The sequence below is a fragment of the Dendrobates tinctorius genome, unplaced genomic scaffold (assembly GCF_039654945.1).
Source record: "Dendrobates tinctorius isolate UK_male_01 unplaced genomic scaffold, ASM3965494v1 ptg000075l, whole genome shotgun sequence".
In the NCBI taxonomy this organism is placed as follows: domain Eukaryota; kingdom Metazoa; phylum Chordata; class Amphibia; order Anura; family Dendrobatidae; genus Dendrobates; species Dendrobates tinctorius.
In genome coordinates this window covers 29,233,387-29,305,195 of record NW_027361743.1, presented here as the reverse complement: position 1 = coordinate 29,305,195, position 71,809 = coordinate 29,233,387, and the positions used below count along the sequence as shown (strand labels likewise).

At 46.3% G+C, this 71,809-nt stretch overlaps 3 protein-coding genes across 8 annotated transcripts; 1 reads left to right on the top strand and 2 right to left on the bottom strand.

Moving 5' to 3' along the window:
- Positions 1–19,124: 19,124 nt before the first annotated feature.
- On the bottom strand, positions 19,125–23,449 carry RASL11A (RAS like family 11 member A). The gene is made up of 4 exons (XM_073583133.1): positions 23,037–23,449; positions 21,506–21,562; positions 20,940–21,019; positions 19,125–19,719 (listed from the first exon to the last, which is right to left on the bottom strand). The coding sequence occupies exons 1-4, from the start codon at positions 23,155–23,157 to the stop codon at positions 19,252–19,254; spliced, it is 726 nt and encodes a 241-aa protein (XP_073439234.1). The 5' UTR covers positions 23,158–23,449; the 3' UTR covers positions 19,125–19,251.
- Positions 23,450–38,487: 15,038 nt separating this feature from the next.
- Positions 38,488–46,061, bottom strand: RPL21 (ribosomal protein L21). 4 transcript variants are annotated; one of them, XM_073583130.1, is made up of 6 exons: positions 45,915–46,061; positions 43,757–43,835; positions 42,973–43,034; positions 41,528–41,640; positions 38,804–38,954; positions 38,488–38,614 (listed from the first exon to the last, which is right to left on the bottom strand). In XM_073583130.1, exons 2-6 carry the CDS (start codon positions 43,821–43,823, stop codon positions 38,525–38,527), a joined length of 483 nt encoding a protein of 160 aa, XP_073439231.1. In that variant the 5' UTR covers positions 43,824–43,835; positions 45,915–46,061; the 3' UTR covers positions 38,488–38,524. The 4 variants fall into 4 exon arrangements, with proteins under 4 accessions (XP_073439231.1, XP_073439232.1, XP_073439233.1 ...); XM_073583131.1 differs by lacking the exon at positions 45,915–46,061 and adding an exon at positions 45,830–45,899; XM_073583132.1 differs by lacking the exon at positions 45,915–46,061 and adding an exon at positions 45,842–45,860.
- Positions 40,543–68,877, top strand: MTIF3 (mitochondrial translational initiation factor 3). Of its 3 annotated transcripts, XM_073583128.1 has the most exons (6): positions 52,369–52,525; positions 52,997–53,041; positions 53,123–53,239; positions 57,427–57,918; positions 61,027–61,181; positions 68,609–68,877. In XM_073583128.1, the coding sequence occupies exons 4-6, from the start codon at positions 57,435–57,437 to the stop codon at positions 68,828–68,830; spliced, it is 861 nt and encodes a 286-aa protein (XP_073439229.1). In that variant the 5' UTR covers positions 52,369–52,525; positions 52,997–53,041; positions 53,123–53,239; positions 57,427–57,434; the 3' UTR covers positions 68,831–68,877. The 3 variants fall into 3 exon arrangements, with proteins under 3 accessions (XP_073439227.1, XP_073439229.1, XP_073439228.1); XM_073583126.1 differs by lacking the exons at positions 52,369–52,525; positions 53,123–53,239 and adding an exon at positions 40,543–40,597; XM_073583127.1 differs by lacking the exon at positions 53,123–53,239 and having other exon boundaries at positions 52,373–52,525.
- The last annotated feature ends 2,932 nt before the right edge of the window (positions 68,878–71,809 follow it).

Genomic DNA, 71,809 nt, shown 5'->3' with positions numbered 1-71,809 from the left:
AAGGTATGTGGCTGAGTTTTGAAAGGGCTATGGCTGCCACAAAATTACGGCCGTTATCACTAACTACCTTGCCTGCCTCAAGATGTACACTGCCTAGCCATGACTCAGTTTGTCGCTGAAAGTACTCGGCCAGCACCTCGGCGGTCTGTCTGTCGCCCAAACACATCATCTGCAACACAGCCTGCTGACGCTTTCCACTAGCTGCTCGATAGGGGGACACCTCATGTGCAACCGTGGCAGCTGCAGATGGAGTGCTCGTACGACTGTGCTCTGTGGACGAGCATTCGCTTCTGGAGGAGGACGAGGAGGCGGGTCGAACGCCTACAGCCAACTGTTTCCTATACCGTGGGCTAGGCAGCACTGTCCCACCACCGCTGTCCCCTGTGGGCCCTGCATCCACCACATTAACCCAGTGCGCAGTGATGGACATGTAACGGCCCTGGCCATGCCGACTGGACCATGCATCAGTTGTGAGGTGCACCTTTCCACTCAGTGACTGCTTGAGTGCATGGACAATGCGGTCTTTCACATGATGGTGGAGGGCTGGGATGGCTTTGCGAGAGAAGAAGTGGCGACTGGGTAGGTCATAGCGTGGTACTGCATAGGCCATGAGTTCGCGGAAAGCTGCGCTTTCCACCAACCGATAGGGCATCATCTCTAACGAGATTAGTTTGGCAATGTGGGCGTTCAAACCCAGTGTACGCGGATGAGAGACTGAGTACTTTCTTGACCTACTCATAGTGTCTGGGAGGGTGAGCTGGACTTGAGAGCTGCATATGGTGGAAGTAGCGGTGGACAGGGCGGACTGAGAGAGGGTTGATGATGGTGATTGAGTTGGTGTTCTTCCTGATGGCCTAGATTCAGTCTTTCGTTGATATAACAGTGGGATTCCCTGACTGCTGTGGCCTTGCAACGACACCTCAACATTTGCTGCTGTGCTAACCGGTGGGCCTTACAGTGGGGGAAACAACTTAGCGTTGCTGACTACCTTCTTTGTGATCAGTTGCACATGTGGTACTTGAGGTTTGGTGTTGTGTCCACGCTTGCAAGTGCATGCTGGTTAAATGTCTAAGCATGCAACTGGTATTCAAATTTTTCAGATTTTTCCCTCGGCTAAAGGTCTTTGCACACTTCTTACAGATAACCTTGGCCTGATCATGAGGATTTTGTTCAAAAAAGTGCCACACTGCACTCTTCCTACTTTGGCAGACATTTTGCGGCCTAGCACGCTGTGATCTTTTGACCCTCTGGACAAGCTGTCCAGCAACTCTTTTGATTTTTGGAACCTGTCTTTGGAGTGCTACGGGCCTGCCAGATAACAGCTGTTGCGATGTCGATGTCAGCTGTGGATGCTCCTCCTCATCTGAGCTATTGGAAGCAGCACCCTCTTCCCCCAATGGATGCCAATCTGGGTCAACAACTGGGTCATCCATCACCTCCTCTTCAATGTCATGTGCACCTTCCTCTGTGTCACCGTGTATGGTGGTATAGTGTGCGGGAAGGGGCACCTGAGTCTCATCAGGGTCAGAATCTGGCTCTGTAACTGCGAGGACAATGTAGTGCTCTGAGTGAATGTACCAGCAGAATCATCCATCAGCGGCTGTGCATCAGTGCACTCCATGTCAGATTCATCTTGGCCTGGGTAGTTCACCATTTCACTTGATAATCCAGGCATGGTATGTGAAAACAGCTCCATGGAGTAATCAGTAGTATGGCCTGCGTCATCCTTCAATCTTGGTTGGGGTGAAGGACACAAGGAAAGGTGTGGTTCATGAACATGAGCCTCCAATGACGACTCAGTGCTTTTATTTTTTACAACTTCAGAAGAGGAGGCGATAGAGCTGGAGGCTGAGTCAGCAATGTAAGACAAAACTTTTTCCTGAAGCTCTGGCTTTAAAAGCGGTTTGCCAACTCCTAGAAAACTAAGCCTTCGAGGCCTTGTGGAGCCAGACGATGACGCAGTCTCAACACCTCCTGCATTCGGTCCGATTTTGCTTTTGCCACTACCATCAGATCCACCACCAACACCATCATTATCAGCTGCCAACCCCCGCCCAATTCCACGGCCTCTTCCACCAGCCTTCCTAATTTTTGGTAGAAATGTAGACAAAATCCAACAAACTATATAGTAATGTAAAACAAGGTACAAGGTGTCTATAGGACAGGGGAGATTTTGAATTTCTGCACACACTTGTGGACACTGGACACTTTTGGATTGTGTGAGGCCCACTGAATATCATATCGCTATGTCACAGGCTCGATGTCGCAGGTGTGAAAAATGTCACTAGAGGATAACGGAGATTTTGAATTTCTGCACACACTTGTGGACACTGGACACTTTTGGATTGTGTGACGCCCACTGAATATCACAGCGCTATGTCACAGGCTCGATGTCGCAGGTGTGAAAAATGTCACTAGAGGATAACGGAGATTTTGAATTTCTGCACACACTTGTGGACACTGGACACTTTTGGATTGTGTGAGGCCCACTGAATATCACAGCGCTATGTCACAGGCTCGATGTCGCAGGTGTGAAAAATGTCACTAGAGGATAACGGAGATTTTGAATTTCTGCACACACTTGTGGACACTGGACACTTTTGGATTGTGTGAGGCCCACTGAATATCACAGCGCTATGTCAAAGGGTCGATGTCGCAGGTGTGAAAAATGTGACTAGAGGATAACGGAGATTTTGAATTTCTGCACACACTTGTGGACACTGGACACTTTTGGATTGTGTGAGGCCCACTGAATATCACAGCGCTATGTCACAGGCTCGATGTCGCAGGTGTGAAAAATGTCACTAGAGGATAACGGAGATTTTGAATTTCTGCACACACTTGTGGACAATGGACACTTTTGGATTGTGTGAGGCCCACTGAATATCACAGCGCTATGTCACAGGCTCGATGTCACAGGTGTGAAAAATGTCACTAGAGGATAACGGAGATTTTGAATTTCTGCACACACTTGTGGACACTGGACACTTTTGGATTGTGTGAGGCCCACTGAATATCACAGCGCTATGTCACAGGCTTGATGTCGCAGGTGTGAAAAATGTGACTAGAGGATAATGGAGATTTTGAATTTCAGCACACACTTGTGGACACTGGACACTTTTGGATTGTGTGAGGCCCAGTGAATATCACAGCGCTATGTCACAGGCAGAAATTGGCTAGTGTATGACAAACTACAAGGTGTATATAGAATTGGGCAGAATAGGAATCTCCCTAGAGTGTAGGTCTGTAAGAACGGAACAAGTCCTCGACTTATCCTTACAGAGCGACACACAGATAGCTTCACTGTGGCCGTGATAACAGCCATTACACGGTACTGAGAGAGGAGCGTGCACGTACACGGCTGCCCGGTGTACGTAAAATTGTCAAGCTCCGTGTTTTTTAAGTATACGGACTGACACACGCGGTCTCTCTATAGTTTTGAATGTGATCAAACAGCAAATATATTTAACTGTTTGAAAACTAGACAAAACTAGAAGGTGCAGGTCTGTAAGAACGGAACATGTCCTCGGCTTATCCTTACAGAGTGACACACAGATAGCTTCACTGTGGCCGTGATAACAGCCGTTACACGGTACTGAGAGAGGAGCGTGCACGTACACGGCTGTCCGGTGTATGTAAAATTGTCAAGCTCTGTGTTTTTTAAGTATACGGACTGACACACGCTGTCTCTCTATAGTTTTGAATGTGATCAAACAGCAAATATATTTAACTGTTTGAAAACTAGACAAAACTAGAAGGTGCAGGTCTGTAAGAACGGAACATGTCCTCGACTTATCATTACAGAGGGACACACAGATAGCTTCACTGTGGCCATGATAACAGCCGTTACACGGTACTGAGAGAGGAGCGTGCACGTACATGGCTGTCCGGTGTACGTAAAATTGTCAAGCTCAATGTTTTTTAAGTATACGGACTGACACACGCTGTCTCTCTATAGTTTTGAATGTGATCAAACAGCAAATATATTTAACTGTTTGAAAGCTAGACAAAACTAGAAGGTGCAGGTCTGTAAGAACGGAACATGTCCTTGACTTATTCTTACAGAGTGACACACAGATAGCTTCACTGTGGCTGTGATAACAGCCGTTACACGGTACTGTGTGAGGAGTGTGCACCGCTGTATGGTGTGAAAAAATGCACGCTCAGTACCTCACCGGGACAAAAAAAAAAATTGGGATTGCTTTTAAAAAAGCAGTTTGCGGAGCAGTGGGTAAACAGCAATGCAGGAATGTCAGGAAGCCTTAGAAGGCAGCCCAACAACCAACACCGCTGATCCAGCAAAATATAGCCTCCACTTGCACTGCACACACAGTGACTGGTGTGTTGTACAGGCATAATCGCTAGCAGCAGAAGCAGTTTTTGGTGTCTTCTTCCCTGCCTAATGCTCTCCCTACAAAATCATCATCAGCAGCAGCTCTCCCTATTCTGAGATCAGCATGAGTAACATGGCGGTTGTCGTGCACGCCCTTTTATACCCCCTGTGACGCCCCCCAAAGCAAGCCAATCACTTGCATGCCCTTCTGAAAGATGGTGGTGACCCCTGCCTATGTCATCACATTGCCCACAGTGTCCGTGGATTCTGATTGGCTGAAAAAGATTGCAAAACAAACTTTTGAAACGCGACTTTGGCGCTTAAGTCGCCGACCTCGTGGCCGACCTCATCCTAGGGTCGGGTTTCGTTTCATGAAACCCGACTTTGTCAAAAGTCGGCGACTTTTGAAATTTTTCGACGCGTTTCGCTCAACTCTAGTATTGACCCTTTTTATCCGTGATCCTGGAGAAAAAAAGGACAGACTGCGTTAGTTTTGCATGGACAACATCCCCACCCCACCCCTACTCTTGCTGATGCCTCCAAATGAAAAAGAAATTAATAATGCCTTAGGAAGCAGATATAGATGAAAGTATGTGACACGGTAAAACCCACCATCTATTCAGGTTTATTGACTGCTGTGTGTAATTTTAGTTGCATAAGTTTCCTGCTTTTCCAGGACTTCTTTGCCTATGTTGTATGTCCCCTTAATGACTAACATTTGCTGAGAAGTTGCTCAGGTTAAATTTATTTAGCGCTACAAGCTGTGGCCAATTATTAGGCAATTTTAATTTTTTGCTGATTGATTTTATTATCTAACAACTCTAGTGCTGTTGTGACATCAGAAATCTTCATATTAACGTATTGGGGGCCTTTTAGGCCCCCATGCTAATCATATGGAAAAACACACTTATATAACTTTTACAAGTTTATTTTAAAACTGCTAAATAAAATATGATTAGTAAACAAAATTTTAGTTATAATTTTTCACCGAAAACACCAAAGATATTTTTTTCCAAATTTCACACAAACATATGAAAAAACGCATATAAATCTATACCAAACTAGCTGCAGCTACATTTCTATTATGTTTCGTTTCTATTATATTAGTCTTCCAAACAATTTTGACAAGTTATTTTTTCGGAAGAATGTTCTTTGCAGACATTTTCCTTACAAATTGAACAAAATCTCTCAGTTTTCCTTTCTAAGTTTCTTGAACACATGAAACAGCGCTTTCTTTTTCTTTCTCCTGGCCCTGGAATCATCTGAAACTGTACGCCACACTGTTTCATTGCTTCTTTCGTTTGCTTTAGCAAGCCTTTCACGTCGCTTCGCTGGATCATGTGAGGCATTACAAGCTCATGACAAAGGTCCTTCAAAAATAGGCGTCTCCTGTCCTTCCTCCGTGCATGGAATTCTGGAAGAGTTTCTGTATAAATGATGAATGAATTTAGGGCTGCTACATCAAGCATATTTGAAAAAAGTACTACAGGCCATCGTTTTGTTTGCCTCTTGCATGAATATTCCCCACCATCTCATCCATTGTGTCTACACCTCCTTTTGTTTTATTGTAATGCAGGATGATTTCTAGTTTTAATTTTCTGTCATTGCTGTCAATACTGCAATTGTGATGCATGGTACTGAGTAAAATCACTGATTTCTCCTTCTTCGCTTTGTAAGATACCAAAGTCGCTTTGTTATTGAATCCAAAGACACTCTCATAAAGTGCTCGCTGACGATTGTGTTTCAGTGCTTCTGGAATTTCTCGTCGGTTTGGCTTGATAGTACCAACAAGTGTAATAGCTTTTTGAAGCAGAAAATTGCCTAGTCCAACATTGGTGAAATAATTGTCCATGGTAATGTGTCTACCTGAATTGAATATTGGAACAGAAAGAGTTTTGACAATTTCAGACCCCAGATCCTTCTGTACTGATGCACCAACCTCTTTGCCACAGTAGATTACGCCATTTATGCCATAATAATTTGCAGAATCACGCATCCAGAAGATTTTGATTCAATATTTGGCTGGCTTGCTGGGCATGTATTGTATGAACTTGCAGCGGCCTCTGAATGGTACAAGTTGCTCATCTACTGTAACATTCGTACTAGGATTGTAAAGTTTGGTGCAATTTTTGATAAATATATTCCAGATATAACTGATAGTGGCTAATTTGTCTGTTTCAAACCTCAATGCACGTGTTCACTTATCATCAAATCGAATGTGTCTTCTAATTTCCTCATATCTGTCCACTGACATTGTCGCCTTATAGTGTGGATCATAAAGTGGGTCCAGAAATAATTCTCGTATTGGAACATCATACGATTTTTGACTCCCTGCCAGCAGTAAAAGTCCAATGTATGCATAAAGTTCCTCTTTTGAGATATTTTTCTAGGACATATTTTTTGCAGAAGCGATACGTCTTCCTTCTAGGTTTGAACATAAAAGAACCTCTTCTGCAATATTGTCAGAAAAAAAAGTACAGAATACATCTTTAGGCCGGGGTCACACTAACCGACGCAAAATACGGTCCGTAGTTTACAGGCGTAATACAGATGAATGACCCCTAAATAGTGCTCCGTATGTCATCCATAAGCAAGGTGTGGTCGCGTATTTTGCGCATGTCAGCATCCGTATGCAATCCGTATGGCATCCGTATGGACTCCGTATGGCGAGATTTTCTCGCAGCCTTGCAAAATCGACATTTAACGGTTTTGAGGCCTGCCAACTATTTAAATCATTAGCCTGCACCCTATTTATTGGCTCAGGAACAGGTGGCTGCCTCCATTCTGTCCATTTGTGACCTTGCCTTCACTAGGTGTGTTAGTGTTGTATGTGCAACACGGCAGACAGTCTGAGTTTCAACACAACTGAGCAGGTTATCTTCAACTGGCTTTTGTCACGCCGCTTTAGCCAGCCATACCCAGTAATAGTGGATCCGCGGAGGAGGAGACGCATGTGGGTACATCCACTTTTGAGGCAACGACTCACAAGAGGTCATTTTCACCGCCTCTATTCTTCTCTGTGGGAGCATCCTGTCAAATTCTACCAATACTGTCGCATGAGAATTGCAACATTTGATAGGCTCTTGGAGACAGTGCACCCTGGGATCACCTTTCAGGACACAAGGATGCGCAAAGCTAGATCTGCAGAGGAGCGACTTCTACTCACAATACGGTATGTACTACACAACCATATTCTCTATGTTCATGATGTGTTGGCCAAAGTATGCATTTTTTGCTTCTTGGAGTAACTTTTATGCCCTCATCTTAGTCCATAAATGTGTCAACTTACAGACCAGAATGTTATGTGTAATATGTACTGAATATCACTAACTCATTGTGCAAACAAAGATGTGTGTGTTATTTGCTCTGAAATCTTACCAAGTTTATTATGTATGGACCTGTTTGTTTTGTAAATGTGTGCATTCTAAAATATTCCTTTTCTGTTGTTGTTCAGCTTCCTGGCCACTGGCCTGTCTTATGCTGCCCTACACCATGAGTTTCTGATTGGAAGATCTACCATTTCTGGCATAGTTAGGTCAACATGTAGTGTAATCTGGACAAGACTACATCAAGTCGTCATGCCCGAGCCCAGGATAGAAGACTGGTTGAGGATATCAAGGGACTTTGAGGAGGAATGCCAGTTTCCTAATTGTATTGGGGCCCTTGATAGCAAACATATCCGGGTGCGTAAGCCGCCGAACTCTGGCTCCCAATTCTTCAATTATAAACAATACTTTTCTGCTGTATTGTTGGCTCTGTCCGACCCTCAATACAAGTTTAAAATTGTTGACATTGGGGCCTATGGAAGGACGGGAGACTCTCGAGTCTTCAATACTTCCATTATGGCTCGGCGGCTACGCACCAACCAGTTGGGTCTACCACCACCACGCCAGCTACCAGGCTCCACTCAAGAATCAGTCCCTTATGTCCTTGTGGCAGATGAGGCGTTTCAGTTATCGTGCAATGTCATGAGGCCATATCCCCGGCGCAACCTTGACCACAGGCGCAGAATTTTTAACTTGCACCTATCACGTGCTCGGCGACTGGTGGAGTGTTCCTTTGGCATTCTTTGTGCCAAATGGCGTGTACTTCAGTCTGCCATTCAGCTGAGTGAACAAAATGTTAATGAAGTAGTGAAAGCCTGTGTGGTTCTTCATAACTTCACCAGGATACATGATTGTTCCTCCTCTGCTGGTGTTGTGCGTAGGCCGGACAATCTGCATAGGGTGAGACCACCTATCAACCCTCAACGTAGACCGCTCTCTGGCCTCAAAGTGCGTAATATTTTCACTAATTACTTTCTGGCACCTGAGGGGGAAACTTCTTGGCAAGAGCATGCTGTCTCTATGTTGTAAATTTTGGTTTGATGTGTGTCCAAAAATATATATTTCTACCCCTTCTGAATTTTTGACTGTTTAATTGCATTGGTAAGCGTATGTTGATACGGTTTTTGAGAATTGAGACAGAGACGTAAAGTGTAGTAGACAAATTTTTACTTTTGCCTTTTTTTTAGGGTTTTTTTTCTTAAAGGCAAACATATTCTTGCCCTATGTAAAACTTGGGCAATGGGCCAAATTGGCCATTTTGCAGATTTGAACATTGTTGCAAAATAAACTTTACAAACATATCCAACAAAAGATATAATGCAATAACAACATTGCAACATTAGACAATTGGACTCCAAAGTCAAAAAGAGGAGGTCTCCATCATCAAAATGATATAAAAAATATAACACAAACATTTATTATGAATGTTTTCAAATCATATTAATAAGCCACCATGACAGGCAAGGCTACCTTACGCGTTTCTGAGACATATTACATGTCTGCAAAAAATACAATATTTCAGCGCACTATACAGGGAAACTCAAAGGATCACATTACAATACTCACTTGATAATACATAGAGAGAGCGTGATGTTCTTGAGGCTGTTTTCCTTGATTTGGAAAGAAAGTTAGCTGCCCACAAATTTACGAATTTTATATGGACAGCACGCCTTTTCTATGTATTATAAAGTGGTAGTCTATTTTGATCCTTTGACTTTACCAGTATAGTGCGGTGAAATATTTTACTTAGGATTGTGATTTTGAGCACCAGTTGTAACACACTGGACATCTCCTGCCATCAGTCCGCTTATGGACACTGATGTACAGTATGCATCAACAATTTGCATGTTTGTAGCCACTTATATATTGTGGAATGTTGAGGAAGGAGAAGGCGGAAGAGCAGTCTGTGGTTGCTGCTGACAATTTTGAGCAACATCGCCCTGTGTGGGGGCATACTGTTGCCCATGATGTTGGTACTGACCTTCCTCCTGTGATTGTTGGGGGTAGTGGCCAGAGTAATACTGCTGAGGGGCTTCTTGTTGGGGCGGGTAGGCCCGTGTCTCATACCCACCAATATAGCCATGTCGTCCCCAACCAGCCCCCAACACTGGGTGAGAAAAAGTGGCCATATTGGTGGGGTTGGCTAGAGGCAGACATATGTTGCTGCTGTAGGGAAGGTTGGGTAGGGGGAGGAAGGGGGTGAGGTGTAGGGCCATGTATTTGAGGATGTTCAGACAGTGCTTGAGCAAGCATCTGTGTGGGTGGTCTCATGCGCATACGATTTCTGGGGGAAAGCTGCCACCTCTCCAGATATTCAAAAAGCTCATATGGGGTATTGGGGGGTGTGCTTGCATCAAGCAGGATCTGAAAACATCCCCGAATACGGAGCCTCACCTCACGGGAAAGGGCACGGAGATAAAGGGCAAGGCTACGTCATCATCTGCATTGACTCTAGATAGGTAATTTAGGACCCAGTGTCCACATTGGTCCTGGTATCTTGAACAGCCATCTGCCGCCTTCTTCGTCCTCGCCGGGTTGTTACAGCAGCCTGTGGGGACCGGATCTGGGCAGTTGGGCTGCTGCTCATGTTGCCCTGCTCCTCCAGTATGGGTGATGAGCCAGCAGCAGACGGTCCTGGTGGTGGTGTTTGTTGGGCAGGCAATGGGTTCTCGTGTGATGACTCTTCACCCATGCTTCTTGTTGGGAGAGAAGATGGGCCAGCCACCTCATCCCCTACAGGATCAATTATGGGCTCTGTCTCTGAGCCCGTTCCTCGATCCGTAAGGTTGGATTGAGTTCTGTTATGAAATAGAACAGAGCCAAAAATACATCAATATTTTTGGCCCTGTAAAGTATGGGTGCAATGTGGTGTGAGGTATCTACTTACGGTCTCAGATCCAGAATTGGGGCGAGGAAGGAGAGGCGGTCATAATATACGTATTTTCTTTTTACGTAGCCCGCATCCCCACTCCTGGACCGCTGCTGACGTTCCCGCCAGTACTGATCCCGGATGCTGCGTCAGCGTTTCATAACATCTTCCACTGCAATGTGACAGGAAATATTATCAATTTCACATATTTGATCGGTCACATTTGCTACCAATAGTCTAGGCATGTGGCCTTCTGGGGTGTGCGTTCTATCCAGAGTGGCATATCTAATTGGCCCATCCAGGCCAGATACACAGGGTCTGAATAGTTCATGTATCATGTAACTACACTTAATAACTTGGTTGGCTAAGAGGATGAGGAGCTTGTGGGCTGGGCAAAATTATGGCAGTGTGAAACTATGTGTCACATCAAAATCTACCCGCCTCATGAGGAAAAAAGTAGAAGCACAGGAAGGGGAGGGGGGCAGAATCTGTATGCATTTTTGGTTGTGAGGTAATTTTAATTATTTTTGGGCCTTGTACTTACTCAGTTTCTGCTGCTCCTCACGTGGTCGATCACCAAAGTCATGGAACATCTGGCGACATATGTGCCTCCATGACGCCTCCTTTCTTGCCCGGTTTGCATAATTGGCATCCCGTTGGTCCCAGAGTTCTGGCCGCTCCTATACCAGTACAATGAGCATCTCCACATTTAGGAAATATGGCGCCATGACGCTGCTGTACTCCGTGGAGGCTGACTTCCTGGATGTCTGGAGCGCTATTTGAGGTGATTTGCATGTCTAGGCTTCCTGATGATGGATTGGGCCATTTCCTGTCACCAGCCAAAAGACCTGGGTATGTCTCGCAAGTCACACATGTGGTCCGTGTGTAATCCGTATTTTTTGCGCACCCATAGACTTGCATTGGCGTATTACGGGCGTAGTACACTGACAATCACCGTAGAATACGCCCGAGAAATATACGGCTGTTGGGAGCAAACCCATAGAGAATCATTTGTCCGTGTGTAATGCGTGCTTTTAACGCCTCTCACTCGTCCGTATTCCTCGCCAGTGTGACCCCGGCCTTAGGGGAAAGGTAACTGGGACTTCCCACAGCTCCTTGAGCCTGTCTCACAATATTATGGATTGCAGTACGTCCGACTAATGTAGGATTACTGTCCCAAAATACATTCGTTTTGAATGTTCTACTTATCACTTCTTGAGGATCCACTGTATTCACTTCTTCATCATCAGAAGAAGAATCACTTGAGGATGTTTGATTCTCTGGTGGCAGGTACTCGTCATCGGACAAAGATAGATCACATTCATCATCACTTTGAAACACAATTGCTTCAATCTCTTGGTCACTCAGACGCTTGGAGGAAGACTGTGCCATTGCTGACTAGATGTTAGCAAACTAACTTACCTTTTATACTTTCTTTTACAGTTGTGGCCAAAAGTATTGACACCCCTGCAATTTTGTCAGATAATACTCAGTTTCTTCCTGAAAATGATTGCAGTCCCAAATTCTTTGGTATTATTATCTTCATTTAATTTGTCTTAAATGAAAAAACACAAAAGAGAATGAAGCAAAATGCAAAACATTGATCATTTCACACAAAACTCCAAAAAATGGGCCAGACAAAAGTATTGGCACCCTCAGCCTAATACTTGGTTTCACAACCTTTAGCTAAAATAACTGCGACCAACCGCTTCCGGTAACCATCAATGTGTTTCTTACAATGCTCTGCTGGAATTTTAGACCATTCTTCTTTGGCAAACTGCTTCAGGTCCCTGATATTAGAAGGGTGCCTTCTCCAAACTGCCATTTTTAGATCTCTCCACAGGTGTTCTATGGGATTCAGGTCTGGACTCATTGCTGGCCACCTTAGAAGTCTCCAGTGCTTTCTCTCAAACCATTTTCTAGTGCTTTTTGAAGTGTGTTTTGGGTCATTGTCCTGCTGGAAGACCCATGACCTCTGAGGTAGACCCAGCTTTCTCACACTGGGCCCTACATTATGCTGCAAAATTTGTTGGTAGTCTTCAGACTTCATAATGCCATGTACACGGTCAAGCAGTCCAGTGCCAGAGGCAGCAAAGCAACCCCAAAACATCAGGGAACCTCCGCCATGTTTGACTGTAGGGACCGTGTTTTTTTCTTTTCTTCTCCTGTAAACTCTATGTTGATGCCTTTGCCCAAAAAGCTCTACTTTTGTCTCATCCGACCAGAAAATATTCTTCCAAAACGTTTTAGGCTTTTTCAGGTAAGTTTTGGCAAACTCCAGCCTGGCTTTTTTATGTCTCAGGGTAAGAAGTGGGGTCTTCCTGGGTCTCCTACCATACAGTTCCTTTTCATTCAGACGCCGATGGATAGTACGTGTTGACACTGTTGTACCCTCAGACTGCAGGGCAGCTTGAACTTGTTTGGATGTTAGTCGAGGTTCTTTATCCAACATCCGCACAATCTTGCATTGAAATCTCTTGTCAATTTTTCTTTTCTGGCCACATCTAGAGAGGTTAGCCACAGTGCCATGGGCTTTAAACTTCTTGATGACACTGCGCACGGTAGACACAGGAACATTCAGGTCTTTGGAGATGGACTTGTAGCCTTGAGATTGCTCATGCTTCCTCACAATTTGGTTTCTCAAGTCCTCAGACAGTTCTTTGGTCTTCTTTCTTTTCTCCATGCTCAATGTGGTACACACAAGGACACAGGACAGAGGTTGAGTCAACTTTAATCCATTTCAACTGGCTGCAAGTGTGATTTAGTTATTGCCAACACCTGTTAGGTGCCACAGGTAAGTTACAGGTGCTGTTAATTACACAAATTAGAGAAGCATCACATGATTTGTCGAACAGTGCCAATACTTTTGTCCACCCTCTTTTTTATGTTTGGTGTGGAATTATATCCAATTTGGCTTAAGGACAATTCTTTTTGTGTTTTTTCATTTAAGACAAATTAAATGAAGATAATAATACCAAAGAATTTGTGTTTGCAATCATTTTCAGGAAGAAACTGAGTATTATCTGACAAAATTGCAGGGGTGTCAATACTTTTGTCCATGACTGTAAGTGTTGTACAATTCTCCGGATGTCTGTAGCTCAATAGCTTTACCCTTTGCAGGCTCCTTAGAATCAGAGAAACTGAAACTGAATCAGACTTCCTCTCAACATCTTATCTTATCTCAGGTCCTTCACAATTAGCTCACTGTGTATACTGTCCTCATTACTCTCTACACAGCTCATTACTGTGTTCAGAAGGACCTGAGATGATGTCATGGCCTTATCGCTCCCTCCAAAAATCACATGACATTCTCATATGGCATTATCCACACCCTGGCCCCTCCACCAGCATTACTGAGTACAAATAAAGTAACTTGAGACACAAACACTACTGAGAACATGATAAAAAATTAATGGGGGCCTAAAAGACCCCCAATCCGTACAGATGTGGTTTTCACCAAAAAAGCATTGCTACACCGAAATGCCTATGAAAAAAATGATATGAACAACTGGATATTACCAACAACAACATACTTGAGGATTGCCTGGAGTTTCAAAATTCTAACTTAAGTAATTTTGCAGATAATAGCAAAAAAGTAAGAATGGGGGCCTAAAAGGCCCCCAATACGCATGCTAGGGTTAATCCAAAAAGGGTAATAAACCTGAAACCTGAATATTTAAAAAAGTGAAAGTGAGGCTTTGTCTTTCTTATGAGAATATCTCTGTGTGAAGATTTATTGGACAGCTAAATGAAAAACGTAAATTTTCCCATCTCAATAGTTTATTTTCATCTGTTGCAGTGAGAATAATAATCAAACACCTGAAGTGTACAGAAATACAATGCTGACACTCCAGAAACATATCAGTGACCAATACAGCCACCCTTCTTGTCAGTAACAGTCATAAGCTCCATCCATGGGGATTTTTTGATTAGCTTCAACCACAGCCTTAAGGCCCCGTCACACACAGCGAGATCGCCAGCGACATCGCTGTGTGTGACATCCATCAGCGACCGCCCCCCCCCCCCCCCCGCCGGTATCGCTGATCGTGCAGGATCGTCCTGGGCCATTTTTTGATTGTTGGTCTCCCGCTGGCCAGCACGCATCGCTGCGTGTGACAGCGGCAGAGCAATGATCAGCGACGCTGCACACTGATATCTAACCCGCTGTTTACCTTAGATACCAGCTTGCTCGCTGGTCCTGATTGCTGGAGGAACTGTCTATGTGACAGTTCACCAGCGATCAGCCTGTGTCCCAGCGATCCCATCATGTCGGATCGTTGGTGGGATCGCTGGGACATCGTTATGTGTCCTTTAGGGACACTGATCAGAGAGGTGACTGCTTTCCTTCACCATAAATCTCCCATTTAAGAAGGGTCCGCAAGTTCTATAGAGCAGGGTCCCCTAACTCCAGTCCTCAAGGCCCACCAACAGATCATGTTTTCAGGATTTCCTTAGTATTGTACAGGTGATAATTGCTTCACCTGAGCAATACAAAGGAAATCCTGAAAACACGATCTGTTGGGAGCCTTGAAGACTGGAGTTGGGGAACCCTGCTATAGAGGGATTAATTTAGGACATGTCATTTTTTGGGAGTTAATTTCAAGTGCATCTTTCACCTCAAAGGAACCAACTAACCCATCTTTAACCTCTTCATGAGCCCTTTTTTCGTTTTTGCGTTTCTGTTTTTCAATCCCCTTCTTCCCAGAGCCGTGACTTTTTTATTTTTCCGTCAATATGGCCATGTGTGGGCTTGTTTTTTTGCGGGATGAGTTGTACGTTTGAACGACACCATTGGTTTTACCATATCGTGGACTCAAAAATGGGAAACAATTCCAATTGCGGTGAAATTGCAACTACAATTCCACAACTGTTTTTTGGATTTTTTTTTACCATGTTCATCAAATGCTGAAACTGACCTGCCAGTGTGATTCTCCAGGTCATTACGAGTTCATAGATATCAAACATGTCTATGTTCTTTTTTTTCTAAGTGGTGAAAAAAAAAATCCAAAATTTTTAAAAAATTCCGCCATTTTCCAAGACCCGTAGCGTCTCCATTTTTCGTGACCTGGGGCTGGGTGAGGGCTTATTTTTTGCATGGCGAGCTGACATTTTTAATGATACCATTTTGGTGCAGATAAGATCTTTTGATAGCCCGTTATTACATTTTAATGCAATGTTGTGGTGACCAAAAAATGTAATTCTGGTGATTTGACTATTTTTCTCATTACTCCATTTAGCGATTGGGTTAGTTCTTTTTTATATTGATAGATCGTGCAATTCTGAATGCCGTCATACCAAATATGTGTATGTTTGATTTTTTTATTGTTTTATTTTAAATGGGCCGAAAGGGGGGTGATTTGAACATTTATATTTTTTTTTAATATTTTTAAAAACATTTTTTTTTTTACTTTTGGCATGCTTCAATAGTGTCCATGGGAGACTAGAAGCTGCCATTACCCAATTGGCTCTGCTACATACAAGCGATGATCAGATCGCCTGTATGTAGCAGAATTGCTGATTTGCTATGAGCGCCGACCACCATGTGGCTCTCATAGCAATCTGGCAAAGACAACCATATAGGTCTGTAGGAGACCTCTGGTTGTCTTGCCCACCCATCGGTGACCAGCGTGACGGGGACACCAATGGGTGGGATTTCCAGCGCGCTTGCCAAAAGCGTGTGTTAAATGCCACTGTCAGAGTTTGACAGCGTCATTTAATAGGTTAACAGCCATGGGTCGAACGCGATTCCACCCATGGCTTTTAGAAGCACATTTTTTCAGCAACACGTTTCATGTGCCTGCATAATGCACAACCGTCCCTGGTGAGCTGTATACATCATGCTTTCACACTCTTTTTATCCAGAAAATACTACCTTAGAGGAGCGCCGCTTTACTGTTTTTTCTCCAATCCTTTAGATTAGGCTCAGAAAGAGCCCGGCTCGGGGTTCTGAGCATAATGAGGCCAATGCGCTGCGCCACAATAGAAGAAGAGGCCAATATAAGCCCATGTATAGCGATGTTTGGCTCCATCGAGTGGAGATAATAGACTGGCAGAGATGGCACTTAAAGGAAACCTTTCAGAAACTTCTACTTCCCCCAAAACATTTACATGACCGTGCAGTTCTTTAAACGATAAGAAAGATGATCCCTTTATGAACCCAAAGCAAAGTTTTGACAGCGAGAAATCACATTTTGAAGTTCTGTAAAGAGATGTCTCTAGAAGAGCACTGTATCGTGATGATGCCCTTACAGCTCCTTCGCCTCACGCTGTATTCAATGCCATATATCGGAGCTAACGACTTGTCAATCAGCCAGAGGAGCGTGCTGCTAGGTAGGAAATACAGCGTGAGGTGGAGGAGCTGAAAAGGCATCATCACGACCAAGAGCACTTCCAGACACATGTATACATAACTTCAAAACATGATTTCTAACTCCCAGAGCATTACTTTAGGGTCATAAAGGAATCAGCTTGCTTTTCTTTTAAAGGGCTATACAGCTATTTTAATGGTTAGAAGTTTTTGACAGGTTCCCTTTAACCGCTACTGATTGGCCAACACAGTCGATATGTTGGCCAATCCGGACCTTCAGGAGGAGAACACATGGCATTATCCATTTGCAATGTGCCTTCTCCAGAAGGGGTTAATTGGCTGGAAAAGTGCTTTCCCGCCAAAATTATGGTGGCACATAGGCAGGAATGGCTGGGAAGTGGTTGGTTAGGGGTGCCGTCCAATCATGGGGAGGTAGCAGAGTTAGGGGTGTTCTGCCTGGCGATCACCCCCTGATTGGATAAGCTATTTGTAAATAGTAACGGGTGTAGGTATAAGGGAGGGGAGCGCCAGTGCCGCGGGTCCATTGCTGAAAGACACACCGCGTGTCCATCTCCCCCCCGGGTGATCCGCAGGTATCTCTGGACGCATAGTTGGCATGGCATTTCTTGAAATCCCATCCACTATGCTGCAACATCTGGACGCTGCAGGTTGGATTCTGCACAAGTACACAGCGTCCAACCTGCAGCGTTTACTGACCGTGTCCACCTACCCTAAAAGGCAGAAGCCAAAAAAAAATTTCCTCCAAAGTCAATGTGTCCGAGTTGCCTATTTTATGTAATTTAAGTGGGAAGGTATTTAGTATGATGCTATGTGATAGCATAGCTGCAAGGCATTATGGGAAAGCCGGAACCGCCACATCAGAGGTCATGTGATCCTTCTCTGGTGGATACAGTCTTCATCAACCTGTAAAATGGTGACTGACACTTTTTGGCGATTTTCAGAAATGTAATCACAATATGTTCGAATTCAGAAAATTCTTTGAAATCTGGAATTCGATCAGCATCAAACCTCTCATCTCTGGATATTACTGTGGCAGAAATGCCCCATGAAAGCCTCCAGCTGCGTGGAACTAAATAGAGAATCCCTATTTTCATCTGACCCGATGTTTCGCAGGTTCCCGCTACTGTTTTCTGCCAGTCTCCATACAGTATGTTTAGCAAGGGTAAATTGATTACAGGCATTATCCTGGACTACTTTGGGGCTAAGAACTAACTACCCGCCTGTTGTGCCCGACGCCGATCTCTGCCCACAGACCACACCTGCCAGGGATTAAACGGCTTCCGCTGGCATCATGTTGACGGGTCTCTTCTCTTCCACTCTGATGATAGTGAATGACTGCCGGCTCCCCGTTGCTTAACTGCGGGGAGCCACCTGTTAATCAGCATGATGCTGGCATTCACGCCATGTCAACAGAGCAACCCAGAAGATGAGCTGTTCTGTTGACGTGGAGCAGATAAATCACCGGCAGGAGCTGTCAGTGAATGCTCAGACTTTGTTGAGTAGAATAGGCAGATAGTTGCAACTTTTACCTGCCTGTTAGATTTTAGGCCCATTGTAAAAAAATAAAAAAAATAGTCCTGGATTAACCCATCAACTTCATTTGCCGATACTGTAGGCTAACAGCATCGAGTATAGAAGAATTAGCCACGAGCACTGGTGAAACAAGTATGGCGTATTTAGCCACTTTAACTTCTAGGCAGGGAATAAGGGCCAAATAAACACATTTGTATTAAAATCTCTACACATCGAGTGCAGCTGTGAAGTGCAGCGTCATGTTCCCTTCACCACTTTTACCAACTGAGCCAGTAACAGTTGATGGGTGGGGGAGGTGTCAGTGTCGGACCACCACCGATCCGATCTCAATGACCTGTCCTGTGGATATACTGTTTGCCTGTACAGCCCCTATAAGAAAGGCAAGAATTAAAGGAATTTTCTGCCAATAAACAACCCTCGGACTGATACCTGCACCTGCTCACACTGTGGGGTGGACCTGACGTTACACCACCCCCTAGATATGGCTGCTCAGCTCATATGTCCCCATAAGCAGGACACATAACGGGATCTGAATCTGATCCCAGCAGCAGCCAGATTATTAGCTTGATATATGGCAGGGTTTTAGGGGGGCATGCTCGATTATTCACATAAATTCGCTTTTTTGCAGCATCACCACCACCACATATGAAACTACCTTGGTATAGGATGGCGCCGCCAATGCATGCTATAATATTAACCCCTTGCATCCAGTTATCAGACAACAAACACTTCATGTGAAAATAAATACTTTATATTTAGGATGCGTGCATGTCGCCATACACACTGGAATGTCAGTACAAAAAATAAATTATTCTGTAAATGTAATAAAAAAAAAAGAAGTCTTTTGTACAGAGGCTCTTGGCTACGCCATGGCTGATGGAGACTTTACTTTGGGGGACAACGCCTGTTTGAAGCGTCGCTTTAAGTCTTGCATGTTTGGCGACTTTGGTCGGGGGATTATGGAGCCTCGCCTCTTCTCTCCGTTGCTGGTGGATTGGTGTTTGCTGATATCTTTGCAGAGATGATGGAACACTTCACAAACGTCCTGACACTTTTCACTAGTGGAAATTTCTACAAACGAGCAGCCCAGTTCAGCGGCGAGCTGAATCCCGGCATCTGGGGTGACCTGCCGCACGTGGAGAAGGTCCCCTTTATTGGCCACTATGATGATGGGGGTCTTGGTGTCGGAATGGACTTTTCGGATGTGCTGGTGGAGGTGACGGATGAACTCGTAGCTCCTGTAGTCTGTGATGGAGTACACCAGGAGGAAGCCTTCTGCTGACTGCACGCACCGCAACATGTCCGCCACCTGGGATATGTCATCGTCCATCTGCACAAAAGCCACGATACGACTGTTATACACAACTGAGACTTATGTAACCATAAAGAATATATATATTACAGGCTAGAAAACCTAGAGAAATAACTACGTGAAAATTGCCAAAAAGGCACAAAGTTACTGACAAAGCCTAAATGGGTAAATAACATTTATGGAGAAAATATCATCATTCCTTACACGTCTGATAATTAGGATTATTCCCCCAAGAAAAGTATCAGCAAACTGGGAATTATCATGTCAAAAGTTTATGTGCCTACATACAGGTGCTGTCAGCCGGACATTGACAAAGTCAGATTGTGTCAATACTGTATCATTTATTGATACATTTCCAGGAGGAACAACAATGAGAAGTTGTAAGAAAAGATATTTTATGGCTGATCAGAGCCTGATCTGATTCCATGTCAAATATTTTATAAATGCTAAAAAAATGAATAATATAATGTTTAACTCCAGTACACGGATAACATAAAATGTATCTATTCCATTGTTACGTTTGCTGATAGTGTAAGTGTGAATGCTCGCAATGCTGACAATGTTGTATCAGTCATACTCATATACACTTATTACTATGGAGTCAGAAGAATTAGTGACTCATTTGTGGGTACTGATGTTACTTTCTAACGAGACAGATTTTAAGGGGGCAGGAGCAGAAGCAATTACTGCTAGTATAACAAAGGAAATGAGCATCTGAAAATTAGGCTTATAAGGGGGCTTTCATATAACGTTTAGGGATACTCTTGGTGGCCCCGTCGGGACTTACATCTGAACTTTCTGCAAAACGGATCTGGGCGTAGGCGCATATGGGGACATAGGCTGTACTGGTGCCCGGCAGAGCAAACGTGTGCTGTGTGGGGCTTCATTTTTGGGCGTATATGTCACTGGAGGTGGACACTCAGACATAGTAGACTAGTATCCGCCTCCAGTAGATATGTACGCCCACAAATTATGCATGACAGAGCACACGTTTACTCTCCCGACACCATTACAGTCTATGGCCTCATTGGCACATAGATCCGGATCCCGTTTTGCAGGGGTTTCTGACTTATGCCTCGATATGGTCACCGAGCGTGTGCCTTAACATCAAGTGAAAGCACCCCAATAGTAGTAGTCTCCATCCGGAAATTGTCCTTCAGTTACAAAACTACAACTCCCAATTGTTCCCAGATGGACGCTGCTGTTCAAGAGATTGAAAATATTTTATGGATCTTTACCTTGACATAACCGGGGGTGTCCTGGATCTGCACAGACATGTGTTCGCCGTCTACACTCACGAGTCTGGAGTAGAGGTTTCCTAATTAAGAAAACAGAAATATGTTAAGGATGTCAGATCTGAGCAGAATCGATGTCACAGAAGGTTTGTCATGGGAGCAATACATGATCCTTATGTTCCTGGAACCCAGACGTCATAAAGCAAGCGGTGAGATCCTACAGGGCAAGTGTTAGCAGACTACAGATCTAGGGGCTAGTTAATTTCCTGCAGGGGTTAGTTAGACGCCTTAGTATTTGACATAAAGAATTCCCATAGACTCTTTCATTGAGATTTATCAGTTCCATTATATAATTCTGTGTTTTTACATTGAAAAATGTCCACGTGTGACCCCCCCCAAGGTGTAGTATTCAGCTTGTGCCGGAAAAAGAGGACTCATTATTGTTTTTTCCGCCTCCATTGTCTACCTGGCTCAAGTGCACGGAGTGGGGTCAGAATTGGTAGCAGGAGGTAAATTGTGCTGTGTCTCCCAAAACAACATTGTGTCCATTATTCACACAGTGAACGTACCAGTATTTGTCTCATAGTCTCCAATAAATCGTTTTGTCAGGAATCGGACGATCATAGCTGGAAGAAGAATAAAGACTTTAGTTAGTACCGGACTTTAGGGATGAAGAAAGCAAAGCAAGAAGATTTAGTGACTAAAAAAGGGAGAACAGGGTGTAGAGTTAATTTGATAAGTGCACAGAAGGCATTATAATAATCCAGAATATTTATAACAGAATATCTCACAATTCGGACATAAGGGAGCAATGACAGCGCCCATGGAGGTGCCTGCAACTGAGGATCTGGGGGACCAGCAATGGACAAGAGAAGTGTAAAATTCAGGGGCTGACTAGAAGCCAAAATTACTATTTAATGGCCTGAGTATCGGAGCTTTCCTAACCATCAAACTATCCAAAAAGTTAGTACCACTAAGATCACTGTCTGCCAGAATCTATAAAAAATAGTTTAGACAACTTAAAGAAAACTTTTTTTGACTTGAAAACAGTTATCAGAGGTAATAATCACGTGATATCACGTGCTATGTAATATTTGTATGGTTAATGTATTATTTTAAGTATTTAGTAATAAATGATAATAATACAATAGTAATATTAAAGTAATAAATAATAGTAAGTAATAATGAAATACGTAATAATAATACAAAAAATCTTAATAATAAAATAATATCAATACTAAAATAATAAGTAATCAAATAATAAGTAAGTAATAATAAAATGAAAGATTAATAAGTAATAATAAAAAAATAATAAGTAATAGTAAAATGAAGACTAATAAATAATAAGCAGTAAATATAATTGTTTCATCATATGTTATTGTGTGTATATTATTATAAGGTGAGGGGCTTCTATTCATTACAGATGACGGACTCAGGATCTATATTTGGAGTAAGGTTCCCTGGTTTGAGGTCTGATTGCTTTTCTCTTTTATTCCTACTCTGGATCCATTCCCCAGGTCTCCGCTGTATGAACTGCTCCTATAGCTCCCAAAAAAAAGAGTAATTGTATCCCCAGAAATCCCCTGCCTGAGCCCTCTCTTGGTTACCAGGTGACAGCTCGGGGCTAGCAGGTGACAGCTCGGGGCTAGCAGGTGACAGCTCGGGGCTAGCAGGTGACAGCTCGGGGCTACCAGGTGACAGCTAGGGGCTAGCAGGTGACAGCTCGGGGCTACCAGGTGACAGCTCAGGGCTAGCTGGTGACAGCTCGGGGCTACCAGGTGACAGCTCAGGGCTAGCTGGTGACAGTTGGGGCTACCAGGTGACAGCTCGGGGCTACCAGATGATAGTTGGGGCTAGCAGGTGACAGCTAGGGGCTACCAGGTGACAGCTCAGGGCTAGCTGGTGACAGTTGGGGCTACCAGGTGACAGCTCGGGGCTACCTGATGTTACATTGGCTGCAGAACATGCTGGGGACAGGATCCAGTATTTTAGTTAATATTGTTACCATCTGGATCAATGACAAGTTGTGGCAACGCATGAGCGATCCCAGCACTGACAATGTGGTTGCCCCCCATCCCTTTAGCCCCCCAGGACACTCACCAGTCTTGCCCACGCTGCTTGCCCCCATCACAGCCATTTTAATATCCCGGACAGTGAAATAGTCCGCAGACTCCGGAATTGGCGCAAGTAGGAAGTTGCTGGACATGGTCGGGAGACGCATGAGAGACGCAGGGTAGAGTCCGATCACACAATGCAGGTCATCCAAGAGCCGCAGTGGGGAGTGTGCGGACGGTCCGGGCTGTGTGTACAGGGAGCCGCAGTGGGGAGTGTGCGGACGGTCCGGGCTGTGTGCACAGGGAGCCGCAGTGGGGAGTGTGCGGACGGTCCGGGCTGTGTACAGGGAGCCGCAGTGGGGAGTGTGCGGACGGTCCGGGCTGTGTGCACAGGGAGCCGCAGTGTGCAGACGGTCGCTGGGTCTGCAGCACAGTGCGGCTCCTGCGCGGCTCTCCGCACCTTATATACGGGCTCAGCCCCAGCAGCCGCCGCTCTGCTGCCAGGAAAGGCGAGGAGGGCGGCCCGGGGGGACGGCGCACACACGCGGGATGACGCGCTCCCCGCCGCGGTCATAATAACGGGGGCGCCGGGGACAATGCCGCCGAGTGGGCTGCGCGGTCCTGCGTGGCATCGTGTGCCCCCTCCGTGTAGAGAGGAAGGAAGGGGCTTCCACAGTCCGGACACAGCAGGAGAGCGCGGGCTGTCCCCGGGGGGCGGCACAGATACAGGCAGGGACGGGCAGTGTGCACGGGGGCTTATGGCCGCAGACCCTCCTGCTGCAGCTGCGCTATCGTCCCATAGGTTACTCTATAGGTGCCCATTAGGATGGAACCCATATACCGCACTGCAGACCCCTACACAGCCCCCCATGTATGGTGCCATAGATCAGACTAGAGGGGCCTATAGCTGTTTCCTGCGGTTTGTCACCTGGACGATAGATGGCAAACCGCAGCGGAATCCACAGAAAGAATTGACATTCTGCTGTGGATCTGCAGCGTTTCAGGCTCTGCGGGTCCGCAGCAGATTTAGGTGCGCTGTACAGTACCATTGTTTTCAATGGAAAACGCTGTGCACCTGCTGTGGATTTTTCCACGATTTACAATCCGCAGCGTCAATTCTTTTGTGCAGAACCGCTGCGGTTTCACACCTTATCCATTATTAGGTGTGAAACCACAGGGCAACACCGCAGATAAACCGCAGTCATTTGCGGATTCAACTCCAAAATCCGCAGAGCCAAAAAACTCTGTGTGCACATAGCCTTCTGCGGATTTAAAACCGCAGCTTTTCCAGTGAAAAAACTGCAGCATGTGCACAGCGGATTGTAAATCCCATAGACTTACATTGTACTGTACACTGCGGAACTGCTGCAGATCCGCAGCAAAAACCGCAGCGTGTGCACATAGCCTTAGGATTTGTGCATATGGTGCAGATTTTTCTGCGCGGAATCTGCTTATTTTGGCAGAATCCGCAGGTCAAAATCCGCACGTTTTTCCTGTGGATTTGCCCTGTGTTATTACACCTGCGGATTCCAGTAATGGAATAGGTGTAAATCCACAGAAAAAATTGACATGCTGCAGAAAATAAACCGCTGCGTTTCTGCGCAGATTTTTCCGCATGTGCACAGCAGTTTTTGTTTTCCGTAGTTTTATATTGTACTGTAAATCGCTAGCAAATCTGCAGCAGATCCGCAACGTGTGAACATACCCTTAGGATGTGTGACCATGCTGCGGATTCTGCTGCGGATCCGCAGCGGTTTTGGCTCTGCTGGTCCGCAGTAGATTTTGCTGCGTTGTACAGTATCTTTATTTCCTATGGAAATAAAAAACCACAGTGCACATGCTGCGTTTTTTTCCGCGCGGTTTTGCTGCGGTTTACAATCCGCAGCATGTCAATTCTTTTGTGCAGAACAGCTGCGGTTTCACACCTCATCCATTATGAGGTGTGAAACCACAGGCAAATCCGCAGATAAGTCCTGCGGATTTCACTACAAGATCCGCAGAGCCAAAAAACTCCGTGTGCACATTCCCTTATAGATTTATGTATCTTGGATATGAAATGAGCATGAATTATAGGTAGACAATTGGATGGCCATGGATGGCCATGGAACAAGAAGGTGGAATAAGATTCTGCAGGTGAACAACTGGCTACGTCGATGGTGCCGTCAGCAACGATTTGGATTTCTGGATCACGGAGTGAACTACTTATACGATGGACTACTTGCTAGAGATGGGGTGCACCTTACGAAGACTGGAAAGCAGGTATTTGGAAGTCGCCTTGCTACACTTGTAAGGAGAGCTTTAAACTAGAACAACATGGGAAGGGAAGCAAAAGACCAGAAAAAGCCATACACCTGACAAATGCTATTGAGAACTCTGCTATTAGAAGTGGAAAGGAAGAACAAAGACGAAAGAATCTAATTAATAAAAATATTGGAGAAAGAGAAACCAATCACAAACTAAAATGTTTCTATACTAATGCACAAAGCATGGGCAACAAACAAGGAGAATTGGAACTACTAACACAGGAAAAGAAATATGATGTCATTGGAATCACTGAAACTTGGTGGGACAATACACATGATTGGAATACAAGACTAGAAGGATACAACTTATTTGCAAGAAACAGACTTGATAAACGAGGAGGGGGTGTCGCATTGTATGTTAGAAATGCGTATATCTGCACAGAGATTGAAGCTTCAGAGACTGGGAGTTCTGTGGAAACTGTTTGGGTAAGAATACAAGGACAGAACAATGGAAAGGACACCATTGTAGGCATTTACTACAGGCCGCCTGTGCAAGCTGAAGATATGGATGAACTCTTTATGCATCAAATGGCCAAGTTCTCCAAAAAATATGACATAGTTGTCATGGGAGATTTCAACTATCCAGACATTTGTTGGGAATCTCTCTCAGGCAAAACTAACAGGTCAAGGAAATTCTTATCCTCTCTTGCTGACAACTTTATCTTCCAAAAGGTAAAGGAGAAAACAAGGGGAACTGCTACCTTGGATCTAATCCTTATAAACAGGGAGGAAATGGTTGAGGAGGTAAAAGTGGCTGGGACCCTAGGAGGTAGCGACCATGCTATTTTAGAATTTTGGATAACTAGAGGCGGAAGACCTGTGAAGACTCAGACGTCAAGGTTAGATTTCAGAAAGGCAGATTTTAAGGGATTCAGAAAGAGAATTGGAGGGATCCAATGGCTGGATATCCTTAAAGACAAAAATGTCCAGGAAGGATGGGAAATCTTGAAAAATGAAATTCTCAAAGCACAGTTGTTAACAATTCCGAAAAGAGGGAAGAATAGGAAGCATTTAAGGAAACCAGGATGGATGAACACAGAACTTAAGCACATGCTAAAAAGGAAGAAAAAAAATGTTTATAAAATGGAAAGAGGGAGGCATATCTAAAGAAGAATATAATGCTGTCTGCAGAACCTGCAGGGCACAAATCAGATTAGCTAAAGCTGAAAATGAATTGAGGCTTGCAAGAGATGTCAAAAGCAATAATAAAGGATTTTGGGGATATGTCAAAAGTAAAAGAAAAGTCAAAGATGCTATAGGATTTTTACAGGATGAAAATGATGAAATGGTAAGACAGGATGTTGAGAAGGCTGAACTTTTAAATTCCTATTTTGCATCTGTTTTCTCTCAGAAAGGAAATGTAACATCAACTGTTATTCACTGTCCTATTAAGGGAATAGAAGAATCCTGGATATCTATAAACAGAAAGATAGTGAGGAAACACTTAGCTAACCTAAATGAATTCAAGTCTCCAGGTCCAGATGAATTACACCCCAGAGTACTGAAGGAGATAGCAGAAGAAATTTTTGAACCCCTCTCCATAATCTTTGAAAATTCTTGGAGAACAGGAGAAGTGCCAGAAGACTGGAGAAGAGCAAATGTTGTTCCTATCTTCAAAAAGGGGAAGAAGGTGGACCCAGGCAACTATAGGCCGGTGAGTCTGACTTCTATACCAGGAAAGATCTTTGAACAAATTATTAAACAACATGTATGTCAATACCTGGATAAGAATGAAGTGATTAAACAGAGTCAGCATGGGTTTGTAACTAATAAGTCATGTCAGACTAATTTAATTTCCTTCTATGACGGTATTACTGATTGGGTGGATCAAGGAAATGCTGTAGATATAGTATATCTTGACTTCAGCAAAGCATTTGACAAAGTCTCTCATACAATCCTTATTGAAAAAATGACTAAGTATGGAATGGACAAGGCAACTGTTAGGTGGATTCATAACTGGCTTAGTGATCGGACCCAAAGAGTGGTCGTAAATGGCTGCACATCCAGTTGGAAGAATGTCTCAAGTGGGGTACCACAGGGCTCTGTCCTGGGCCCTGTATTGTTCAACATCTTTATCAACGATTTAGATGAAGGAATTGAGGGTAAACTGATTAAATTTGCTGATGACACAAAGCTAGGAGGGATAGCTAATACTAGAGAAGAGAGAGAGAGGATTCATAAAGATTTAAATAAACTGGAGAAGTGGGCAGCAACTAACAGAATGGTTTTTAACAGGGAGAAATGCAAGGTACTACATCTGGGCAATAAAAATGAAAAAAGCATATATAGAATGGGAGGAATAGGGCTAAGTGACAGCACATGTGAAAAAGACTTGGGTATACTAATAGATCACAGACTGAATATGAGTCAACAGTGTGATGCAGCAGCAAAAAAGGCAAATGCAATTCTAGGATGTATTAACAGAAGCATACAGTCTAGATCACGTGAAGTAATTATTTCCCTCTACTCCTCTTTGGTCAGACCTCATCTGGAATATTGTGTCCAATTTTGGGCACCACATTTTAAAAAAGACATCAACAAACTGGAGCAAGTTCAGAAAAGAGCGACCAGAATGGTGACCGGTCTGCAAACCCTGTCTTATGAGGAAAGGTTGCAGGATTTGGGAATGTTTAGTTTGCAAAAGAGAAGACTGAGAGGAGACTTAATAGCTGTCTACAAATATCTAAAGGGCTGTCACATTGTAGAAGGATCAACTTTATTCTCATTTGCACAAGGAAAGACTAGAAGCAATGGGATGAAGCTGAATGGGAGGAGACACAGATTAGATATTAGAAAAAACTTTTTGACAGTTAGAGTGATCAATGAGTGGAACAGGCTGCCACGAGAAGTGGTGAGTTCTCCTTCAATGGAAGTCTTCAAACAGAGGCTGGACAGACATCTAACTGGGATGATTTAGCGAATCCTGCTTTGAGCAGGGGGTTGGACCAGATGGCCCAGGAGGTCCCTTCCAACTCTACCATTCTATGATTCTATGATTCTTAATTAGGAAATCAGCACACGCCCCATATAAACAGGTGTATATTACACTCCCTGACAGAAGTTATGTCGCTTATCCATGCTATGTAAATCTTATAACCTGACGTTATATTCATCCATTGGTTGTATAAATTATTCTTTAGAAAGCTGAAACCCTCCGAAATGTGATTCAGGTTAAGAAAATAAATTGCCATCAATGCAGAAATATTGATCATTTAATGGACACAGAAAGGTCAGATTTTGGCAAGACAAAAGTTTTTTCGGCCATAGAATGTAATGTGATATGCAAACAAATAATTAACTTAAAATACAAGTATATGTGGTATAACATTGGTGAATGAAGTTGTGGTGCTATTAGAGTCATATTTAATATTTTGTGTGACTTCCATGAGCTTGAAGGACTGCATCCATGCGGTCCAACAATGATTCATACAATTTATTAATGAAGTCATCAGGAATAGCACAGAATGCAGTCTCACATGCCGCCTCCCAGAGTTCATCTAGATTCTTTGGTTTTGTCTTCCAAGCTTCCTCTTTCATCCTACCCCAAACATGCTCAATGATGTTCATGTCTGGTGACTGGGCTGGCCAGTCCTTGAGCACCTTGATCTTTTTTGCCTGCAGGAACTTTGTTGTAGAGATGGATGTATGAGATGGAGCACCATCCTGCTGCAGAATTTGACCCTTTTTTTATTTGGAATATAGAAGGTAGCTAATACTTCTTGATATTTTAGGCTATTGATATTGCCTTCCACTTGAAAATGTTTTGCACACCCCCACACTGAATGTAACCCCAGACCATGATCTTTCCACCACCAAATGTAACTGTTTTCTGGGTGTATTTTGGATCCGTACGGGCTCCAGTAGGTCTCCTGCAGTATTTGCGGCGGCTGTGGTGTAATTCTCCTGAAGATTCATCAGAGAATTTCACCTTCTGCCACTTTTCCAGCATCCATCCGTTTAGCAGGCTGTGGGACTTTGAAAAATGCCACACGGTTTTTTATTTTCCTTTTGTTTAGTGCTGGCTTCTGGGCACTGATTCGACCATGAAGGCCATTTCGAGACAGAATCCTACAAACTGTTCTGACACAGGGACTTGAGATGACCAGGTCTGTTGGAGCTCTGCTGCATTGGAAGAGGGGCTTGCTTTGGATTTTCTAACCTACATTCCTCCTGAGCAGTTGTCTTGCGGGGTCTGCCGGACCTGGACTTGTCAAACACTTCTCCAGTCTCTTCAAATCTTTTTTTCTTTGTGCTTGATGCTGAGACACATTAAAGGTGCCCGCCACCTCTGCAGTGGATCTGATCTACAGTCTCTTGATAATCCAGGCTTTGGTCGCAGAGTGGATTTTTGGCATGTTGTCAAAGCTCAAGTGAAGGTCTGGGGTGCTGGGTTTCTTTTTATACACACCCACTAATTAACCTCATTTACTGAGGACAGGTGAGGATGTAAACTAGGATTGGGTGCATTATATGACCAGGTGACAAAACTTTTGTCTTGCCAAAATCTGACCATTCTGTGTCCATTAAATGATCAATATTTCTGCATTGATGCCAATTTATTTTCTTACCCTAAACCACATTTCGGAAGGTTTCAGCTTTCAAAAGAATAATTTATACAACCAATGGATGAATTTAACATCAGGTTATAAGCTTTTATTTACATAACATGGATAAGCGACATAACTTCTGTCAGGAAGTGTATAATATACACGTTTATATGGGATGTGTTCATTCCTCTATTATCCACATATATTTCATGTTCATTCCCCACCTATAAAGCTCAGGGAGACTGTATGATGTGCTGTAAAATCTGATCCAGAGCCAAAACCTCCAGAGTCACATAATGGGTTGAAGGAGGATGATGAGGATGATGATGATGCTGCTGCTGCTGCTGCGGTGGCCCCTGGGCAGGACCATCATAATGTTCCCATCGGTCACTGATCACATCTCCTTCCGCTAAGTGCACGATGGTCCCTCTCTAAGTACACAAAGTACAGCAGCTGCGGCCGACATCCTGGTGCACTTGTGGGGGGCATGAGGACCCCCACAATAGTAGGCAGGTGTTCATGTTAGGGCTGATCCTTGTGTAATTATACATAATTTGTTATATTTTGTACAATGCAGACTAGCAGGGACTGAGACCGAGAGCATGGTGACTGGAGCCTTACACAGTGGATAATGATCCCTCCAGATGACAGGTCTGCAGCGGAGGCTGGTGACGAATGTGACGTGGTCCCCCCCCAATCACACACATGCAGTGCGAGGAAAGACCCCCTGGGTAACGCCACAGTGACGTGCAGAGCTGGACATTCATTATATGCCCCCTCACATTGCACATTTTGGTTACATTTCCTTGGTCAGTGACGGAGGCCCCTTATACCTGAGCTGCAAGATCCAAGCTGCATCTAAAAACCAAGAGTCACATTCAGCAGTGGAAACCACACCGGGTGGTGAGTACTGCCCCATCCACCACACTCTGGTGGCAACAGCATCAGGAAGAACATTAAAAACCAGACAATTCTTTAACCCCTTCACCCCCAAGGGTGGTTTGCACGTTCATGACCGGGCCAATTTTTTTACAATTCTGACCACTGTCCCTTTATGAGGTAATAAATCTGGAACGCTTCCATGGATCCCGGTGATTCTGACATTGTTTTCTCGTGACATATTGTACTTCATGTTAGTGGTAAAATTTCATTCAAATAACTTGCGTTTATTTGTGAAAAAAATGGAAATTTGGCAAAAATTTTGAAAATTTCGCAATTTTCCAACTTTGAATTTTTATGCCCTTAAATCACAGAGATACGGCACACAAAAAACTTGATAACTAACATTTCCCACATGTTTACTTTACATCAGCACAATTTTGGAACCAAAATTTTTTTTTGTTAAGAAGTTATAAGGGTTAAAAGTTGACCAGCGATTTCTCATTTTTACAACATTTTTAGGACCACATCACATTTGAAGCCACTTTGAGGGGTCTATATGATAGAAAATACCCAAAAGTGGCAGCATTCTAAAAACTGCACTCCTTAAGGTGCTCAAAACCACATTCAAGAAGTTAATTAACCCTTTAGGTGCATCACAGGAATTTTTTTGAATATTTAAAAAAAAAAAAAAATACTTCAGGTTCAATTTTTTTTAGTTTACCAAGGGTAACAGGAGAAATTGGACTGCAAAAGTTATTGTGCAATTTGTCCTGAGTACGCTGACACCTGATTTGTGGGGGGGGAACGACTGTTTCGGCACATGGCAGAGCTCAGAATGGAAGGAGCGCCGTTTGACTTTTTCAATGCAAAATTGGCTGGAATTCAGATCGGAAGCCATGTCACGTTTGGAGAGTCCCTGATGTACCTAAACAGTGGAAACCCCCTACAAGTGACCCCATTTTGGAAACTAGACCCCCCAAGGAACTTATCTAGATATGTGGTGAGAACTTTGAACCCACAAGGGCTTTACAGAAGTTTATAACTTACAGCGGTACAATTAAAAAATCATATTTTTTCCACAAAAATGATCTTTTCACCCTCAATTCTTATTTTTCCAAGGGTAACAGCACCCTTAAAGTTATTGTGCAATTTGTCCCAAGTACGCTGATACCACACATGTGGGGGTAAACCACTATTTGGGCGCATGGCAGAGCTCGGAAGGGAAGCAGCACCATTTGACGTTTTTGGCTGGAATTGAGATCGGACACCATGTCGCGATTGGAAAACCCCTGATGTACCTAAACAGTGGAAACCCCCCACAAATGACACCATTTTGTAAACTAGACCCCCCAAGGAACTTATCTAGATGTGTGGTGAGCACTTTGAACCCCCCAGTGCTTCACAGAAGTTTATAACGCCCGGGCGTGAAAATAAAAAAATTCGTATTTTTTCCACAAACATGATCTTTTAGTCACCATTTTTTTTTATTTTCCCAAGGGTAACAGGAGAAATTGGACCCCAAAAGTTGTTGTCCAATTTGTCCTGAGTATGCTGATACCCCATATGTGGGAGAAAACTACTGTATGGACACACGTCAGGGCTCAGAAGGGAAGTAGTGACGTTTTGGAATGCAGACTTTGATGGAATGGTCTGCGGGTGTCATGTTGCCTTTGGAGAGCCCCTAATGTACCTAAACAGTGGAAACACCCACAAATGACCCCATTTTGGAAACGAGAACCCCTAAGGAACTTATCTAGATGTGTGGTGAGCACTTTGAACCCCCAAGGGCTTCACAGAAGTTTATAACGCTCGGACGTGAAAATAAAAAAATCATTTTTTTCCACAAAAATGATATTTTTGCCCCCAATTTTTTTATTTTCCTAAGGGTAACAGGAGAAATTGGACCCCAAAAATTGTTTTGCAATTTGTCCCGAGTAGGCTGACACCCTACATGTGGGGGTAAAACACTGTTTGGGCGCATGGCAGAGCTTGGAAGGGAAGGAGCACCATATGACTTTTTCAACTCAGAATTGGCTGGAATTGAGATCAGATGCAATGTTGCATTTGGAGAGCCCCTGATGTGCTCAAACAGTGGAAACCCCCAATTCTAACTCCAACCCGAACCCCAACACACCCCTAACCCTAATGGAAATAAATACATTTTTTTAATTTTATTATTTTTCCCTAACTAAGGGGGTGATAACGGGGGGTTTGATTTACTATTTATGGCGGTTTTTATGTTTGGCAGCTGTCGCACGCTAAAAGACGCTTTTTATTGTAAAAATAGTTTTTGCATCACCACATATTGAGAGCTATAATTTTTCCGTATTTTGACCCACCGAGTCATGTGAGGTCTTATTTTTTGCGGGACGAGTTGACGTTTTGATTGGTACCATTTTCGGGCATGTGACATTTTTTGATCGCTTTTTATTCCGATTTTTGGGACGCAGAATGAACCAAAACCAGCGTTTCATGAATTTCTTTTGGGGGAGTGCGTTTACACCATTCCGCGTGCGGTAAAATTGATAAAGCGGTTTTATTCTTCGGGTCAGTACGGTTACAGCGATACCTCATTTAGGTCGTTTTTTTATGTTTTGTCGGTTTTATGCAATGAAAACTATTTTATATAAAAAATAATTATTTTTGCATCGCTTTATTCTGCGAGCTATAACTTTTATTTTTTCGCTGATAATGCTGTGTGGCGGCTCGTTTTTTGCGGGACAAGATGACGTTTTCAGCGGTACCATGGATATTTATATGCGTCTTTTTGATCGCGCGTTATTACACTTTTTGTTTGGCGGTATGATAAAAATAAAAAACGAAGCAAAAAATAATTTATTTTTTAAGGGGTTCGCTAAAGGGGTTAACTAATGGGACAGTTTTATAGGGCGGGTCGTTACGGACGCGGCGATACCTAATGTGTACTTTTATTTTGTTTTTTTTATTTTCAAAAAATGAATTTATTGGGGATTTTTTTTTTTTTTTTACTAATTTATTTGGCGATTTTTTTAAAATTATTTTTACACTTTTTTTAATTTTTTTTTACTTTATTACATAGTCCCAGGTGGGACATCACTGTCCTGTGACAGATCGCTGATCTGTCACATCACAGATCACTGTGACAGATCAGCAATCTGTCACAGGCATTGAAGAAGACTTCCTCTTGCCTGCGCTTTGCAGGCACTGAGGAAGCCAGCTTCCTCCAGGCCCCCGTCGCCATCTTGGATTCGGGGGCCTGGAGGAAAGGAGCCCCCGCAGCAGCGCTGCACATTGCGCTGCCGTGGGGGGCTCAGGGAAGCACGGAGGGAGCCCCCTCCCTGCCGATGCTTCCCTTTAACTCCCGGTACACCGCGATCATGTTTGATCGCGGTGTGCAAGGGGTTAACGTGTCGGGGGTGGTCCGTGACCGCCCCTGACGTCGGATGTCAGGAAGGGGTTAAAGGCTCTGCTCACACATCAGAGGTTTGCATACACAAGTAATTAGGTGTTTTACCAGTCCCCCATTCACAATTGGCATTATTTTAAGAGGGGGGGGGAAGCAACATTTCTAGCCATGATACAAATATGTGGATCCAAATGGTATTGATTCTTGCCATCGATTTCACCCATCAGGGTATGCGCACACGTTGCGTTTTTGCAGCGGTTTTTCGCTGCGAAAACGCATCCCATGCAATTCCGCATTGCTGTGCTAATGCTGAGGATTTTTCCGCTGCGGAATCGCATAGCGGAAGAATATGCAGCATGGTCATTTTTTGTGCGGAATCGCAATTCCGCACCCATAGGATTGCATTGTAGGCACAGCCACATGCATAAAGTGAGCGCTTCATGTGCAGATGGTACCCAGGGTCTGGAGGAGAAACTCTCCTCAGGGCCCTGGGTACCATAATCCTGTCAAAAACAGAAATTTAAAAAAAAAAAACAAAACATCGGGATATACCGTACTCACCCTCTGATGGCGCCAGGAGCTCTCCCGCCTGTCCGCCAAGCTGCCGGCATCTTCTGTTCCCAGGGATGAATTGAACGAATCACCCAGATGTCGTCGCGCTCTCACGAGTGTGACAACACAAAGGTCCTTCGCGCAAAGGACCAAGGTTTAACATTAGTTAAACCCTTCAACTAATAAGTCATGTCAGACTAACTTAATTTCCTTCTATGACGGAATCACTGATTGGGTGGATCAGGGAAATGCTGTAGATATTGTATATCTTGACTTCAGTGAAGCATTTGACAAAGTATCTCATACAATCCTTATTGAAAAAATGACTAAGTATGGAATGGACAAGGCAACTGTTAGGTGGATTCATATCTGGCTTAGTGATCGGACCCAAAGAGTGGTCGTAAATGGCTGCACATCCAGTTGGAAGAATGTCTCAAGTGGGGTACCACAGGGCTCTGTATTGTTCAACATCTTTATCAACGATTTAGATGAAGGAATTGAGGGTAAACTGATTAAGTTTGCTGATGACACAAAGCTAGGAGGGATAGCTAATACTAGAGAAGAGAGAGAGAGGATTCAAAAAGATATAAATAAACTGGATTAGTGGGCAGCAACTAACAGAATGGTTTTTAACAGGGAGAAATGCAAAGTACTACATCTGGGCAATAAAAATGAAAAAAGCATATACAGAATGGGAGGAATAGGGCTAAGCAACAGCACATGTGAAAAAGATTTGGGTATACTAATAGATCACAGACTGAATATGAGTCAACAGTGTGATGCAGCAGCAAAAAAGGCAAATGCAATTCTAGGATGTATTAACAGAAGCATACAGTTTAGATCACGTGAAGTCATGATTTCTCTCTACTCCTCTTTGGTCAGACCTCATCTGGAATATTGTGTCCAGTTTTGGGACCACATTTTAAAAGACATCAACAAACTGGAGCAAGTTCAGAAAAGAGCAACCAGAATGGTGACCGGTCTGCAAACCCTGTCTTATGAGGAAAGGTTGCAGGATTTGGGATTGTTTAGTTTGCAAAAGCGAAGACTGAGAGGAGACTTAATAGCTGTCTACAAATATCTAAAGGGCTGTCACATTGTAGAAGGATCAACTTTATTCTCATTTGCACAGGGAAAGACTAGAAGCAATGGGATGAAACTGATTGGGAGGAGACACAGATTAGATATTAGAAAAAACTTTGACAGTAAGAGTGATCAATGAGTGGAACAGGCTGCCACGAGAAGTGGTGAGTTCTCCTTCAATGGAAGTCTTCAAACAGAGGCTGGACAGACATCTGTCTGGGATGATTTAGCGAATCCTGCCTTGAGCAGGGGGTTGGACCAGATGGCCCAGGAGGTCCCTTCCAACTCTTCAATTCTATGAAAGCATCGCTGGGGGCTGTCGGAAGGCGAGAATAACCATTTTTTAAAAATTATTTTTAACATCCTATAGTTTACTATTGATGCCGCATAGGCAGCATCAATAGTAAAAAGGTTGGCCACACTTGTCAAGCACTATGCTTGTGTGAGCAACCTATCAATCACCTTCCAAGCGATGCTTCTAGTCGCTTGGAAAGCGCAAGCATTCCACAAGCTAAATACGCTTGCAAAACACATGCGAATTCCACATGCGTTTTACCTGCGGCAGGAGTTGCTGATATTTCCGCATTTCTGAACGTGTACACATAGCCTCAATGTAATGGCATCACGGAATACTTCCACAAGTTTTATGCCACAAACTATACATAAAGGGCTCTGTACAGCTAGAGGTAAAGTAGTTTACCAATGTATGTTGCATCCGACTGAGTTTAGAAACTATTGCAAATAGGTCAGGCACAAAACAGTGAACATAACACTGTCAATATCTGCATTTACTATTGTGCACCAATGTTACAAGAGCCTTAAAGCCGCCTCCAGCCCAGACACAACCTCCCTACGTAGGCACCCGGCTATTGATCCCCATTACTAGAATTGCTGCAGTCACATTTGAACCATGCCTCTACAGGACAGACCAGAGCAGCACAAATTATATGTCCAGGGAAGATGTGATTCAGACATTTCTGACAGGAAGCAGCGCCAACACTTAAAAATGGCAGCAGTGGTTATCCAAAGCAGCATATGGATCTAGATTGGAAGAGCACTTGAGCTATGAACATTATATCAGCTGAAGTGGTCATTTCTCTTTATAACTACTATTAGGAGATTGTGTTATATACGCATTTTGTTTAATTTGTATTTAATGCGCCTGAAACTACAGACACTAGCAGAAGACAGTGTTAAAACGGCAAGCTTTTATTTAGCAATTTACCTCAATCATTACAGAGGACCCATCACTGATTTTTGGTGACAGCAGCCATTGGTGGACAGTTTAAAAAAAAAAAAAAAGTGCGTGAAAGGCTGTTTAAATTGACAATGTGATTTGCTGCAATAGAGGATTACATCACAAGATGGCAGCAGAGAGCAGGCAGGACCCGATCCTTGGAGAGAAGCTCTCATCCATCCTCTACTCTGCAGATCAGCGCACTGCCCAGGCCTCAGCAGCACATCACGTGTCTGTCAATCAATGTCACCATATCCATTACAGGGGGAGTACAGCCATTGGGAAGCCCACCACTGGACAGCACCCCCACTAAGACTTCAGTACAGGAAGAACCACACCTATGGCATATTCTCATGACAAAATCTGCACACGTTTAAATAGTTGGATTTGGCACATCAACCTTTATACTACATGACAAAAAAATGTACTACAGTGTTCAAAGCTTGGTTCAGACTTTAAAATGTATATATTTTATTTATTAAGAGTGTTTCTTTGTTACCATACTGCCACAGGTGTAGTTAATGTACTCACCAATCGCAGTTTTCCAGTTCCGTGCCTCTTCTCACTCGTGACTTGCCCGATCACTTTTGGCTGTAGGAGCCAGAAATGGCTTTTATAATGTGTATATAGTGGCTTTGTGAGGTTACTATCATATGGCATCAGCTGATCCCATTATATGATTGGATCTGTTAATAGGCCCTTAAAGGACAATTCTCATCCCAACCTTTCGTGGCAAAGACAGAAATCGCTTTATGCATGCTCTGCCTTCTGGAGGTGAAGAAGCAAATATACCACAGCTAGTTAAAGGGGGTGTCCAGCACTTTTATATTGATGGCATATATTTATTGAACACCCAGCACTTTCATAATCAGCTGTCATCACCTCCAGGGCCGGATGTAAGCAGTGAATGGAGCGACCACCACGGCCCACTACTCCTGATCAGCTCCTATTGAAATTACTAAGTCTATTTGCGATATCTGATAGTCACTGAACCATGTACCAAGCCATTGTGATCCACCCCATTCACTGCTTACATTTGGAAACAGCAGATTGTGAAAGTGGCAGGTGTTCAATAAGGATAAAATCATCAATATAAAAGTGCTGGACAAACCCTTTAAAAAGCTGTGGGCCAATGATATAGTTACAGAAAGAAGAGCATTTCCTGTCTGAGCCATGACTCTTGCATGGATGGATCAGCTGGCCGAAATTGCCATGAATCAAGGTAGCAGATATGTCAGACATTTCTGCAGTTCTCCTTCGTTAAGCTATAGTCGCCAGCATGCACTCCGCTTGTCTTGGCCATAATCTGGTGTCCTGGAGATTATGTTCTTTGATCCATCATCCACCAATAAGAACAGCCGTAAGAAGCTGAAGCCGTATGCATCCCACCAAGCCCCTCAGCAGCTTCATTCTGGCCATCCATGAGGTCTCAGTCTAGACTGCACAAAGGAGATCATCTCATACACAAGATGGCAGTGTTCACTATGCAACAAAGGGTCAGACACGCATTGGCTTCCAAAAAGAAGAATGTTTAATTGTGACACATTATGCCATAAACTCATAGGGAATTGGCTCAAGGAGCTCAGGTTCCTTTCCATAAGTGCGGACGAAGTGAGCTTCTCTAGGTTGGGCTGGCTGTAAAGAAAAAAAAATATACATATATTATAGATTGTGAATACGGAAATCCCCATCCACTGGTAACTGAAAATGCCCTCAGAACCGGTGAAATCATTGACTCATATTTACTATTGAAGCAAATAGTTTGGAGAAACATCATCATTGAGCGTGACGAAGTCTGGTCAGTGAGGACAAGTAGGCACATACCTGACGTTTCAGTTCCACCCACACGCCAGTCTCCTTGGCCTCCTTTTTCTTCCTCTCATTCTCCTTCACCCGCTGCAGGAAGCTGTCTCTGCTCTTGGAGTGACGGATGTGCTCCACGCGGACGTTGATTCTTTTGGCAAGGATCTTACCCCTTTAAGAGAGCGTGAAGCTTTACTGTAACTGGCCTTCATAAACTAAAATGAGGCGCATACCTACACATCTACCCTGGTCCAAAACATTGCAAACAGGGATACACTCGGTCAATAGGGACATTTATTTAAAGGGAATCTGTCAGTAGGATCAACCCTCCGAAGCCATCTATATGGGCATGTAAGGTCATAGGCAGCTGAATAAAATGATACCTAGATATTCTTATTCCAGAGAAATCCACATTTTTCTTATATATAAATGACCTCTTCCAGGCTCTGGGGAGGACGCTGCCTGGAAGATAACTGCCTCCAGAGCTTATTTTACATGAAGGGGGTTGTCACAGGAGAAGTTAACTATATTCTTGCAAACATTTTTGCAGCTCTGAGCTCTGCTGTATTGCCACAATATTGCAGCCCTGTCTGCCTGCGAGATGGAAGCGGAGAGGACTGCAGATGTGTCAGTAATAAGCACCCACAGCCCTGCAGTGAGATCAGAGAGCGGCCATTATACATCACACTGTTAACTCCCCTACAGGTAAAACAAGCTCTGAAGGCAGAGTTATTTTCCATGCAGAGTCCTCCCCAAAGTGATAAAAGATAAAACAAGGCACACAAGGACGACTTTACTACAGATGTCTACATAACTTGAATCCTCATATTAATAGTTAAATGCGGTGACTGGTTCCCTTTAACAACGCCCCATCAAGATCATTTCCTCCATACAATATATACGAGTGATCAGCATCCATCTACAAGGCTCATTGGGCCATAAGCCGCACTTAGGATGCCTTCACAAAGTGTTTAATAGCAGCAGTTTTGTGCCATCCATCTAGACATGTCCTGCTTTAGAGCAGATTAGTGATCAGCATGTGGCCAAAGATCTGATGGTTCAAATCTACACTGTAGATCAGAATCTACAAGGTCCATGCAAGTGGAAATACCTTATAAAAAGGTTCAATACACAGGACCTGGTCCAGCTGTCATGTCAGCAGTTGTGGCAGTCGGACAAGAGCCCAGCAATTCTGCAACCACCTGTAGCTTTTTTGATTAGCCATCCTGGCAAGATGGCACGTGCAAGGCTAACGCACCAAGTCGGCTATCAAAAGATCTGTGGAAGATGTGATATAAGCAGTTTTCTGGGCTCCCGTCCGGAGGCCTGATTGCTAATGTGGCCACTGGACCGGCTCCTACAAATCAATCTGCACCATCTCTAATTACAAGCAGACTAGTTCAATGGAGAGTCCTCGATAATGTGCATGGACTGATCAGGTTTACTAGCGTCCTGGATGGTAAGGTGATGTGCCAACACGGGAACCCCAATAAGAGTCCAATACTAAGCACCATAGATCTAGTAGTTGGACAGATCTATGTAGTGAATTCTCTCTCTGGCTTCCCTCTGGTGATTACTGAAGATAGTGGAGCTGGTCAGATTGAGAGTTGTCTTTCTGGGCTCCCTCTGGTGGTTAGTGGAGGTAGTGGAGCTGATCTGATTGACAAAGGTTTCCACCTGATAATGAGGAAGATGATTGGAGATCTGGGGTTTCTGATTAGGATTTAAGACAGCCGACTCCCTCTATCCCTGCTGGTGATTTTCTTCCTGCTCCTGCTGAGGTCTGATGTCTCCTGCTCTTTCCCTGCATGTTCAGCTAAGTGGTTCATTTGCTATTCTGTTTGCATTTGATCTGGTTTTGTCTATCTCTCTTTGGTGCGGGTTAGCCAGCTCCGGCAGGGCTGTGCTGAATCACCGCCCATATGTTACTGCATGTGCCAGTTTGTTTTGTCCTCTTTTATATTGGTCTCGTTTGCTTTGCTTTCAGAATATACCAGAGTGCTGATATAGTGGGGGGTGAAGTCGTGCGACTTCAGTGTTTTTGTGCATCAGACGTGTTGGACTTTTTGCAGGGTTCTTTGCGTGATTGCAGTGTCTTTCCTTTCCTGTCTAGTCAGTGTGGGCCCCATCATTTGCTCAGTCTAGTTTTCTGCCTGCGTTTGTGTATCCATCTTGTCTCACCGACAATATATGTTTGGGGGCTATTCCTTTGGGGTCTGCTCCGGGGCAGTTTAGATTTCCCCTTTCTTGCTTTAGGCCGAGCTAGCTCTCCGGCTGTGCCGAGGCATCTAGGGCATCGTAGGTACGCTCCATGGCTACTGCTAGTTGTGTGGATAGGATCAGGGGTCTGCAGTCTGCTTAGTTACCAACCTCTCTGGTTTTCTGTGGCTTAGCCTGGGCCTGCTATCCTCCTCGGTGACCCATTCATAACAGATCTATCTATAACATGGAGGGCATTTTACTGACAGAATATCGCCAATGTGCACAGGATGCCCCCCATAGTAGCAGCACACAACACTGGTCTAATGTGCCTAGTGCCTCGCACACAGACAACACTGGTCTAATGTGCCTAGTGCCTCGCACAAAGCTGTCTCCTCTGACAGGACACAAGCAGAATACAGGAGGATTTTGCTTGGGTTTTAAGGAGGAGGTTTTATGTAGCCCTGATGAATGACCAATCCAGATATATGCAGATCCAACTGGTAAAGTGAAAGGGCTCCGAGCACTCGTCACCTGCACACTTACTTGATTTGCTTGTTCACAATTATACCCACAGCGTGCTGGGTCACATTGTAGATACGGCCGGTCTTGCCATGGTAACATTTATGTGGCATGCCTTTTTGGATGGTGCCCATACCCTGCAAGCAAATGTACAAGATAGCAATGAGGGGTTACATTCTAACATCACTGCATGTTCCCCTCATGTCTGCTGTAAGTTGGACCCCAGTTTCTACTGTATAGGAGGCTTATAGAAAGTATTATTGCTCAGTTTACCCCCACTAATAATCCAGCACCAACGCCCCCCGTGGCATTTATTTTTGTAGCGGTGACACAACATACATCCATGTCACAAGACGTGCAGCGGCCATTGGAGCATCAGCGCTGTACCAGCTGGGGGCATCATGGAATATTTTATGATTCCTGCAGCTAGTTTGACTAAATTTGTGGACGACCCCGATAAAACTAAAAAGTCACTAAAACTGAATTATAATAAGTTACATAATGTTTCATTATAGAAAATGAATACAGAAGTTGCACAACTTTTTAAATACTGTATACCCCACTTTTCTCATTTTCAAGATCTCGGTCTTGATCTTGTTAGTGAATAGAAAACTTTCAAGCAGAGGCTGAAAGTCTTGTCGAGACAGAACACGTGGGGCCAACACTGATGTGACCTCAAGTACTCCCATCAAGTAAAAGTAGTCTGTGCTCTCAGAACCGGTGAAACGATTGACTCACATTTACTTAGACAGCAAATAGTTTGGAGTTAGGTCATCATAGAGCACGAGTGTTCCCTGAAGTCTATATAAAGGCTGGGAGAAAAGCAGAATCTTTGTAATCTCGACAGAAGGTAGAAATGAGAAAAATCGCTCATCTACCTGCAGTCCAAAAACACGACAGGATCTATGGACCTTTATACATAGAGGTTAGGCCTATATTAGTAAGTCATGGCACGTCACTAGGGTATGTCATCACTTCAATTTATTGGGGTCTCAGACTGAGCCCCCAGTGATAATTAAGAGGGGGACTGGTGCCCCGTTTTAAAGCCATATCACCTGAAGTTTACTCTATGTGGAAGCTATGCCGCTCTGTGGACAGCCCCATGGACATGAATGGAGTCTTGCTGCCTTGAGCCTCTGGGAATCCCCCTATGCAAAAGGTCACAGCGCTACAAGCCTACCCATTCCCAGATCACTGAGGCTCCGATTTCACAATACAACCTGAATACATTAAATATGGCTTAATTTTCCCCTTTGCTACTAAAATAAGCATATTGGACATTTTCAAAGTAAGTACACCAGCTTCTTAGATCTACTGAATGCATGCAGTTTGTATCGTGACATCAGGCATCAAATCTACTTTAAATTTGACAATACCGTATCTTATTCTCAACCCATGTTATATACAAGAAAAAAAAATAATCGGCAATCAGCTATATATTTCAAAGCGGCATCAGAACCAGTGTTTACCTTTATGTCCACAATATCTCCCTTCTTGTAGATGCGCATGTAAGTTGACAAAGGAACCACTCCTAAAAGGAATGAGGATAAACGTTAACATTTATAGAAACTGAGGATATACAAGCATGAAACCCTCACAACGGTGACTGGTGCAAGCTTTGCTCCATTATCTCTCAAAATAAAGTTGTACTTGATCGCTGTATTTTGGCATTTTTCAGTGCTTTCCCGTAACTTTTTATAAATTATACTTTAGCAAGAGTTGCAAACCTTGTACACAGCTACATGCACCCACTTCATAGAGGGCATTGCTGCCCACCAGCCTCAATGGAGATTCACAAATGATAACTCTACACTGTTCAAACTTGTAGTTTTTACAAGTCAAAATGAATCTCACTGATGTTATGCAGATTTTTGCGCAAGATTTTATCCAGTCTTCAAAAAGGCATGTTTATGGTCCTGCAACCCATCTGCGAGCTAACAGCCGCTCGCCACATACAAATTAATGCAGAGGTGAATGCACACGTGGCACCCATGAAACCTATAGGAGTTATGGATTTATAGTTATTACAAAAAGGTGTTGTGAATAATATAGGAAGTCATCAACTCCGCTAAACGTCAGACACCTTGGCGGTCCTAATAATACCCCACCGTAAATCAATGAGGCCAGAGAGGCCCCAAGGGAATCATTGTGTGCAAAACCCAGCTGTATGTTGTGGTTGGAAGCACGATGCAGGCAAGAAATATTATAGTCATTTGGCCAATATTCTACACGACGTGGGAACCGGTATCTTACCATGTTTGCGGAAGGGTCTGGAGAACATATAACGGGTTCCACGCCTTTTGCCTCTTGTGTTCGTCATTTTTGCAACTTACTGGAAGAAAAAACAAAAATTGTTAAAACTTTGCACACAGAGACCAGTGTACAGGGGGACTTACAAACAAACAAGGTTCTCCGAGGTCCCCGAATGCAAACCCCAACTGTAATTACACAGATCTGAGTACAACTCTCACTGTACAGGCGACTGTCAAAATAACCCTTCATAAACGCCATTTACAGCGAGGGATTCCTGCTCGAGACCACCCAGCTTCAGGCCAAGATGGCAACCACTAAAGTAGGTATTCTCACCCTAGCAGCAATAAGTGAACTGTACAACCTGATAAAGGAGAACCTCAGTCCCTGAAGTACGATCCAGGCAACAACAGAGTTGGAAACTGCGCCTATTTACCAAAGGGGAGCCCCTGTTGCTAAAAGACCACTCCAGCAATTTTTTTTTTTTTTTTTTTTTAATTGTTTCACTATGTATGAATCTAATTAATGTAGAAACTTGCTCAATGGCCACCACCTTGCCCTGGTATCTGTCCTGCTCCACAATACGTCACCGCATCTGTGAACTGCAGAATCACAGTTTGCTGTATGGAACAGAGGTCACTTTTTGAATATTCTCAGTATAAGTCTATGGGACTCAGAACAAGACTCTAGCCTCCTTTTTAGTACCATAGACTTACACTGAGATTGTAACCTCCCATGCAATGACCCGGCAGGATAGAGATGGTGATGTGATGCAGGGGCAGGCCTGATACTGCCAGAAGACAGTGGATAGTGCATGTTACTACCCTGATTACTTATGTACAGAATGGATAGAACATGGGAAAATGGAAGATTTTATCAAAGTGCTCCTTTGTCACATACAGATGAAAGTCACCCAACCAGTTAAGGGCCTGTCACACTAAGAGATATCGCTAGCAATATCGCTATAACTAGTGACGTTATAGCGATATTACTAGCGATATCGCTGTGTCTGATACTTACCTCCGACCGGCTCACCCGCTGGTTATCGCTGATCGCACGAGAACGTTCAGGACTGTTTCTTGTCAGCTTCCTGCTGTGACGACGAGCGACGCGTGGAGCCGGCCGGGAGAACGCAGGATCGCGTCGTCTGACAGGTAAGTAACGACCCCCGTCCCCAGCGATGACGCTGGTGAGATCTGCCTGTGTGGCAGCTCACTAGCGACCACTTAGCGACGCACCAGCGATCCTGACCACGTCATCGCTGGTTGGGATCGCTGGTACATCGCTAAGTGTGACAGTACCTTTAGAGTGTATGGAAGAGTCATGAGTCTCCTGAAAACAGATGTCAGTGTATTGGAAGCGGCTACATGATCAGGAAGCAGATAACTCATCTAGTAGTGATATTGTGTGCTGAGTGATGTCAGCGTGCTCAAAATATGTTCGTGTCCCCGTGGCTGCATGTCTCGCATTAATCCACAGCCGCAACACACGCAGGTATTGTCTGTTAGGAAATTCATCCATGTGTTGCGGCTGTCAAGCAAAATTGCAGCCAGGTATTAAAGAAGTGGAAGATCCGGCTGAGAACTATTACAAGACACCTGACTAGTGTGCTGCGGCCCCCGGAGGGCTCCCCTGCACCGATTCGGGGGTCTCATGGTTTTGCAGTTAGTAGTACAGAACAATGGGTAAGACCCATCAATCCCCTGGAGCAGAACAGAGTTTCTCTAAGAAACTGCAAAGAAAAACATACCTGGCTGCCAGGATTAAGAGCAGGGACCCCCTGTATGAGGACCACCACACCGGGGGCAGTAATGGCTGGAGGGCAGATGCATACGTGGATGACCGCCTGTAGCGACCCGAGGGCAAGTAGCCCCCCGGTATAACACCGCAGGACCCCCTTATCAGGGATGGATCACTCCTGTCTGCACACTCAGAGACCATCTCCTGGGCTCCATACAGGAGCGTGACACCGTCACCATCCTGCCGGCCCGGGCACCGCAGGCCACAGCGAGCAGCCATTACCGCCCTGTATCCCTGGGACCCACCACCGGCGGCTCCCCGTCACCTCCCACTCACACAGCGGACAACCTTATCACCAAGCCCCGCCGGACTGCGGAGAATTCCCTTTCTATCCCGGGAGCCCGAGCTCTCATGCGGCTACCTGCAAGATGGCGGGTCCAGCGGAAAGAGAGAGCGCAGGCTCCGCCTCTCCGGACATCACCCCCCGGGGCCTGTCTAACTCACTGCCTGAACAGAATCTAGCGACCGCCCGAGACTTCAACTACTGAATAACGTGTCTCGGAGATAGAAGACTATACAAACACAAGTGTACACGGCCGAGCATTGGTTACAGAGAATATCACAGGCAATGCCCAGGACAGCAGGTTTAGGTCCTGCGGAAAATGAGGACAGGATTCATTCGGGGCAGTCCTCCTGACGTCATTGGGCATGCGCAGACTGTCTGTGAGCGCCTGCTGCTTTGCCTCACTTGTCAATGATGAAATTTTTATTCATATGCGAATATTCACACGCTCAGTATTTGGTCAGTATTTTACCTCAGTATCTGTTAGCCAGAAACTTGAGTGGAACAATCAGAGGAAAAGTATAATAGAAACACGTCACCACTTCTTTGTATTTCTCACCCACTCCTGGTTTCAGCTCACAAATATTGAGGTGAAAAACTCTCCAAATACTGACCGTGTGAATGTGGGGTTACAGGGTTTCTGGTTTTAGCAAGAAAAGAAAAGTTTTTTGAAGAATAAAACATTCAGCAACGTTCCTACACTTTTTCACATTTTCATTTCAAGATTTCTGCTTGCTGTGATTGAGTAAAAACCTTCCTTCGCTTTATTGTATACTAGCTGAAGAGCCCGGCGCTGCCCGGGCATAGTAACTAACTGTGGTTAGTTATAACAAATTATAATTATCCTCCATCCCATAGTCCCGTGCCCATATACCCATCACAGATATCCACAATCCCATAGTCCCGTGCCCATATACCCATCACACATCCTCCATCCCATAGTCCCGTGCCCATATACCCATCACATATCCTCCATCCCATAGTCCCGTGCCCTTATACCCATCATACATATCCTCCATCCCATAGTCCCGTGCCCATATACCCATCACAGATATCCACAATCCCATAGTCCCGTGCCCATATACCCATCACATATCCTCCATCCCATAGTCCCGTGCCCATATACCCATCACACATCCTCCATCCCATAGTCCCGTGCCCATATACCCATCACATATCCTCCATCCCATAGTCCCGTGCCCTTATACCCATCATACATATCCTCCATCCCATAGTCCCGTGCCCATATACCCATCACAGATATCCACAATCCCATAGTCCCGTGCCCTTATACCCATCATACATATCCTCCATCCCATAGTTCCGTGCCCATATACCCATCACACATATCCACAATCCCATAGTCCCGTGCCCATATACCCATCACACATCCTCCATCCCATAGTCCCGTGCCCATATACCCATCACACATCCTCCATCCCATAGTCCCGTGCCCATATACCCATCACACATCCTCCATCCCATAGTCCCGTGCCCTTATACCCATCATACATATCCTCCATCCCATAGTCCCGTGCCCATATACCCATCACAGATATCCACAATCCCATAGTCCCGTGCCCATATACCCATCACACATCCTCCATCCCATAGTCCCGTGCCCATATACCCATCATACATATCCTCCATCCCATAGTCCCGTGCCCATATAGCCATCATACATATTCGCCATCCCATAGTCGAGTGCCCATATACCCATCACACATCCTCCATCCCATAGTCCCGTGCCCATATACCCATCATACATATCCGCCGTCCCGTGCCCATATACTCATCACACATCCTCTATCCCATAGTCCCATGCCCATATACCCATCATACATATCCACGATCCCATAGTCCCGTGCCCATATACCCATCATACATACCCTCCATCCCATAGTCCCATGCCCATATACCCATCATACATATCCGCCATCCCATAGTCCCGTGCCCATACACCCATCATACATATGCTTCATCCCATAGTCCCGTGCCCATATACCCATCACACATCCTCCATCCCATAGTCAACCATTATGACATCATAATGAGCGGCGGGGCTTGACGCGCACACACTTTTTCCTCATTATGTAGATAGGGGCAAAATTGGTGAATTGGAATGTGCGGGGTTAAAATTTCGCCTCACAACATAGCCTAGGACACTCTCGGGGTCCAGACGTGTGACTGTGCCAAATTTGGGCTCCTGACCCTGCAGGGTGCTCCTGGACCCGCCAGGTGGCTCCTGACTCTAGCCCGGGTGCTCCTGGCCCTGCCGGGGGGGGGGGGGGCTCTTGTCCCTGATGGGGGGGCTTCTGGCCCTGTCGAGTGCTCCTGGTCTGGCCAGGGGGCTCCTGACCCTGCTTTGGGGCTCCTGGCCCTGCTTTGGGGCTCCTGACCCTGTTGGGGGGGCTCCTGGCCCTGCTTGGAGGCTCCTGATGCTTCCGGGGGGCTCCTGAGCCTGCTGGGTGCTCCTGACCATGCCGGGGGGCTCCTGACCCTGCTGGGTGCTCTGGGCGCTGCTGGGGGGCTCCTGACTCTGCCGGGGGGCTCCCACACTCTGCTGGGTACTCTTGGCCCTGACGGGGGGCTCTTGACCCTGCTGGGGGGGCTCTTGACCCTGCTGGGGGGCTCTTGACCCTGCTGGGGGGGCTCCTGACCCTGCTGGGTGCTCTTGGCCCTGCTGGGGGGCTCCTGACCCTGCCGGGGGTGCTCCTGATCCTGCTGGGTGCTCTTGGCTCAGCCGGGGGGGGGGGGGGCTCCTGACCCTGCCGGGGGGAACTGACCCTGCTGGGTGCTCTTGGTCCTGCCGGGGGGCACCTGACCCTGCCGCTGGGCTCCTGACCCTGCTGGGTTCTCTTGGCCCTGCCGGGGGGGCTCCTGACCCTGCCGGGGGGCTCTTGGCCCTGCCGGGGGGGTGCCTGACCCTGCTGGGGGGCTCCTGGCCCTGCTGGGGGGCTTCTGACCCTACTGGGTGCTCTTGGCCCTGCTGGGGAGGCTCCTAAGCCTGCTGGGTGCTCCTGACCCTGCTGGGTGCTCTTGGCCGTGACCGGGGGCTCCTGACCCTGCTGGGTGCTCTTGGCCCTGCCGGGGGGTGCCTGACCCTGCCGGGGGGCTCCTGACCCTGCTGGGTGCTCTTGGCCCTGCCGTCGATCTCCTGACCCTCAGCCTTGTACGTCACAGGTCTTTGGTCTGAATGTTCTTCAGTAGGGCTCATCACGTGACTTTATTTTTTTTCTTTGACTGAATGTGCACATGAAAGTAATGGCAGCACGCACTTGGTTTTTCCATATTTGGGAAGATGCTCGCCCATTCAAGTCTGTTGCTGCACAAAAAAATGAGATCTCTTGTGGATGCACTGCATAGCGTCTGATTTATGCAGATACATTGTCACCATTATCAAGGAAACTGTATTTGGTCTCGTAGATTTTATTCACTGTTGATCTATGAATATGGATTGCATACAGAGGGCAATACACATAAAAAGTCAGCCATTTTTTCTGGAGGGAAAAATGGACAATTTTTTATACGCTGGTGTGAACGCAGCCTTAAGTGCAGACGGGCGTATAAATCAGACGCGTACTAGCTGATATGTGATCGGACAGCGCACTGAGCCATGCTATTCAATAGTGCTGTTCAGATGAGCGATATTTCTCTTGGGAGAAAGATAATCGCATCATTCACTACCTTCTTGCATAAATCGGGTGAGGCTCACACATTCAAGTCTCTGGGTGCGAGAAAAAAATCGGATCCCACATGGGACATGCGTTATCCATTATAGAAACGTCTCTAATATAAACCTAGTACTCTGTATGTGATCAGGTCCATGTTTTAATGTAGAGGTATGAAGATGGATCAGACACGGACATCAGACGGAGGTAAAGCACGCCCAAATATAAGGACGCGTTCACATAACCGAATCTTCAGTCCGAGAGCTGTCTGCTGAAGAAATGAACAACCCCCGGACCAATGTTACTCACTGAGACCGTGCAGATGAGCGATTTTATTCACTGATAGAATCTTCGTGTGAAAAAAAAGCGCAGCGTGCAGAAGCATCATCCGTAAGGCTAGCTTCACATTAGCGTTTACGGCCGCAGCGTCGGGCTGCGCACGGCCGCCGCTAAGCCCCGCCCCCTGCCGCGCCTCCGCCAGTAGCTCCGCCTACGGCCGCATGACGCTGCATGCGTCCTGCGTCCCCTATCTTTAGCACTGGGGACGCAGGCCGTGCGCAGGTATGCGCTTGGCGGCGCATGCGTCCTCTTGACTCCGGCCTTATGATGGTGTCCGGCGCCTGCACACAGCTGAGTGCGGCAGTGAGAAAGTGATCATTATTCCCCCCACCAGCATCCGGTATTCAGTCACGGGGCGGCACCCGGTCAGTTATACCGAGAGGCCACTGTAACAGCGCCCCTCGCCTGACTGACACTGGCTCTGTAATTAAATAGTTCTTATGGGGGCACTCTGGCCGTCTTTATTACGGGGGGGCACTCTGGCCGTCTTTATTACGGGGGGGCACTCTGGCCGTCTTTATTACGGGGGGGGGCACTCTGGCTATCTTTATTACTGGGGGCACTCTGGCCGTCTATATTACAGGGGGGCACTCTGGCTGGCTTTATTACGGGGGCACTCTGGCCGTCTATATTACAGGGGGGCACTCTGGCCGGCTTTATTACGGGGGCACTCTGGCCGTTTTTATTACGGGGGGGCACTCTGGCCGTCTATATTACGGGGGGGGCACTCTGGCTATCTTTATTACGGGGGCACTCTGGCCGTTTTTATTACGGGGGGCACTCTGGCCGTCTTTATTACTGGGGGCACTCTGGCCGTCTATATTACAGGGGGGCACTCTGGCCGGCTTTATTACGGGGGCACTCTGGCCATTTTTATTACGGGGGGGCACTCTGGCCGTCTATATTACGGGGGGGCACTCTGGCTATCTTTATTACGGGGGCACTCTGGCCGTCTTTATTACGGGGGGCACTCTGGCCGTCTTTATTACGGGGGGCACTCTGGCCCTCTTTATTACGGGGGGCACTCTGGCCGGCTATATTACGGGGGCACTCTGGCCGGCTTTATTACGGGGGCACTCTGGCTGTCTTTATTACTGGGGGCACTCTGGCTGTCTTTATTACTGGGGGCACTCTGGCCGTCTTTATTACGGGGGGCACTCTGGCCGGCTTTATTACGGGGGCACTCTGGCTATCTTTATTACTGGGGGCACTCTGGCCGTCTATATTACAGGGGGGCACTCTGGCCGGCTTTATTACGGGGGAACTCTGGCAGTCTTTATTACGGGGGGGCACTCTGGCAGTCTTTATTACGGGGGGCACTCTGGCAGTCTTTATTACGGGGGGCACTCTGGCAGTCTATTACGGGGGGTACTCTGGCCATCTTTATTACGGGGGCACGCTGGCCGTCTTTATTACGGGGGGCACTCTGGCCATCTTTATTACGGGGGGGCACTCTGGCAGTCTTTATTACGGGGGGGCACTCTGGCAGTCTTTATTACGGGGGGGCACTCTGGCAGTCTTTATTACGGGGGGCACTCTGGCAGTCTTTATTACGGGGGGCACTCTGGCAGTCTATTACGGGGGGTACTCTGGCCATCTTTATTACGGGGGCACGCTGGCCGTCTTTATTACGGGGGGCACTCTGGCCATCTTTATTACGGGGGCACTCTGGCCGTCTTTATTACGGGGGCACTCTGGCCGTCTTTATTACGGGGGGCACACTGGCCGTCTTTATTACGGGGGGCACTCTGGCATTCTATTACGGGGGGGTACTTTGGCCGTCTTTATTACAGGGGGCACTCTGGCCGTCTTTATTACGGGGGTCACTCTGGCCATCTTTATTACGGGGGGCACGCTGGCCGTCTTTATTACGGGGGGCACGCTGGCCGTCTTTATTACGGGGGGCACTCTGGCAGTCTATTACGGGGGGGTACTTTGGCCGTTTTTATTACGGGGGGCACTCTGGCCCTCTTTATTACGGGGGGCACTCTGGCCGTCTTTATTACGGGGGGCACTCTGGCCGTCTTTATTACGGGGGGCACTCTGGCCGTCTTTATTACGGGGGGCACTCTGGCTGTCTTTATTACGGGGGCACTCTGGCTGTCTTTATTATGGGGGCACTCTGGCTGTCTTTATTACGGGGGCACTCTGGCTGTCTTTATTACGGGGGGCGCTCTGGCCGTCTTTATTACGGGGGGGCGCTCTGGCTGTCTTTATTACGGGGGCACTCTGGCCGGCTTTATTACGGGGGAAAGGCCTTCCGGGTTCTGGAACATAAAGGAGGCCCAAATAATCTCATTGGTCCATATGAAAAGATCGATACTAAAGAGCTGTGATAGTTGGGGCCCTGTGGGATCTTTCACTGTGGCCCCTGATGAGACCTTGCAGTATATATTGCTCTGGTTACACACACGGGTGGGTATCGCAGCGAGGATTCTGCGCCATGAGCTCCACCATGTCCCGCCACAGGGGGGCAGCAGGCGGCGGAGCGGTCGCCCGGTAACAGCAGCGCCTGCTGAAGACTGGAGCCGCGAATCAGTCTGTGTGAATGGGAAGGGGGCGTGTACAGTCATGTGACCTTGACCGGCCATGCTTAACCCCTAGTTGGCCGTGTGACAGCTTCTGTGCCTTGCTGCCGCGTTTGCGGTGCGGTTTCCGGGACTGGTGCGGGCCGGGCCGGTAGGTGGTGGTGCCGGGAGCGCGCTGAGCAGTGACGGCTCGGGGACAGGCTGTCGGCTGCAGTGATTGCCCCTGTCATTCAGGACAGGCCGGGGATGAAGCTTGGCCTAGTCCGGCTCCATGCACTGATACATGGTGTGTGCGGACTCTGCTGTTCTGGCTGCGGTATCGCTGTGCACACACTACCATGGAGCAGATCACCGGATTACCGCACCATTGGCCTATCCCACTGCAGCCTCGTAAAGGGTTTCTCCTGACAACAGTGCCACATCTGGCAGTGTCCGGTACTGCAGAGTCCTGGGGCAGAGATGTAATACTAGGCGCCGCCTGTGCTCAAGAGGGGCAGAAACTGTAAACCCTCATTAGTCTCAATGTATAGAAAATAAGTCTTCCTGCGCCTCATTGTCACAGTACGTAACATGGCTGCAGCGTCGCTAGCCGGGCCTCATTGTTATCTATGTTTCCCAACAGGAGCGGCGAAGAATAATGAGCTGACGGAGAACAACCCGCGAGCCTGTGAGTAGCGGACGCCACGCGTTCTGTGTCTGCAGTATTATTGCCCACATGACATTTATATAGTGCCAACGTATTCCGCAGCGCTGTACAGTCCAACGGGTGCAGAACATCAGACAGAGGCACAGCTAGTATGAAGATCGAGGGTCCTGATCACAGGAGCTTACAGTCTATACACAGGCTGTTCGCTCTATGTGACTGGTGAGTCCTCACAGTCAGGATGCTCTGGTGTGACCCTGAGCATTTGATTTCCAGTCTTCCGGCCACATTCCAACTAGACCTGTGCAGTGAGCGATACTGCGCACGTCTAGTTGGCACGTGACCACATGTATGTAGTGACACGCCTGGCGCTGGCAGCGGAGGAGAATCCTGACAGTGCGTACGCTGCGATGATTCTCAAGTCACAAAAAGTGACTGCTGACTTGAACCCCAAGCCTGGACAAAGTCCTTGTAAAGTTACGTGTGCCAGTTACCGTATTTGTCCATATACAAAGCGCTACTGAGTGTACAGAGAGTGGGAAGTGATGAAAGATGTAGGAGGGGGAACTGAGGCGTTAGGTTAGTGAGGTGATGTGATCGGCCTGCCTAAAAAGATGTTTGTTTTTTTTTCCCCCAGTGGAAACTGGAATTAGGCTGGAGTCACACACAACCTATAAAAATACGGTCCGTTTTCTATGGGCGAGAATCACAGAAATGCTCCCTGAACAGTGATCCGTGTGTAATGTGAGGATGTGATTTTCTCGCATCTGAGCATCCGTGTGACATCCGTATTGCATCCATATGATGAGACTTTCAAAATGGACATATAATGGATCCATAGCCTCAAATATGCGTGAAAACATATACGGTATACAGTCTATATATATATATATATCAGTGAGACACACATATACACTCACTGGCCACTTTATTAGGTACACCATGCTAGTAAGGGGTTGGACCCCCTTTTGCCTTCAGAACTGCCTCAATTCTTCGTGGCAGAGATTCAACAAGGTGCTGGAAGCATTCCTCAGAGATTTTGGACCATATTGACATGATGGCATCACACAGTTGGCGCAGATTTGTCGGCTGCACATCCCTGATGCGAATCTCCCGTTCCACCACATCCCAAAGATGCTCTATTGGATTGAGATCTGGTGACTGAGGAGGCCATTTGAGTACAGTAAACTCATTGTCATGTTCAAGAAACCAATCTGAGATGATTCGAGCTTTATGACATGGCGCATTATCCTGCTGAAAGTAGCCATCAGATGTTGGGTACATTGTGGTCATAAAGGGATGGACATGGTCAGCAACAATACTCAGGTAGGCTGTGGCGTTGCAACGATGCTCAATAGGTACCAAGGGGCCCAAAGAGTGCCCAGAAAAAATTCCCCACACCATGACACCACCACCACCAGCCTGAACCGTTGATACAAGGCAGGATGGATCCATGCTTTCATGTTGTTTACGCCAAATTCTGACCCTACCATCCGAATGTCGCAGCAGAAATCGAGACTCATCAGACCAGGCAACGTTTTTCCAATCTTCTACTGTCCAATTTCGATGAGCTTGTGCAAATTGTAGCCTCAGTTTCCTGTTCTTAGCTGAGAGGAGTGGTACCCGGTGTGGTCTTCTGCTGCTGTAGCCCATCTGCCTCAAAGTTCGACGCACTGTGCGTTCAGAGATGCTCTTCTGGCCACCTTGGTTGTAACGGGTGGCAATTTGAGTCACTGTTGCCTTTCTATCAGCTCGAACCAGTCTGCCCATTCTCCTCTGACCTCTGGCATCAACATGGCATTTCCGGCCACAGAACTGCCGCTCCCTGGATTTTTTTTCTTTTTCGGACCATTCTCTGTAAACCCTAGAGATGGTTGTGCGTGAAAATCCCAGTAGATCAGCAGTTTCGGAAATTCTCAGACCAGCCCTTCTGGCACCAACAATCATGCCATGTTCAAAGGCACTCAAATCACCTTTCTTCCCCATACTGATGCTCGGTTTGAACTGCAGGAGATTGTCTTGACCATGTCTACATGCCTAAATGCACTGAGTTGCCGCCATGTGATTGGCTGATTAGAAATTAAGTCTTAACACACAGTTGGACAGGTGTACCTAATAAAGTGGCCAGTGAGTGTATATCATTTATATTTCATACAGAGCTAGATAGCAGAATAGCCGATAATTCAATTGTCGGGTTCTGTAAAATCATTACCGAACCAGACAGGATAGGAGACATGGTTTACATACAGTAAACCATTGCATATCCGTTATATTTATATATGGCCCTCACTAATAATGTTAGTAGTGTATGTGTGTTAAATTTTGGAGCTGTCTGTGTTAAATTAAAGGATTAATTCACAGAAAAAGCTTGCTTGGGCTCCCACCCAACTTTCTCCGCCAGAGAGGGAAAGCCAGTGACTGAGGGCAGATATTAATAGCCTAGAGAGGGACCATGGTTATTGCCCCCCCCTCCCGCTAAAAACATCTGCCCCCAGCCACCCCAGAAAAGGCACATCTGTAGGATGCGCCAATTCTGGCACTTACCTTCTCTCTTCCCATTTCCCGGTAGCGGGTGGCATATGGGGTAATAAGGGGTTAATGTCACCTTGCTATTGTAAGGTGACATTAAGCCTGGTTAATAATGGAGAGGTGTCAATAAGACACCTCTCCATTATTAATCCAATAGTATGAAAGGGTTAAAAAAAACACACACACATTAAGAATAAAGACTTTTAATAAAATAAACACGTTTTTTCCATCTTTATTTAACTCCCAATCCATTCGTAGCCATCGTTCTCCTGTAGAAAAAAAAAAAGCCAAAATAAGAACACAACAATATCCCATACCTGTCCGCCATACAGTCAAGTCCCACGCCATAGTCCATCTGAAGGGGTTAAATAGTTTACAACCGAGAGCAGTGCTAGTGCGACCGTCCCGGCTGTAAACCACAGAGGAATGACTGAGAAGCTGCCTGCGCAGCCTCCCCGCCTAACCGGAGATGAACTGATTAGCATGGGAAAGTTTCTGAACATTTTCCCACGCTGTCAGTTCACCACCAGTCGGGCGGGGAGTCTGCGCAGCCTCAGTGACTACCGTTGACGTCACTTAGGCTGTGCTGACCTTCATTAGAGGAATGGAGAGAATGGGTATGCAGCGGACAGATATGAGGGAGGAGGGGTAGGGAGGTGCAGCACTTTAGAGCGCTTTATGGATGAGATGAGTGATACTTTATGTTGTATTCTATAGTGGACGGGTAACCAGTGCAATGACTGACACAAAGTGGAGGCATCGGTGTAGCAGCTGGACTGAAATATGAGCCTGTCTGCTCCATTCAGATGCTCTAAAAGCTAAATAATAACACAAAAATGTGTCAGAGCTAATGCTGTGGGGAGGGGATGTGTTAGCCACTGCAACCAATTAAGTTACTTTTTTATTTTAATATTTAGGTCGGCCTCTAAAAACTGAGAGCTGGAATGTGATTGGTTGCTAGGAGAGTCTGCTCCATTTTTTTGTTGCACCAGTTAATATTCGGAATCCTGTCCCACAGATCCCATTAGGTCAGCCCCTGTCTATAAGCCGAATGACAGAATATGGAAATCTTAGAGAGGGGTCGTCTGCTTGGGACCAGAGTAGAAACAATTACGAATCAGTCAGCCATCTATCTGAATGGCCTTCATGATGGCGGCTGCAAGAGCAACACCTGCGGTGCCTCATCTGTACTCAACAAAGTCTGTGGAGAATCCCGAAATAAACTACCATCAAATGGGATGGAAGACTGCCCTCCTAATAATACTTCTGCACTGCAGAGGGTAGGGGGCGCTGCTGAGCTCTGAATTTTAGGATTTCCCCAGTAGCGCCCTTATTCCACGTTACAGTCCTTTTATAACCACCCTGTTGTGTAGGAGCGCAGCAGATCTCTCGGGAAAGCATTTCTCGACTGTCTCATCTAGCAACCAGCAGAATTGTGAATGCAGCTCTTGATTATAATACAGGCGGGAGCACGTGATCAGTAGAACTTATTATGCAAAGTAAAGGCTAAGAGCAATTTCTTGTTACTTAGGAAACAGACCACCGCAGCCGTCTAGCGTTTGAGCGCTGGAGCTGGCCGGGATTACGAGGTGATAGTGCACTCTGGCTGGCTTCAAAACAGCACTTACAGACACAATAAAAGAGCTTGTAAGCGCTGCGCTGGTCGATCTCCAAGACAATGAACTGTAAACAAAATTGCTAAGATCTCAAGAATGGCTGAAAATTTTAACAAGTAGTGAATTGCAAAATTGCTCACATTTACAAAAAAAAAAGGGATTAACCCTTTAAAATAGCTAAAACCTTTCGATTTTGTGGGAACACAGAGGGCTGTCATGTGTTGACTTAAAGGATTGTTCTGTTTTTTGTTTTCTCTCTCCCAGTCAGCAGAATGTCCGGACTTCACCTGAAGAAAATGCTTTGCCAGGCGGCGAATAACAGCCGGTGTTACTTTGGACGACACTTTGGCGTGTGTCATAGATCGTATAAGACTGCGCGTTATCTACCGTGGACGACCATCGGCTGGACGAGGAAAGGACTGCTGGCCGTGGACGTAAAACCTTACAGTACGGCCGAGGAGGACGCGGCCAAAAAACCAATGGCACCAAAGAAACTCAATATCAACGCCAGGAAGGTGATTGGGCATGTCGGCCGGATAATCCCCTATAAAATGATCCAGGTGCTGGATAAAGATGGGAAGGACAGAGGGAAGATGCTGAGAAGGGACGTGATCCGCGTCATGGAGGAAGAGAACCTGAAGCTGGTATCGGTCTCGCAGAGCGCAGATCCTCCCGTGTACAAGCTGCTGACCGGGAAAGAGCTGCACGAGGAACAGGTGAAGCTCCGAGAGCAGCAGAAACAAAGCTCCAGCCCCGGTATATACCCTGTGTCACTTATCATTACTCGGCAGGGTCACCGAAGGGAGTCTTTATAACTAAAGCCTGGGGTGTGCAGTGATAGTTTGGAGAACCTGTGTTTTAAGAATTCTTGCTTTTAGGTCTGACCTGGCAAGTATCTGGGTAGTGCCGTACTGGGGCCTTCTTCCTCATGCAGCATATTGTCTTTCATAGCACACGCCAAACTGCATCCTTCAGGGATGTGACGCCTAAAAAGTGTTCATGTGGCTGCCGTCGGGTTCTTTCAGGGCTTGTTCATTCCTGGTGACATTTTCTACGCGCTCTATCGCTGTGTAATGCACTTATTGGTTTGGCCGCTTCCTGCGTTCATCACGTGACTATACATGTATACGACTTGCCGGCTAGGGTCTCCGCCGCTTCTTGCAATGTTATTTTGAGAGATGCAGGGTGAGACTAGTCGGCATGTGACTGCTGGTCTGCAAATCGTATACATGTAGTCAATGGATGACCGCAGGATGCAGCAAATCCCAAAAGTGCATTACACAGAGTCAGGCTTCGGAAAGCTGCAGAGCCGGCACAAAATGTCACCAAGGATGGACAACCCCCTAAAAGATAAGAGGTTATCCCTGTATAATGCCCCCATACAGAACATGTCTGTGTGCGGCTCTGTTTATATAATGCACCGTACAGTACACGTCTGTGTGCGGCTCCGGTTATATAATGCACCGTACAGTACACGTCTGTGTGCGGCTCTGTTTATATAATGCACCGTACAGTACACGTCTGTGTGCGGCTCCGGTTATATAATGCACCGTACAGTACACGTCTGTGTGCGGCCCCGATTATATAATGCACCATATAATACACGTCTGTGTGCGGCTCCGGTTATATAATGCACCGTACAGTACACGTCTGTGTGCGGCTCCGGTTATATAATGCACCGTACAGTACACGTCTGTGTGTGGCCCCGGTTATATAATGCACCGTACAGTACACGTCTGTGTGTGGCCCCGGTTATATAATGCACCGTACAGTACACGTCTGTGTGCGGCCCCGGTTATATAATGCACCGTACAGTACACGTCTGTGTGCGGACCCGGTTATATAATGCACCGTACAGTACACGTCTGTGTGCGGACCCGGTTATATAATGCACCGTACAGTACACGTCTGTGTGCGGACCCGGTTATATAATGCACCGTACAATACACGTCTGTGTGCCGACCCGGTTATATAATGTACCGTACAGTACACGTCTGTGTGCGGCCCCGGTTATATAATGTACCATACAGTACACGTCTGTGTGCGGCCCCGGTTATATAATGTACCGTACAGTACACGTCTGTGTGCGGCCCCAGTTATATAATGTACCGTACAGTACACGTCTGTGTGCGGCTCCGGTTATATAATGTACCGTACAGTACACGTCTGTGTGCGGCTCCGGTTATATAATGTACCGTACAGTACACGTCTGTGTGCGGCCCCGGTTATATAATGCACCGTACAGTACACGTCTGTGTGCGGACCCGGTTATATAATGCACCGTACAGTACACGTCTGTGTGCGGACCCGGTTATATAATGCACCGTACAGTACACGTCTGTGTGCGGTCCCGGTTAAATAATGCACCGTACAGTACACGTCTGTGTGCGGCCCCGGTTATATAATGCATCGTACAGTACACGTCTGTGTGCGGCCCCGGTTATATAATGCACCGTACAGTACACGTCTGTGTTCGGTCCCGGTTATATAATGCACCGTACAGTACACGTCTGTGTTCGGTCCCGGTTATATAATGCACCGTACAGTACACGTCTGTGTGCGGTCCCGGTTATATAATGCACCGTACAGTACACGTCTGTGTGCGGTCCCGGTTATATAATGCACCGTACAGTACACGTCTGTGTGCGGTCCCGGTTATATAATGCACCGTACAGTACACGTCTGTGTGCGGCCCCGGTTATATAATGCACCGTACAGTACACGTCTGTGTGCGGCCCCGGTTATATAATGCACCGTACAGTACACGTCTGTGTGCGGCTCCGTTTATATAATGCACCGTACAGTACACGTCTGTGTACGGTCCCGGTTATATAATGTACCGTACAGTACACGTCTGTGTGCGGCCCCGGTTATATAATGTACCGTACAGTACACGTCTGTGTGCGGCTCCGGTGATATAATGCACCGTACAGTACACGTCTGTGTGCGCACCCGGTTATATAATGCACCGTACAGTATACGTCTGTGTGCGGCCCCGGTTATATAATGCACCGTACAGTACACATCTGTGTGTGGCTCCGGTTATATAATGCACCGTACAGTACACGTCTGTGTGCGGACCCGGTTATATAATGCACCGTACAGTACACGTCTGTGTGCGGTCCCGGTTAAATAATGCACCGTACAGTACACGTCTGTGTGCGGCCCCGGTTATGTAATGTATCGTACAGTACACGTCTGTGTGCGGCCCCGGTTATATAATGCACCGTACAGTACACGTCTGTGTTCGGTCCCGGTTATATAATGCACCGTACAGTACACGTCTGTGTTCGGTCCCGGTTATATAATGCACCGTACAGTACACGTCTGTGTGCGGTCCCGGTTATATAATGCACCGTACAGTACACGTCTGTGTGCGGTCCCGGTTATATAATGCACCGTACAGTACACGTCTGTGTGCGGCCCCGGTTATATAATGCACCGTACAGTACACGTCTGTGTGCGGCTCCGTTTATATAATGCACCGTACAGTACACGTCTGTGTGCGGTCCCGGTTATATAATGTACCGTACAGTACACGTCTGTGTGCGGCCCCGGTTATATAATGTACCGTACAGTACACGTCTGTGTGCGGCTCCGGTTATATAATGCACCGTACAGTACACGTCTGTGTGCGCACCCGGTTATATAATGCACCGTACAGTATACGTCTGTGTGCGGCCTCGGTTATATAATGTACCATACAGTACACGTCTGTGTGCGGCTCCGTTTATATAATGCACCGTACAGTACACGTCTGTGTGCGGACCCGGTTATATAATGCACCGTACAATACACGTCTGTGTGCGGACCCGGTTATATAATGTACCGTACGTTATATATTATATATACCTCATTCCGCAGGTCCTGTCCAGATCAAGGAGATGTCCTTTCTCGCCAGCATTTCCCAACATGATTTAGATGTGAAAAGGAAACAGATTATCCATTGGATTGAGAAAAAGCATCATGTACGGATTACTGTCCTGAACAGTCGCATTGCAAGCGGGCCAGACAAGCTGGTAAGTGGGGCCGCGGTCACTAAAGGGACTGTTAGCGGGCCAGAGGGCGCAGTTTTTGCTTTTCTTTTGTTCCCGCTGCGTTCCTGAGTTTTCTGCTGTTTTTTTAATCCTCCGTACGGTTCCAGAGTGCGGCCTTTTTTACTTTGTATTAATCTTTATGGTCTTTACAAGAAAGTTTTGTTCAGAGGGAAACAGTGCAGAATAGAGACCATGTAACGTAAATGCCATAACAATGAGAACATTATAAAAAGACCCCTATCTCTGGGACCGTATGGAAAATTTATACAGGGAAAACAAACCAAAAAATGCAATGCCCATTGGAACAGCAGGAATAAAATAAGATCATAAACCGTCCACTTTTGAGCTGGTCACAGGTCCACTTTTAAGGGCGTCTTCACCTCTGGAGACCTTTTGTTCTCTTACATACAAGTCATTGAGTGACTTTCTGCTCTGGCTGATAGATGGGTGTCCCCAGCCGGGAAATCGTCTCCATGATGTCCATGCCCCAACCTAACTAGAACTTGGAAGCCCCATCGTATGTGTTACATAGAAAGTAGAACAGATCCTAATATTTCATTTTCAGTAATCTTCTGCGTACTTAATTGGTAAAACTGGTCTTCCCATCTTGAGTATTTATGGCATTTCTACAGGATGTGACTTCCATTTGTCTCCAATAACGGCGGCTTGGATCCACCATGACCGGCCCAAAGATCGCTGTACACCGCTGCTAAAGTCCAAATGAATGGGGTCACATTGTAACCTACAAGGTAGGGCGACAAGTTGCAAGAAATGCAAATGATTCCAACTTTTTTGCAACTTGGTTGCAGCGGTTACAGTACAGTTGTTGGGACTGTTATGCAGGGGGATCATCACGACCATAGAGGTGCGATTAGATGATTCGAGACGGGACTAGTTGGAGGGACGTTACGCCGTGCTGGACTAGTCCTGCCTCATTAGTATATGTGGCTGTGAAGCGTTAGTAAGGCATAACAAACGCCTTCTTGGAATCATTGATATGGTTGAAATCGCCCTCCTTCTTCCATCCAACATTGGGGTCCTAGTAGGGTATTTCATGGTCCGTATACGGATTGCAATGCTTGGACTGATCGCGGGTCTCGTAACCCAAACTGACCGCGTCTGATGCTGTAAGGGCGAGTGTGTCACGACAGAGCGGGATTTACACTCGTGTGAGCACGGCTTATGGTTACCTTCCATGGTAGCATTTTTAAGACAAAATCAATGGGTGGTCCAAAACCCAAGAGGTGCAGATATTTCCATCATGGCTTTGGCTTACAAATGCTGATGCACACTACTCACCAAAGAGCTAGTGTGTGAAAATGACCTTGGACTAATATGTATGGCCACCTTCAAACAGCCTTATTATCGGATCGCACCCGGATCAATGTGTCATGTCGGACGCTGTTCACACCACAGCATCCGGCAGGCAGAGGTAGTTCCACCTCCAGCCACTATAGCCTCAGTGGCGCCGGCCTGATCTTCAGGCTCTCGGGGGTTAATCCTGCTGGAGACCAGGTTGGATGGTTAGTCACGCCCACGGTCTTTAAATAGTCATGCTGGCCTATGGGCGTCGCCGATTATAGCTTGTGTTTCATACCAAGTGGTTCCGGTCTGGAGTGGAGGTGTTCAAGAGAGAGATTCATATCTGGTGTCGTATGATCCGTCGTTATCCTTTCTCCTTCCCATATTTGTGTTTAGTTGTGCCCTGTTCACATTACTGTTTATTCCTGTGTGTGTGCGGCGCAGTGCAGTTTAAGTTCTCCCTGTCTGTCATTATTTGTGTGGGAGCTTTGGTGGTGACTTCTCACTGGGTGGAGGGTGGAGGGTTAAGTGCAGGGCTGAGCAGGAGATAAGGAAAGGTCGGAGGCTCAGGCATTTGCACCTTCAGCAAAAACCCTGGGTTGAGGGTCAGACAGGGTTTCCCCTAGTAAAGGGACACCACAGGGGCCCCGGGTATTTCAGCCTTAGTTGAACTAAGCCCCCGTGACATTATAATCGGCCCACATTTTTTCAGGAGTCCATGGATCCATTGGATTCCATAACCCGCCAGTTGGCGGCGCTGTCCATACAGGTCTCCGAGTTGAATGGGGCAGTTCAGCAGCAGGGCCTGGTAGTAGCAAAGGTGCAAACGGCATCTGCAGGTATCGGTGCAGAGCCGAAGTTTCCGCTGCCAGAACGATTTTCAGGCGATCGCAGCAAATTTGTCGTATTTCGGGAGGCCTGCAAATTATACTTCCGCATGCGGCCAATATCCTCAGGTAATGAGGCCCAGCGAGTAGGGCTGGTGTTGTCATTACTGAGTGGTGACCCCCAAGCATGGGCATTTTCCCTACCACCTGACTCTGCTACATTTCATTCGGTCGATAATGTTTTTTCTGCCCTCGGGCTCATTTACGATGACCCTGACCGACTGGCTCTAGCGGAATCTAAAATCCGCGCCCTCCGCCAGGGGGAGCGCTTGGCAGAGGACTATTGTTCGGAATTTCGCCGCTGGGCTGTAGACACACAGTGGAATGACCCAGCACTGCGGAGCCAGTTTATTCATGGGGTATCAGGGAGGGTGAAACAAGCCCTCCTGATGTATGAGACTCCGGCATCATTGGAGTCTGCCATGAGTTTGGTGATACGTATTGATCGCCGTTTTCGTCAGGGGGCACAGGAGACGCTACCTCTGGGGGAAAACAGAGGTGCAGGTGTGGTTGAAGTAGATGAGTCCCCTGAACCTATGCAGATTGCTGGCGTGGCACAGGTTCAGCCTCGCGCTCCGGGAGTCCGGAAGTCCGGAGCATGTTTCTACTGTGGTAAAGGTGGTCATTATGTTAACGTTTGCCCGGTACTACCTAAGAGGGTCACACCGGCGGAAAACTGTTAAGCTCAGAGGGTATGGAGGAGACCCAACTGAGCGTATGCATATCCTCCATGATGGTATCTCAATGTATGCTCCCTGCCAAGGTTATTGTCGCCGGCAGAGAGCTACCTATATCAGTGTTTGTGGATAGCGGTTCCGCCACCAATCTCATAGATGAGGAGTTTGCACACACCGCCGGGTTTAAGATTGAAAAACTTCCTCACCCCATACAGGTGGTGACCATTAATGCTGTTCCCCTCCCTCAAGGGGAGATTACTGAGTTTGTGGCAGAGGTGAAACTCCACATTGGGGTCCTACATTCTGAGTCGGTTACATGTAGGTCCTCCGTAATCTCCCAGCTCAAATGGTCCTGGGTTTTCCATGGCTGTCCAGGCACAACCCGGTAATTGATTGGAAAACTCAGGACATAGTACAATGGAGTGGTTTCTGCCAAGACAATTGCTTGGCCACATGTGTGTCCGCCGTGACGCCCAGCCTGCCGGAGGCTTTGCAGGATTTCGTGGATGTTTTCTCTGAGAAGGGTTGCTCAGAACTGCCTCCACATAGAGCCTATGACTGTGCTATTAGGTTAAAACCCGGGGCCAAATTACCTAAGGCCAGGATGTTTAATATTTCTGGTCCTGAGAGACAAGCTCTGAAAGACTACATCGCGGAGAGTCTGAGCAAAGGTCACATCCGGCCTTCGTCCTCGCCTGTAGCCGCGGGGTTTTTCTTCATTAAGAAGAAAGATGGGGGGTTACGCCCGTGTCTGGATTTCCGAGAGTTAAACCAGATTACTATCCGTGATCCCTACCCAATGCCGTTGATCCCGGATTTGTTCAACCAGGTAGCGGGGGCAAAATGGTTTTCCAAGCTGGACCTCAGGGGGACGTATAACCTCATAAGGGTCCGTCAGGGGGATGAGTGGAAGACGGCGTTTAACACTCCTGAGGGTCATTTTGAGAGTCTGGTTATGCCGTTTGGGTTGACCACCGCGCCTGCCGTTTTCCAACATTTTATTAATGATGTCTTTGCTCATGTCCTGGGGAGATTTGTGATTGTATACCTGGATGATATCCTCATTTATTCTAGCGATCGGGACACTCATTTGCAGCATGTTAGGCAGGTGTTACAGTTGCTCCGGGAGAACCAGCTCTATGCTAAGCTGGAAAAATGTTTATTTTTTGTCCAGGAGTTGCTCTTTTTGGGATATATTGTGTCCGCAGCTGGCTTTAAAATGGACACCGCTAAGGTGCAAGCGGTGTTGCAATCGGAGAGGCCGGAGAGTCTGAAAGCACTCCAGCGGTTCCTTGGGTTTGCGAATTATTATAGGAAATTTATAAAACACTTTTCGACTGTCGCCAAACCGCTCACGGACATGACAAAAAAGGGTGCCGATCTGGCGAACTGGCCTGAGGTGGCTATACGTGCATTTGAGCGTCTGAAGAATAGTTTTGCTTCAGCCCCCATTCTGGTGCAACCAGACGTGTCTAAACCTTTTGTGGTAGAGGTTGATGCGTCGGAGGTGGGAGTGGGGGCAGTACTGTCTCAAGGCTCGTCCTTGAGCGAGATGCATCCATGCGCCTACTTCTCCAAGAAGTTGTCGCCGGCCGAACGGAATTATGATATCGGCAACAGGGAGTTGTTGGCCATCAAACTGGCTTTTGAGGAATGGCGACACTTCTTGGAGGGGGCGGCTCACCAGGTCACAGTTATCACCGACCATAAGAATCTGCTCTACCTGGAGTCGGCCAAGCGTCTGTCTCCTAGGCAGGCTCGCTGGGCATTGTTTTTTACTCGTTTCAATTTTCTTGTGACGTACCGTCCCGGGGCTAAAAACACCAAGGCGGATGCTTTGTCTAGGTGTTTTCCGGGGGGAGAACCTCGGGAAGAGCCGGTACCCATCCTCCAGAAAGGGGTAGTGGTCTCGGCTCTCACGACTGAGGTAGAGGCGGAGACTGCCGAGGCCCAAGAGGAGGTACCACCAGGACTTCCCGCCAACAAATCATTTGTACCCCTGCATCTTCGGCCTAAGGTGTTGAAGGAACACCACGATTCGGTACTGGCTGGTCACCCAGGGGTGAAGGGCACCTTAGAGCTGGTATCGCGTCGTTTCTGGTGGCCCAAAATCCGGCAGGACGTGGTCTCGTACGTGGCAGCTTGCATCACGTGCGCTAGGGCTAAGTCACCCCGAACCCGTCCTGCTGGCACGCTACAGCCTCTGGGGGTACCCAATAGGCCATGGACCGAAATCTCCATGGATTTTATCACTGACTTGCCAGCCTCGGCAGGGAGCACGGTCATCCTGGTGGTGGTTGACCGTTTTTCAAAGATGGCGCATTTTGTGGCGTTGTCCTCTTTGCCCAATGCTAAGACGTTGGCTCAGGTATTTGTGAAGGAGGTGGTCAGACTCCACGGAGTACCGTCTGACATAGTATCTGATAGGGGTACGCAATTTGTGGCGAGGTTTTGGAAAGCTTTTTGCTCAAGGTTGGGGATCAAGTTGTCACATTCATCGGCGTTTCATCCACAGTCTAATGGACAAACTGAGCGCATGAACCAAAATCTAGAACAGTATTTACGATGCTTTGTGTCCGACAACCAGGAGGAGTGGTCTACTTTCCTTCCTCTGGCCGAATTCGCATTAAATAATCACCGCCAAGAGTCATCAGGAGAGTCTCCATTCTTTTGTGTGTACGGTCAACATCCTCAGTTTTGTACCTTACGTCAGGGTGACTCCGGGGGTGTCCCGGAGGAGGATCAGCTAGGAGCCCAATTGTCATCAGTCTGGAGGCGGGTGAAACAGCGTTTGTTGAGCATGAGGGCCAGGTACAAACGGGTGGCTGACAGTAGACGCGTGCCAGGTCCGGACCTGTGTGTGGGTGAATGGGTGTGGTTAGCTACGAAGAACATAAAACTCAAAATCCCTTCTTTAAAACTGGGTCCAAGGTTTATTGGGCCTTTTAGGATTTCTGCCATCATTAACCCAGTGGCTTATCGGTTGGAACTTCCCGCAGTGTACAAGATACACAACGTGTTTCACAGGGCTTTATTGAAAAAGGTGGTAGGCTCTGTGGACACAACGCCGATGCCACCTCCAGTCATGGTGGATGGCGAGTTAGAGTTTGAGGTCGCCAAGGTAGTGGACTCTCGAGTAGTACGCCGTACTCTTCAGTATTTGGTGCACTGGCGGGGGTATGGTCCAGAGGAGAGGTCTTGGGTTCCAGCCTCAGACATACATGCGGATCAGCTGGTCAGTTCTTTTCACCGTCGTCATCCGGACAAGCCGGGTCCTGTGAGTCTTGGGGGCCCTGGGGTCCCTCGTAGAAGACGGGGTACTGTCATGTCGGACGCTGTTCACACCACAGCATCCGGCAGGCAGAGGTAGTTCCACCTCCAGCCACTATAGCCTCAGTGGCGCCGGCCTGATCTTCAGGCTCTCGGGGGTTAATCCTGCTGGAGACCAGGTTGGATGGTTAGTCACGCCCACGGTCTTTAAATAGTCATGCTGGCCTATGGGCGTCGCCGATTATAGCTTGTGTTTCATACCAAGTGGTTCCGGTCTGGAGTGGAGGTGTTCAAGAGAGAGAGATTCATATCTGGTGTCGTATGATCCGTCGTTATCCTTTCTCCTTCCCATATTTGTGTTTAGTTGTGCCCTGTTCACATTACTGTTTATTCCTGTGTGTGTGCGGCGCAGTGCAGTTTAAGTTCTCCCTGTCTGTCATTATTTGTGTGGGAGCTTTGGTGGTGACTTCTCACTGGGTGGAGGGTGGAGGGTTAAGTGCAGGGCTGAGCAGGAGATAAGGAAAGGTCGGAGGCTCAGGCATTTGCACCTTCAGCAAAAACCCTGGGTTGAGGGTCAGACAGGGTTTCCCCTAGTAAAGGGACACCACAGGGGCCCCGGGTATTCCAGCCTTAGTTGAACTAAGCCCCCGTGACACAATGTTAATGTATGGGGCCCTGCACATGTCCAATTTCTTATTTTCTTGGGCACAGTGTGTACTGAGGGAGACAAAAAATGGCTGCATGTCCTAGTTTGATCTGATATTCACAAAGCAGTGAGTCGGTGGAAACCATTGGACTGCATTCTGATGACTTCTGAGTGCAGTCCGATTTCCACAGACTCATACAATGTAGAAGATGGAGAATTTTTTTTTCTCCAGTCTTTTCATCCTAAAGAATCAGATCGCCGTATGATCAGAGTCTGATTAGCATAATGGACCCGATTCCCTTCGATGAGAATATATGGCCGTCTGCACCTGCCATTAGTCTAATGTGCACAGACACAGCTTGATTTGTCTTTTCTTCTGCAGCAGAAACTAGGATCAGGTTAATATGCCTCGCTGCTCATTCTCCTGGGTATTATACAGGAAAGGTCAGGTGTCTCACAGAGGAGCATAGTGCTGATCCTACAACATCTGGCTGACTGCTTTCTGTGTGTGTGGATGGCTTACAGGAACACTCCCGGCATGAAGCAGGGGAATAAGATTTTCCATGCGCGATCCTTTTAGAAAGAGTAGATGTGTAATAAACTTCTCCTTTTCTGATTCCCTCTCAGGACGTTTTGCAGCAAATGATAGAAAGCATGGCGGCTTGTTCTACATGTATGGTGCAACCAAAGGAAAGGAAAGATGGCAGAGCCATGATTTGTGTCCTGCGGCCACTGTCTGGCAAGGAAATGCAGAAACGCAAAATGGAACAACCAGGACTGGAAAAGCAAGGAGACAGCGCTGCTATTGAGACGCCCGAAACAAAGGACAGCCATAGACCAAGCCCATGAAGGGCACCCGATTCTGGGCTCAGCCTATTAAAGAGCGATTTAATGTTCGTTATTATCTTGTTTCATTGTAAAATCTCATACTCTTCTTAATTCACCATTAGGTGACACTTGTTGGGTCCTTGTCCATGAAATCCCGCCAGTGTTATTTAGGCCGGTTTCACATTTGCATTAAAGGCCGCAGCGTCGGCCTGCGCACGGCCGCCGCTAAGCCCCGCACCTCCGCCGGTAGCTCCGCCTCCGGACGCATGACGCTGCATGCATCATGCGTCCACTATCTTTATCACTGAGGACGCAGGCCGTGCGCATTATGCGTTTTGGCGACGCCTGCGTCCTTTTGACGGTGCGCCGACCAGCACCAAACACAACCTGTTGCAATTTGGTTGCGCTCGGCGCACCGTCAAATGGACGCAGGCGCCGCCAAATGCATACTGCGCACGGCCTGCGTCCTCACTCAATGATAAAGATAGGGGATGCATGACGCATGCAGCGTCATGCGCCCGGAGGCGGAGCTACCGGCGGAGGCACAGCAGGGGGCGGGGCTTAGCGGCGGCCTTTAACGCAAACGTGAAACCGGCCTTAGTAATAGTTTCTAGTGGTCTCTGACCCCCCCCCCCCTAGACACATTACGTCGGGGAAGCGAAGGGTCGGGTAGTTGAAATTTCTATTCTCCATCCTGTTGTTTTCAGCGGAGATTAGCAGCAGATAGAAGAGTATGGCAGCATCTTCTCTCTCTCCCCATTGAAAGCCCGAGATCTCGGCCTGGACAGATGGCTTAACAAATGTTGGGCTTACAACTATCTCCTGTGAATGGCCAGCTTAAGTTTTTTGTCTGACGTCTCTCTTCCTTCAGTTTCTCTCTAATATATGTGTTGTCCATGGCATGCAAATTGTCTCTTCAGAGAGGAAGAGGACTTGAACTTTAGTGCCACCTATTCGAAGTAGCAAACCTAATAGTCAGTATCGACCCTTTAATGAGCCTTGCCACAGGATTTAGGATTAAAGCCAAACCAGGACCACAATTTGCTAACACGTGTTTCGGAGCATTCCCCCTCCTCAGGGCAAAGCATGAGATCTGATTTGGCTGTTTGAAAGGCCTGTGATTGGGGTCTAACTAGTAACATTTCTCCTTGTGGAGAGTGACATGCCAGGGTAAGGAGACTTTTATATTTATTTTGACCTAAATAAGAAGGAAAACCTATACCCCAGTATAAATAAATATGTAAAATATTAAACAATGATCAAGTAGACATAATACAGATAAAAGCAAAAACTACTTAAACGGTATGAATGAAATCACAAAATTGGGAATGATAACATTTTTTTGTTATATTAGAGACACCAAAAAATAGACAAAGGAGATAAGCACAAGACTGAAAGATATAACAATCATGGCTTTATCATAAGCTTATAGTGCTGTGTATACTGCTCTGCCTCCTTTTTTAGTTATATGTGTATATTTTGTATCATGTCTTTCAGTCTTGTCTTTTTTATCTCGTTTGTCTATTTTTTTGGTGTCTCTAATATAACAAAATGTTATAATAATAATCTTTATTTTTATGTAGCGCTAGCATATTCCGCAGCGCTTTACAGTTTGCCCACATTATCAGCGCTGTCGCCATTGGGGCTCACGATCTACATTCCGTATCAGTATGTCTTTGGAATGTGGGAGGAAACCAGAGAACCCGGAGCAAACACGGGGAGAACATACGTTAAACTCCTTACAGATGTTGTCCTTGGTGACATTTGAACCCAGGACTACAGCGCTGCAAGGCTGCAGTGCTAACCACTTTATTGATCATTGCCAATTTTGTGGTTTTGTTCATACCTTTGAAGGCATTTTTGCTTTTATAAGGAGACTTACTATATGCTTTACACTGAGGAGGGGCAACACCCTGAAACATGTGTCTGTAAACTGAGATTCTGGTTTGGCTTTTATCCTAAAGTCATATAGCAAGGCTCGTTAAAGGGTCGATAATGGCTTTTAGGATAGAGCTAGAGTTCCAGTTCTCTTTCTCTCTGAAGAGAAAATTTACATATTTAATTTCCCAGAGGAGCATTGCACAGCCTATAAGTCTCCTTACACTGGCATGTCACTTGCCACAAGGAAAAACGTTATGCATGGTATACGTATCATACAGCCATGTGCTTGTTTTGTGGGTCTAAAGGCCCCGTTACACACATCAATGTCCCAGCGATCCCACCAACGATCCGACGTGGATGGGATCGCTGGGACATAGTTAGCTGATTGCTGGTGAGCTGTCACATAGACAAACCCACCAGCGATCAGGACCAGCGAGCAAGCTGGTATCCAAGGTAAACAGCGGGTAACTAAGCCGCGCGGCTCTTAGATACCCGCTGTTTACATTGGAAACTAGCGTCGCTGATCGTTGGTCTCTCGCTGTCACACGCAGCGATGCACGCTGGCCAGCGGGAGACCAGCGATCAAAAAACGGCCCGGGACGTTCGAGGACGATCAGCGATACCCGGCAGGGGGGCCGGTCGCTAATACATGTCACACACAGCGAGATCGCTGTGGCGTCACAAAATCAGCGATCTCACTGGCGATCTCGCTGTGTGTGACGGGGCCTTAATCCTGGTTGTTCTCATTCTCTTTGCTCCTGGGTGGCGAAATCTCCATGGTCGACAAGGGTATCGCATGGATCCAAAGGTTATGGAAATGCTGTGGAGAGGGAAACAAACGCTTTTTTCGTGTGTGGGCAAAATTTAGCACCATAACAGAGGCCTGTTTTTTATCTTTTGCAAAAGCGCAAAATTTTCTCTCGTACAGTATTATCTACAGAAGGAAGAGCAGAAAGCTTTCCACTGTGCAGGGACCTTTAAAACATAAAATGGTGATAGTCGCTCGAGTTCCGGGGGGGCTAGGTGATCGGAGAGATCTATGCATATGGCAGGTAAAAAACTCTGTTCGCCGTTTTGTAATATCATGAGATCAGCTGCCTCTGTTCTCCAGATCATTAC

Coding starts and splice junctions, on each gene's coding strand:
- RASL11A (XM_073583133.1), bottom strand. CDS start 23,157: ATGCGTCTCCCGACCATGTCCAGCAACTTCCTACTTGCGCCAATTCCG. Junction 21,020..21,505: donor AGACTATGAGACAAATACTG/GTACGTTCACTG, acceptor TTTCTTAATTAG/GAAACCTCTACTCCAGACTC. Junction 19,720..20,939: donor ACACCCCCGGTTATGTCAAG/GTAAAGATCCAT, acceptor GCTTTTGTGCAG/ATGGACGATGACATATCCCA.
- MTIF3 (XM_073583126.1), top strand. Junction 53,042..57,426: donor GGAGAACAACCCGCGAGCCT/GTGAGTAGCGGA, acceptor TCTCTCTCCCAG/TCAGCAGAATGTCCGGACTT. Junction 61,182..68,608: donor CAAGCGGGCCAGACAAGCTG/GTAAGTGGGGCC, acceptor ATTCCCTCTCAG/GACGTTTTGCAGCAAATGAT.
- RPL21 (XM_073583130.1), bottom strand. CDS start 43,823: ATGACGAACACAAGAGGCAAAAGGCGTGGAACCCGTTATATGTTCTCC. Junction 43,035..43,756: donor CAGACCCTTCCGCAAACATG/GTAAGATACCGG, acceptor CATTCCTTTTAG/GAGTGGTTCCTTTGTCAACT. Junction 38,955..41,527: donor ATTGTGAACAAGCAAATCAA/GTAAGTGTGCAG, acceptor GCTCTCTTAAAG/GGGTAAGATCCTTGCCAAAA.